General features: G+C 38.9%; 1 protein-coding gene and 1 pseudogene across 4 annotated transcripts; one reads left to right on the top strand and one right to left on the bottom strand.

Moving 5' to 3' along the window:
- The first annotated feature begins 633 nt into the window (after window positions 1–633).
- On the top strand, window positions 634–6,441 carry LOC140577105 (myosin-6 pseudogene; annotated as a pseudogene).
- Window positions 6,442–7,426: 985 nt separating this feature from the next.
- On the bottom strand, window positions 7,427–15,349 carry slc25a29 (solute carrier family 25 member 29). 4 transcript variants are annotated; one of them, XM_072683827.1, is made up of 4 exons: window positions 13,880–15,349; window positions 11,606–11,649; window positions 10,015–10,098; window positions 7,427–9,931 (listed from the first exon to the last, which is right to left on the bottom strand). In XM_072683827.1, the coding sequence occupies exon 4, from the start codon at window positions 9,926–9,928 to the stop codon at window positions 9,164–9,166; it is 765 nt and encodes a 254-aa protein (XP_072539928.1). In that variant the 5' UTR covers window positions 9,929–9,931; window positions 10,015–10,098; window positions 11,606–11,649; window positions 13,880–15,349; the 3' UTR covers window positions 7,427–9,163. The 4 variants fall into 4 exon arrangements, with proteins under 4 accessions (XP_072539928.1, XP_072539918.1, XP_072539909.1 ...); XM_072683817.1 differs by having other exon boundaries at window positions 13,899–15,349; XM_072683808.1 differs by having other exon boundaries at window positions 11,606–14,039; window positions 14,936–15,349.
- Between the last annotated feature and the right edge of the window lie 45,599 nt (window positions 15,350–60,948).

Below are 60,948 nucleotides of genomic sequence, written 5' to 3'. Positions count from 1 at the left end.
CAGGGGTGTCAGTGGCATCTATCACAAGAACCTTTGATAAAGAAAGTGTTCTGCCAGCATGTCAGAATAAATAACCTTGTTTGAATCTTGTTAAAAGTAACCTCAATTGTTTTTAGTTTGATATCTCATTTAAATAGCAGTTTCAGATAATTTTGTGCAAATGCAGTCATTCTCATCCTGGAGCTGAAGAATTTAAGTGGGTAAAAACTAAACAGTAAAAACTAATCTGGAACCGAAGTAGAAAGGAAACTAGACCGTCAGCATTGTGATTTTAATCAACACGTGTATTAATAATAGCCTGAGACAGAAATGGCTGGAATGTCTCTCAGAGATGACCCATGTAGAGAGACAGTCAGGGAGGTGAGAGTTGTCCTAAAAAGGATCGTATCAGCTAAAGGTTCTCTTACTGCCCCCACACTACTTAAGAGCATTGATAAGAAAACTCCTCTTGCTCTTTATGCTCCCCCTCTTGTCCAAGATGCCCGAAGACACATCCTTATTTGGTACTCGTTCATCCTTTATAAAGAGAGTGCAGTACTGCGGTGTTCTGAGTATTCCATAGTTCCTCCCAGACCCATCTTCAGCTTTGCATTTACTGATTCTCACTGCATCTCTGGAACTCAAGCTAGCGCAATGGGTGACGCTCTCATGGCAGAATTTGGAAAAGCAGCTCCCTTCTTGAGGAAGTCAGATAAAGAGCGACTGGAAGCTCAAACCAGACCCTTTGACATCAAGACGGAATGCTTTGTCGTGGATGAAAAAGTGGAGTATGTAAAGGGCCAAATTGTCAGCAAGGATGGAGGAAAGGTGAGTGTCAAGACAGAAGATGGGAGGACTGTCACTGTGAAAGAGACAGATGTCCATCCCCAGAACCCACCGAAATTTGATAAAATTGAAGATATGGCAATGTTCACGTTCCTTCATGAGCCTGCAGTGCTGTTTAACCTCAAAGAGCGTTATGCAGCCTGGATGATTTACACTTATTCAGGGTTGTTTTGTGTAACCGTCAACCCCTACAAATGGCTGCCTGTGTATGATTCAGAGGTAGTTGCTGCTTACAGAGGTAAGAAGAGATCAGAAGCTCCTCCTCACATCTTCTCCATCTCAGATAATGCTTATCAATATATGCTAACTGATCGGGAGAACCAGTCAGTCCTCATCACCGGAGAATCTGGTGCTGGAAAGACTGTTAACACCAAGAGAGTAATACAGTATTTTGCGAGTATTGCAGCTGCTGCAGGTGCTGGCAAGAAGGACTCAAATAAGGGTACCCTGGAGGACCAAATCATTCAGGCTAATCCTGCACTTGAGGCTTTTGGCAATGCCAAAACAGTGAGAAATGACAACTCGTCTCGTTTTGGAAAATTCATCCGCATTCATTTCGGAACAAGCGGTAAACTTTCCTCAGCTGACATCGAAACATATCTGCTGGAAAAGTCACGTGTGACCTTTCAGCTAAAATCAGAAAGGAACTACCACATCTTTTTCCAGATATTGTCCAACGCCAAGCCAGAGCTGCTGGATATGCTGTTGATTACAAACAACCCCTATGATTACTCTTACATCTCCCAAGGAGAAGTAACTGTTGCAAGCATCAATGACAGCGAGGAGCTGCTAGCCACCGACAATGCCTTTGACGTGCTTGGCTTCACTCCAGACGAGAAGATGGGAGTGTACAAATTGACTGGTGCCATTATGCATTATGGTAACATGAAATTCAAGCAGAAGCAGCGTGAGGAACAGGCTGAACCCGATGGTACAGAAGCTGCTGACAAATCTGCCTACCTAATGGGGCTGAACTCTGCAGATCTTCTGAAGGGACTCTGCCATCCAAGAGTCAAGGTAGGAAACGAATATGTCACAAAGGGCCAAGGCGTGGATCAAGTATACTACTCCCTTGGTGCACTGGCTAAGTCAGTGTATGAGAAGATGTTCAACTGGATGGTGACAAGAATCAACCAGTCCCTAGACACAAAGCAGCATCGACAGTATTTCATTGGGGTGCTAGATATCGCTGGATTTGAGATCTTTGATTTCAACACATTTGAGCAGCTCTGCATTAATTTCACCAACGAAAAACTGCAACAGTTTTTCAATCACCACATGTTTGTCCTGGAGCAAGAGGAGTACAAAAAGGAAGGAATAGACTGGGAGTTCATTGACTTTGGAATGGACTTGCAAGCTTGCATTGATCTGATTGAGAAGCCTCTTGGGATTATGTCTATTCTGGAAGAAGAGTGCATGTTTCCAAAGGCAAGTGATCAGACGTTCAAAGCAAAACTGTATGACAATCATCTTGGCAAGTCAAGCATGTTCCAGAAGCCTCGTGCGGCCAAGGGCAAGGCAGAGGCGCACTTTGCCCTGGTTCACTATGCTGGCACCGTTGATTACAATATCGCAGGCTGGCTTGTGAAGAACAAAGATCCACTCAACGAAACAGTAGTTGGGCTCTATCAAAAGTCCTCTCTCAAGCTTCTAAGTCTTCTCTTCTCAAGCTATGCAGGAACAGATGCAGGTGAAAAGTCAGGTGGAAAAACAACCAAAAAGAAGGGCTCATCATTTCAGACTGTGTCTGCCTTGCACAGAGAAAATCTGAATAAGCTGATGACCAACCTCAGGACCACTCACCCACATTTTGTTCGCTGTTTAATTCCAAACGAGAGCAAGACTCCTGGAGCCATGGACAACTGCCTTGTGATGCACCAGCTTCGCTGTAATGGCGTGCTGGAGGGTATCCGAATTTGCAGGAAAGGTTTTCCAAACAGGGTGCTCTACGGTGACTTTAAACAGAGGTACAGAATTCTAAATGCATCTGCTATCCCAGAAGGCCAGTTTATTGAAAACAAGAAAAGTGCTGAGAAACTGCTAGGATCGCTTGACATTGATCATACACAGTACAAGTTCGGCCATACCAAAGTGTTTTTCAAAGCAGGTCTGCTGGGCACTCTAGAGGAGATGCGAGATGAGCAACTTGCTCGCATCATCACAAGGATACAAGCTAATGCACGAGCTCTGCTAATGAGAGCGGAATATCAGAAGCTTGTAGAACGAAGAGATGCCCTAATGGTCATTCAGTGGAACCTGCGCTCCTTCCTAAGTGTTAAAAACTGGCCTTGGATGAAGATGTTCTTCAAAATAAAGCCCCTGCTGAAGAGTGCTGAGGCTGAGAAAGAGATGGCGAACATGAAGGATGAATTTAATAAACTGAAAGAGGCGCTGGATAAATCTGACAGCAGAAGGAAAGAGCTAGAAGAGAAAATGGTCACACTTCTTCAAGAAAAGAATGACTTGCATCTCCAGCTGCAGTCAGAGCAAGACACACTGACAGACGCTGAGGAACGCTGTGAGCAGTTGATCAAAAGCAAGATTCAACTGGAGGCTAAGGTGAAAGAACTCACTGAGCGGATTGAGGACGAGGAAGAGATGAACGCAGACCTCACAGCCAAAAAGCGCAAGTTGGAGGATGAATGCTCTGAGCTGAAGAAAGACATCGATGACCTTGAACTCACCCTTGCCAAGGTTGAGAAAGAGAAGCATGCCACTGAGAACAAAGTGAAGAACCTCACTGAGGAAATGGCCTCCCAGGATGAGATCATAATGAAGCTCACAAAAGAGAAAAAGGCTCTACAGGAGGCTCACCAGCAGACGCTAGATGACCTTCAGAGTGAAGAGGACAAAGCAAATACTTTGTCAAAAGCCAAGGCTAAGCTTGAGCAGCAGGTGGATGACCTTGAGGGCTCCCTTGAACAAGAAAAAAAGGTTAGGATGGATCTTGAACGTGCCAAAAGAAAACTAGAAGGAGACCTGAAACTGACTCAAGAAAATATCATGGATTTGGAGAACGATAAACAGCAGCAGGAGGAGAAACTGAAGAAGAAAGACTTTGAAATATGTCAGCTGAATGGAAAGATCGAGGATGAGCAGATGACTGTGGTACAACTGCAGAAAAAATTAAAAGAAAGCCAAGCTCGCATTGAGGAACTGGAGGAAGAACTGGATGCCGAGCGCGCAGCACGTGCAAAGGTGGAGAAGCAGCGATCCGATCTCTCACGAGAATTAGAAGACATCAGTGAGCGCCTTGAGGAGGCGGGTGGAGCCACATCTGCTCAAGTGGAGCTCAACAAGAAAAGGGAGAGTGAGTTTCAGAAGCTGCGCAGAGATCTTGAGGAATCCACCCTGCAGCACGAGGCCACTTCCGCTGCTCTTCGAAAGAAACATGCCGATTCAGTGGCTGAACTTGGGGAACAAATTGACAATCTGCAGCGTGTTAAGCAAAAGTTAGAGAAGGAGAAGACAGAACTGAAGCTGGAGTTGGATGACCTGGCCTCAAACATGGAGAGCATTGTAAAAGCCAAGGTGAACCTTGAAAAAATGTGCCGCTCAATGGAAGATCAAATGAACGAGCACAGGTCTAAAGCTGAAGAGGCCCAGAGAGCTCTTAGTGACTTCTCAACCCAAAGAGCCAAGTTGCTGACTGAAAACGGAGAGCTTGGACGGCAGCTGGAGGAGAAAGAATGCCTGATCTCCCAGCTTACGAGAGGTAAAAGCTCCTACACCCAGCAAGTAGAGGACCTGAGAAGACAACTTGAAGAAGAAGTGAAAGCAAAGAATGCCCTGGCTCATGCTGTGCAGTCTTCTCGCCATGATTGCGACTTACTGAGAGAGCAGTTTGAGGAGGAACAGGAGGCCAAGGCAGAGCTCCAGCGGGCACTCTCAAAGGCAAATACTGAAGTGGCAACATGGAGAGCTAAGTATGAGACTGATGGTATTCAGAGAACAGAAGAACTAGAGGAGGCGAAAAAGAAACTTGTTCAAAGGCTACAAGAGGCAGAAGAGGCCGTAGAAGCAGTGAACGCAAAGTGTTCCTCTCTTGAAAAAACGAAGCATCGGCTGCAAAATGAGATTGAAGATCTTATGTTGGATCTTGAACGCTCAAATGCAGCCTCTGCTGCTCTGGACAAGAAACAGCGGGGCTTTGACAAAGTCATGGCAGAGTGGAAGCAGAAGTATGAGGAGTCACAGTGTGAACTGGAAGCGTCCCAGAAGGAAGCACGGAACCTGAGTACTGAGCTATTCAAGCTAAAAAATGCGTATGAGGAATGTCTCGATCAACTCGAGACTATGAAGCGGGAGAACAAAAATCTGCAAGAAGAGATCTCAGACCTGACCGATCAGCTTGGTGAAGGCGGCAAGAGTGTTCATGAGCTTGAGAAACTTCGAAAACAACTGGAACAAGAGAAAGCGGAGTTGCAATCAGCACTGGAAGAAGCTGAGGCCTCTGTAGAGCATGAGGAAGGCAAGATCCTACGGGCCCAACTTGAGTTCAATCAGGTAAAGGCAGACATTGAACGAAAGTTAGCAGAGAAGGATGAGGAGATGGAACAGGCCAAGAGAAATTACCAACGCATGGTGGAATCCTTACAGACATCTCTTGAAGCCGAAACAAGAAGCCGCAACGAGGCATTGAGGGTCAAGAAAAAGATGGAGGGAGACCTCAATGAAATGGAAATACAGCTAAGTCAAGCCAACAGACAGGCAGCTGATTCCCAGAAACAGCTGAAGATGGTCCAGTCCTACCTAAAGGATGCTCAGCTTCAACTTGATGACTCTGCTCATACCAATGACGATCTTAAAGAGAACGTTGCCCTTTCAGAGCGCAGAAACAACCTCCTTCAAGCAGAGCTTGAGGAACTAAGGGGAGTGGTGGAGCAAACCGAGAGAGGCCGTAAACTAGCAGAGCAGGAGCTTACAGATGCAACAGAAAGGATCCAGCTGCTGCATTCCCAAAACACTAGCCTTCTCAGTCAGAAGAAAAAGCAGGAAGCTGATTTGCTACAGCTTCAAAGCGAGATGGAGGAGGTGATACAGGAGAGTCGCAATGCTGAAGAAAAGGCAAAAAAAGCCATAACTGATGCAGCTATGATGGCTGAGGAGCTGAAGAAAGAGCAAGACACCAGCGCCCATCTTGAGAGAATGAAGAAGAACATGGAGCAGACAATTAAAGACTTGCAGCACCGGCTGGATGAAGCTGAACAAATAGCCATGAAGGGTGGCAAGAAGCAGCTCCAGAAACTGGAGGCACGCATACGCGACCTTGAGAATGAGTTGGAAGCGGAACAAAAACGGGGTACGGAGTCCATAAAAGCAGTTCGCAAGTATGAACGCCGCATTAAGGAACTCACCTATCAGACAGAAGAGGATCGCAAGAACATGGCAAGGATCCAGGATTTGGTGGACAAGCTACAGCTGAAAGTGAAGGCATACAAACGCTCCGCTGAGGAAGCTGAAGAACAAGCAAACGTCAACCTGGCCAAGTTACGAAAACTACAGCATGAGCTGGAAGAGGCAGAGGAGCGTGCAGATATTGCAGAATCCCAGGTGAACAAGCTGCGCGCCAAGACTAGGGATGGCGTGCCTGGTAAAAAATCCCAGGATGAGTAACATCACACCACTTAAAAATCTAAATCTAAAAATCTCACCTAGATTGTGTGATCTAATTACTCGGTTTCTTCATAAGATTGGATGTCGAGGCATCTTTTTGCAGTAAAGCCAAACTGCATTAATTACTGACAACGTATTTGGGGTATTGGGTATACAGTATTTCTGACAGCTTTAAATATGGTAATAGCTTCCAACTAAGTGCTTTTTCATGAACTGATTCTACGGTCTGCAAAATAATATTTGGGCATTTTCAAATGGATATCATTTTTTATATTTAAAGCTTATAAGGAAAACGCTGCTGATCTACCATGTGATGCCCTCAAGAAAATGGATGTCTGTTCAGTAGAAATAAACACAAGCATTGCACCACTTTGTTTTCAGCCCTGCTTTCCTGATGAATCACACCTGTACGTGGTGGAGCGCATGTGAAGAGTATGTAGCAAAACAAATTAGTTGTCATTTTTCTTTATTTTCACATTGCATTCAACTTTAGATGACCCATACACGACTTAGGCCAACTACATTTTACAAGAAAACAATAGTATATCCTGTGAGCCATCTTTTTATTACAAAAATAAGAGGCAATCTATTACACTTAACTTGTATCCTTTAACAACAACAAAAAAAGAAAACTATCCCATATAAAAACAACCCTAGAGCTACACCTACTGAGCTGTTTATTAAACATTCAATTCAAAACCCTAACCAGGTAACAAGTAAAATGAATTACATCCTTACTCTCTAAAGCTCATGTTTTATTGGAATACGTAATTTGTACATGATGTACAGGATACAAGTAATCACCTCATGAGAGGTTTACACACAGCAGACTCTGACTTTCACAAAGTGCATTACAAGGTATATGATTAGCCACCATAATGCAATAAGTTTCCATTAGCAGCCATGATTATCATGGGATCTCATTCCAGTTAAAACTTTCTCCACAGAAAGTCCAAATCCATCTTCACTTCTATTCCCCCCCCCCCCCCCCTTTTCTGCTTAAAAAAAATCTCCAGACTCAAACGTACAATTTTTTCTCTTTCAAAACACAATGGGTAATCTTTGATATTCACAGACAATGTAAGAAACACAATGGAAGTTATACACCATGGCTGGGACAAAGTACTTCATTCATAAAATATTTGCCTGTAATACATAGGTCATGTTAATTTAATATTGATTCAAAGTAAATGTGCCGATACCACAGTGACCATGGTTATCCAAAGAGATCACAAGTCTCAAGTTTAAATAATGCAGACTATACAAAAATGCATTCATTTTGAATAGTAAAAGATAGTCTGTGCAACTACTGCCTGGATACGAGAAGGGTTCTTAGTTTTGCAAACCCTTTACTCATTCACGTGCATTAAATGACAGATCTTGGTTCATTGTCAGTTTTCATACAGTATTTCAATATGTTAGTAGAAACTGAGCAACTAAAAAATTGAGGCCAAATTAACATCAAACATCTTTTTTGTCATGATCGCATTTTCCGTACAAGTAGAATAAGCAAGATTAATGCAATTGCGATTTATAGCTATTTTTGGTTCAGTTTACAGATTTTTGCCTTGGGATAGTGGATGATATTTTTCATTTGTAAAACATTTTACACTACAGGAAGGAAAGGGTGTAGTACATCTTTATGCGGACAAAAGTTTTGGGGCACCCACACATTACACCTACGGGAGCTTTTATAATATATCCCATTCGAAAAATCACATGCATTATTATGGAGTTGACCCCTTTAGAGATCAAACAGCAAGTTTTGAAAGTTACTGAGTCAGCAGAGCGCTGTAGACTTTTATGCACTATTCGTCTCAGCACTCAACTTTACTTCGTGGCCGAGTTGCTGTGGTTCCTAAATGCTTCCACTTTTCAATAACATCACTCACATCTTGTTGCAATGATGGCATCTTGTTACAGAACCACGCTGGAATTTAGCGAGCTCTTTAGAACCACTCATTCTTTCACTTTTGTGTGTAAAGGCAGACTGTGTGGCTAGGTGCTTGATTTTATATTCTCCTGTGGCAATGTGACTGAATGAAACACCTGAATTCAATAATTAAGAGGTATGTTCCAAGACTTTTGTCCAGAAAGTTTATGTACACACCCATTCCAATATATTTTTATGTTTTTATAAGGAAGCAACCAAAAGTGCACTTTTGTAATCTGAATTTTACATCAGTTTTATGAACTACTGTACTTGACGAGGTAGCATGTCATTTTTTTACAGCAATGCATTCAGTAACGAGATGAAGCTGTTTGGTTACTTCCGACGCTACAGTAATTCATGCCTCCTAGATGCAGTGTGCAATGTCATCGTCAGCAGCACCTGTACTTGTGCTGTGTAAAAAGGGGGAGAGGCAGACTTGACTCTTGTAGACAGTGGCATTAAAATTAGATTCCTACCAACCTGCTTTGCTTTAGCTGCTGTTCTTGTAAGGCAGGAAAAAAATATATGTACATACAATCAAAATTAGCAAATATGTTTGCTAAAAACAATAGCTTTTTTTCCCTTTACACCATATGATAAAAATTATGTACAAATGCAGGTTTACACTGCACATGCCATTTATACATAGGTTCACAGAGTGGATATGCCATTCCATCAAAAGAGGGCAGGTGTGTTCAACTGTGCAATTTGCAACTTCTTAGTAACAGATGCCACAACGCCTCCCAAGTATCAGTATACACACCAGTTTCGTTGACCGTTGAAACCATCTCACAGGCTAGATGGCTGTGCTTGCTGCTGTAACGCAGCATGGTGTTGAGGGGCAGGTTCGCAGTCTTTGGGCCCCTCGTCTTGACGTACATACATGAGGAAGAGCGTAACAGTAGCAAAAGTGGCTGCATTGACAGGGAATGCTCGGAGCAGAGTGGAAGTCAGGCCACGTGTGAACACTCGCCAGCCCTCTCGCTCTATGCTCTTCCGTGTGCAGTCCATGATACTGCTGTACTGGAACTTGCCCCCAACTCCATCCGCCTGCAGTCGAGACTTAATCACATCCACAGGGTACGTGGAAAGCCATGACGCGATGCCCGACATGCCGCCAGCAAACAGCAGTTTAGGGATCATGTAGGGATCTTCCGGTTCACAGCCTAGTGAACGTGTCAGCACGTCATAAGCTAGAAAGTACACCCCGAAGCCTGGTGTCTCGCGTATGAGAGTGGTGACCATGCCTTTGTTGATACCCCTCAGACCCTCACGCTGGTATATGCGGGCCAGACAGTCCAGGGAGTTTTTGTAGACCTTGCGAGTGGATGACTTCTTCTCACCAGTACCTTGCATTTGCATGCGTGTCTTGGCCAGCTCCATGGGGCAGCAAATGACACACTGGATAGCCCCAGCAGCTGCTCCTGCCAGGAACTGGTTCATGGGTGTATCTTGGCCCAGCAGACGCATAGCATTTCCTTGAACACCAAAGACGATGGCGTTGATGAAAGTGAGGCCCATCATAGGAGAACCGATGCCTTTGTAAAGCCCCATCAGCTGCAGGGAAGAAATGACAGTGAAGATACAACTTGCTTACAAATCAAGGCAAACTTATGTACAGACAAAGTCAAGGTACTCACTGACTCTTGATGTACAATGGATTGAAAACAGTGAAAGGTTCCCCTGTAGAGAGGCTTGTCGGCACTCTGCACTTGGAGCCTGACCTGTGGCAGAAACATACACTCTTATGCAAAAGCTAATCAAACACAAATAAAGCATTGCAACGGCTATTTTTAGCAAGGTCTTAGACCTTGATTTGCAAATCTGCCCTGAGGCATGCAATTAATTGTAATTAGGAACAGCTCATAAGCTGACAAGGGCAATCAAAAACCCAATACGACTGCCAAGAACCTGCATGAAAGTTTGCCTTGAGAGTGAAGAGGGTGGTGCACTATTCCACTGTGCAGAGTTGCTTGCACAAACATAGTCTTCATGGAATACTTAACATAAAAATGAAACCTTAACTCTGACCTGTCTCAAAAAACAACACTTTTACAACAATTTTATAAACAAGTGCTGTGGACAGATCAAAATAATCAAAAATAGCCACAAAAACAGAATCACAATCAGCAAAGTAAGACATACTACAGTACACATACTACAATATACAATCCACCATGGTCAACCTTAAAGAGATACAAACTAAACCTCACACAAAACCCTCAGTCTCCTAACCTACAGATCATAGAATTAAACTACAAGAAATGAAAGACTTTCAGCTGTTATAAAAAGCATTTGCAAGCTGTTAAGCAATGTGACAAATGGAGGTCAAACTAGGATGCACACTGAATTGATAATCTCTTAAATGGATGCACTAATAGAGTCCTGTCCCGGATTTGACTAAAACAAAAACATTGACTGTTGAATCTGTATGCTGAACAAAATCTCTTATGTGGTGCGCTGACACAGTCAAAATTTAACCAATTATGTTCAAATCAATCCACATCACTATGAAGTCAAAAAAGAGCTTGAACCGGCATTGAGCTTTGGTTTTATATATGCCATTTATTTTACAATGCCTTGCTCAATTTCCTATCAGGGAGAGTGTACAAAGAACTAAGCCAGAGCCAATCTGTGCAGTTTATCAGTTTCTTTAAAGCCATCTCTATAGTAACAAAACCAATTTGTGAATCTGAATGAGAGAAAACACACAGATAAGACACAGCTACAGCTTTCAAAATATGGTCAAAAGTGGTTATGCAAACAGGTTTTATAGCATGTGTATTGATGAATATGCTTGTCAGTTCACTGGACAAGGATGATGCCTATTCATTCGGTTTATTGCTTATGTATTTTTGAAAATGCTGGGCCTAATGGCACACATAAAAAGTGAAGTCTGTGTTGTGGTTAGCTCAGATGACTAATGTGTATGCATTCTGGGACCAGTTAGGTTATTTTTCATACACCATTAACAATGTTTTTTTTTTTTGTTTGTTTTGTTTTGTTTTTCGTACTATAAAAGGGAGTCACCTGTAAACACAGAGAGATCATAGCTACCCTTTGGCTTTGGTGTGGTGCACAGTTGTTTGTCACTAATGGCCACAAAGCAAATGCTAACCACTAGATCCAGCCTTCAACACAATTATCCAATACAGAAAATGTATTTAAAAAAAAGAAAAAAGAAAGAAACTAGAAATACATTGACTGTTTCTGAGACTGATGCCTACTTACCTTTACAGTGTCAAATGGATGTCCCACTAGGACCCCAGCAGCACCTGGACAGAATAGGTGGAATTAGGAGGATTTTGGCCAATTTATGGTAATGTAGCATAATAGAAAAAGGAGAAGGGTGCAGCCTTCAAAGTAAAATAATCTAATGGCAGAAGACTTGCTTCAGTCATCAGACACACTACACTGCATATGGTGGCTATTTTCAACCAAGGGAAAGTATACGCATTCACTGACATGTTCCCAGTGAACCGTCTTTCCTCTGTTAAGCAACATCTCAAAATCAATCAAGCAGGGGTGTCCAATCTTATCATCAAAGGGTCAGTGTAGCTGCAGGCATGCATTTTAAACAAGCCACAAAAAAAAAGGTTCACCTACAACACATTCCATGTATTTGGTAAACTACTTTAGCCAGGCAATGTTTCTTCAAGTTTTCATGTTTCTGTACAGAATAACTGCTTTTACTAAAGCCCCCTGGAAGAGCACTCTCTTTTAGAAACCTGGTGCACACCTGATTTCAATTGCTTTAGTAAACAGCTAATAGGGCTGGGTTTCCCAAACGCATCTCAGCACAACGATGATTCTTAAAAGATGGAGTGAGCTTCACACTGAACACTCTCTCTACCAGTTATGGGGCAACTAGGCCCTAGTGTGCTTCTGCTTTGTTGGAATAACAGCCTGCAACCACACCAGCCTTTTGCAGACAAGATCCCCGCCTTCCCCTGCGGCGAAGTGTGATACCACTGTGTAGTGCTTATGCATCAACAAAGGACTGATATGCTACATGGTATAAAGTTTGTGGACACCTAGAGCTTTATACCATTTAGGTGACACTTGGTATTGGGCATGGTGACGGCTTCAGAACAAACCATTCTGCCTACAATGCTTTTTTTTTTTTTAAATGAGAGAATACATGCTGCATATAATGCACATTAATGTAGCTGAATTCACTAATAAAAAGGGAGTCTGCAAACTTTCGACATACAGTGTGTATGTAAACTGACACTGCTTTGATCGGATGCCCTGTGTTGGGATTCATTCAAAAAGCAGTCCAGGTTGAAACATGCTTACAACACCAGCACGCCTGGGCGGGGCAAATCTTCTATAGGCAAATTAGACAGACATTTGTAAACATACAGGCCTTCAGTTCTGTTTTTATTTTTATTTATTTATTTTTTTGCAGTTTAGTTTCCATATATGAAAGTAGTAGTCAGTAAAATGTAAATAATGATAATTTTCACACAGTACCTCAAACTATTTAGTTTTCCATGTTATGAACCCTTTATGGAGACATGCATAGAACCCTCTAAATTTCATTATTCAATGTTTCTATAAATTGTGTTTAATAAATTCTCTCAGCATTTACATGCATGTTGCATTTTATTACCAAAACACAGAACATAACATTGCCCAAGACGGGAAACACCACATAGGCCGGTAAATACATGACTGAGTGATTCATGACTGAGTGATTCTTAATCTCTGAAAATATCCCTTGGAGAATTACATAACACAGATGTTTATACCGTGCCACCAATGATCCCAGTCTCTACATGGCAATGGCATGGTGTTCTCCTTAAGAGAAACCTGAGCCAAACTGTTGTGTGGGCATTCACAGCAGCATGAGTTGGTTATGAACTTTAAAACTAGGCAAGTGAAAGTGAAAAGTGCTTTCCAAGAAATCATGTTGCCCAGGTTGGTAAACAACACGAGATATGGTCAAGTGACTACTGGATTCATCAACATGACCAGTCTGGTTTCCTGTTCCTGAGGACCTTTTACAGCGTTTCAGAAGTTTCAGGAGTTTTGTGAGGGTTAGAAAAGATGATATCTATAAAAGATGATATAAAAGAACCATGACAACTAAAATAACCACTTTGTGATTAAATTTTTTTTTTCTTCTCTATACTGGAAAACATCTAGTATACATACACTTTTTTTAATTACCATTTTGTTTTTAAAAAATGGTTTTATGTAAGGGTTTTACTACAGTCACAAATCAAAGAACCATTTAAAAGACTTGTATTTACGTATTTAGATGATGTGATTTGTAAAGTGTATTACTGTAAAGTATTGTTGTGCAACTGAGCAGACTATTTGGTGTAAATCACAGGTCTGTTTCTCCGTTGTGTTATGGCAGTGCTATCTGTTTTTTTTCTTCTTTTAATTCCCTAAATCTAGAACCACACTTTAGCTACAGTTAAACATCTAATATGCCCCCCCCAAAAAAAAAAACAACAAAAAAAAACAGCTGCTGTATACTGCAATGAATTCTACCAGTGTTCCCACACAGAACTTGTCAGAGATGTCTTCCTGAATTACAAGCCGGGGGGCTGGCCTGCGGCCCCAGTAGCTGTGATTGGCTTCTGCAGGGGTGTGGACATGGTTCTCCTTTTTACGGGATGAGAAGAGTCAGGTGGTAGGTGGCTATTCTGAGCTTTTCCAGGAACAAAAAATATACAGAGCAGGTTATGCACACATGCAATCTACAGCATGGATAACCTCAATGAGATTTGTGAGTTGCTAGAAGGTTATCGCTCATACTCTATCAATTTCCCCGAACACCATACTATCTAAAAAAAGTTTCAAAAGTTACTTAAAACAGATGTGCGAGCCCACCAAGCAGCACTTTCCGTGATATATATACACAAAACAGATGTCTATTTTAAAACGCAGGTACGACTGCTGACACTCTTACCAAATATCAATGTGTGCCTACGTTGTGAACTGGTTTGTAGACTGAATGTAAAGAAATCTGTAGGGCTCACTTACTTGGAAGTGAAAGCAAGGAAGAGGTCATGCACTTAGGTTACAGTGGCTGCACAGACTGAGACTGAAACTAGTCACACAGGGGCATTTTAGCAAAGCAGGCAGGTAACCTCAGCCCTGAGTCAAGCTTAAGGGGAATTCTTACTAGTTAGTAAGCTAGTTAGGTGAGTAAGACACTCTCAGGTCGTATGCATCTACATAAAACGTGCAATATCCTCTCATATGTGTACTAGCATGCTGTGGACAGAGCTGAACAAGTTAGCACTAGCTAGCAAACTAGCTACTGCACTAGACCAGCATACGTGGAGCAGTTCGTCCTACAGAAGAACAGACTGTACATTTCACTGCTGCCACTGACACGAGAGAAGGAGAGAGTATGTGTGTGTGTGTGTGTGTGTGTTAGTCTTGGCTTAACATCAGCCAGCCAGCTTGCTTGCTAATTAACTAGAAGGTCTTAGCCCGGTTAGCTGACAGGTTAACGTAGCACTGGAATTAGCGAGGCCAAACGAACTGAGAGTATTTACAGTATTAGCTAGTAGCTAACCTGGCTAGCGCTTCACCTACCTCCTAAGCAGCCAGCAAGGAAGTCCATTATTCTTCTCCAGACAGACAGACAGGCGGTGTCAGCTTTTCTTGTACGTTTTTTTTTTAAATATATATTAACACGAGCCGGCCAGCGACAGTAATATGTAGCTAGTGGACAGAACTAGCTAGAGGTTAGCGAGCTAGCTAACGATACGTAGATATCTATTATCTCTGTACACCACAGGGAGTGGAGACTTGCGGCAAACCTTGAGACGCTGGCACATAAACACACAGATCATCGAGTCAATGCAGGGAGCGAGCTGCAGCACCACAACCGACTGTATGGCCGAGTACCCGGTTCGTAGTGGAAAATTACACCTCACAGTACCACCTGCAGGCTTGTCTATTTCTGTTTCAGGCCTGGATGTCAGAGCAGGAGGTGTGTGCGGCCAGCGTTCATCTCAGCCAATGGCTCCGTCCCCACGCAGCCAATCCCTCTGCAGACGCCTCCTTCTCCACACCCTCTGGTGCCCATTGGTCTGCTGCTGTCTTCGTGAAATGATTTTTCCGTGTTGCATCAGTCTGCCGAGGTGCTGCCAAGGCGTTAGTTAGTTAGTTAGTTAGCTAGCTAGCTAGCGTGTGGAGGACTGCAGGAGAAGTGGAGATTTAGCTAGCTAGTGTCATTTCTGAAGCCAGACTGAAACGAGGTGTAGACCGGGGTTTAGGGTGAGGAGCGGTCAGTGCAGGCAGAGGATGCGTGCGTTTGAAAAGAGCATCAAACAGAAGGGCAGACAACAGCTTTTCCATCAATGAATAAATTAAACAGGGAATAAATAAGTAAGTAGGGCTCGTCGACGGCGAGGTGGAGAGAGAAAGACGGAGGAGGATATCTCGTGTCCAGGCTCGGCTTACGTTCCGTACTGTCCCACCCTGACCCCACTTTAAAGCCGGGGTTTTGTTGGCACGCTTAGCTTGAAGCTTGGGACACTCGTTGGATATTCTTGTAGGACAGTTTGACTACTATGTTTTATCTCTGAACCCCCTTATTTATTTTTTCAGTGAAAACAGGGCTGCTAAGTTCATGAGTATCTATTTCTGATGCTCTCTGACTGACAGCGTGGATGTGATGAAGTGTGTGTGTGTGTGTGTGTGTGTTCAGCATACCTCCATCAGCTCCATATTTATAGCCGGCAGAGTGGAGGGGTCACTGCTCACCACTTGGTGTCTGAGTGTGCATTTGCCTGCGGTTTATCTGTTCACTGGTAGCTAGCCCATTCATTTGAACTTTAATCCTGAGGAATAGAAACATTTGTCATTAGTCATTTAGACTTGTACATGTTCCCTGAGGGAGAAGAGAACAAAATAGACAACACGATGATAATAAAATAATACCAATAACATCAAAATAATAAAAAAGTTGGATGTTGCAAAATAAGCACTGGGCTGTTGGTTTTACACATAACCAATAAAGCAGTGCCTTCATAGTTTAGATAGTAGACCATCCCCAAAAATGGTCCCAGAGGTCCTTCTGAAAGCTGGGACCGTATTGTGATGGCTGAGATCAACAGGTATCAAATAATTATCATTATTAGAAACTTTGCTTGGCTGTACACTCAGTATTTCTTTATTATTAAAGTCCCTATATCCATACAGCTTTAAATGTCCTAACCCAGTGCAACCTAGTGTTTGACCCCCTTCTAGACCTCATACATGGCACACACCGCATGGTGCAACTGGCTAATAAGGTTGCATCCATTTGCTGACGTTAATCGCGGAGTTCAATTCATGGTCACATAATGACTAACTTTGCTTGCTTTGTTGCTCTCCCTCTGTCGATACAGAGTGAATTAAGGGCATGCAGGGCAAGTATAAGAGATAAACTGAATGGTTTCATGAGTTGTGGAAGCACAGTACCTTGTGACTGAATAGACCTGAATATTGGTGAATAATTGGCAGTGCCTACCATCGGGACAGAATTATGGGAAAACGAAGGACATTGTAGATAATTTTACTACATATATGTCTTCACAGGCATCGCTTGCTCTTATTGCTTTGGTTGTGTCATTGTTTTGAACAGGGGAGGGTGGGTTCTCCTTGGTTTTGCTGAAGATTTCTTCCCCCTTTTATTTCTTTGCCACTGTCGCCCCCCGGACCTGCCTACGCAGGGCCTAGACTCAGATTTCTGCGAAGTTGCTGTGTGACAGCACCTGTTGTCAAAAGCACAGTACAGATCAGTTTGAGCTGAACTCAAGATATATACAGTGTGCAGCACTTGTTTATATTATGCCATTGTAGATTTCAAGAGTCCAAGCGTGAACTGTACCCAGGTTCAAAGCTATGGGCCACAGTACCATTCCTGACAGGTATAGAATTCCACAGATTTACTAATAGGCCCTCCTGGCCCTCAGTGGCAAATTCCCTTACACAGCACACTGCTTCATCTCCATCTCACATCATAAGAAACTGATTCTGCCTGTTTAAAAAGGGCCAGATAACCTGAAAGCATTCTTACCATGTTCTTAGCATGTCAGAATTGTTTTTCTCAGTGTATAAATTGCTTGTTTGTTTGTTACGATGAGGCATTTTACGTAACCAGCTTTAAAATGTTTAACTTTTGCTTTTAATAAATTGTTTTTCTCATGACTTTAATGCATTGACATTTCCATTTAATGTTAAAATGATGGATGGCTACACTTTTCGTCTGGTAAGCTATTCAGACAAAGTCAAAGCTTGTTGCTACGTGAGCTATTCCATATTTAAACAAGAAGACTGGAGAGCTTGCGTCAGTTTCAAGCATGTGTCAGTTACTAATTCTCCTGACAAAACAAGGACTCTGGCTTATTTTAAGATACATTGTTTAAATCCTGCAAATGAATGAAGCCTTAGACCAGACCTGGTTAATCCAGTGTGGTAGCATCCAAGTTTTCATGAGCTCATTTATATGCTATTCTTCATCTAGCTCAATTTTACCTTGTATTGGTTTGATAGTCTTGCTGTAAGAGAGAGAAGAGCACACTGGCATTCTTTAATAGCACATTGTGTTGTTGGTTCTTCGATAAATTGTATTTTAGATTATTAACAGAGAAATGAGGTTGAGTATCAGAGACACTCATCTCACACACTTGTGTTTGCGATATATCTCTCTGTTAGTTTTACACTTTACGGTGGTGCAGTTTTTTACCCACTCTCCTTTGCAGAATTGCTCAGTATGTGGCAAAATCTCATTTACTTCTTCTGCTATCTCTCATTTCATCTCTGATTTGACTATTTTCATTCCAGTGTTGCCATGGCAATCTACATCGGGTGCCTATCCCATTGAAAGGTAAGTTCTGGCTCAGACACAGACTTTAAATCAGTCTTAACACGTTTGCTAGTCCCAGCACTTCATAACATGACGCAACCATCAGCATATTGCTTGTGAGTATGAACTTTGTGCCTGCCCTGGTTTAGACAGTGAGATTTGCCAAAATACAGGTGGGGTGGGGGGTATAAATCAGTACATTCAGTGGAAAAAGCCTAGGTAAATTTACCGGTCCCATGAAGACCAAACACACCACTGACCTTTGTACTGTATGTGATGAGAAAACCAGTGTGGTCATCTATTGGCTTTTGCTTCCCCCATGTGGTGCTTGCATGCAGCACAGCCATTTAATTAGTGTTTACAGGTTTGAATGCGGACATATTCATGAATAAATGTTTTTACAATGTGTACACATTACATATGTCATCATTTAAACATTAATAAACACTTTATAATAATCCATTTGTAATAATCCATTTTGCAGCTTCAAACATTTTTCAGATAACAAAACACGTTTATGCAAGCCTTAAATGAAGAAGACACACTTGATATTTCAATGAATGTTGGTTTCAGGATGATATCTGTATGTTGTGATGCATGCAGAGGGGTTAATTGGTGCCCCTTTTGATTCAAGGGTTCAAGAAAATGCAATATTTAACAAAATGCAAAGGATGTGGGTATCATTCATGACTATAGATGCCATGGAAAATGTAGTTTCACCTCATACTGGCTAAATTAAAACACAAACAGAAATTACTCTTCGAAAATGCACACACACACACACACTGTGCATTGGTAGGAATCTGTGTCTTTTAGAATTGCAGACAAAGGAAAAGAAAATCTGAAATTCTAAGAATTACTTGGTTTTTCTGAGTAAGCAGCATGAATGTTTTCTTTGTTCCTTTTTCGTAATTGAAGCCTAAATATCTTTCCCGCTTATATAACAAAGTGGTGTGATTATGCAATTGTCTAAAGACGCTGGTATGGTTTAACAGTGCAAACACAACACTTAGGATTACTTTTGATGTTAGTATTATGTTAACCTTTAAAATATGCCCTTCGACTATGTACATACATATACAGTCAGGTATTTTAACAGTAAGAACTTTACCTGGGACACACCATAATTTTGCCTCTGTACATCACCGTAATGGATTTACAATGTGATTGAAAAAGTCTTGTTTTACAGTCCCTCCATTTTCACAGGCTCAAAAGTAATTGGACAGTTGAGTGATAAACAGTTTAATGGACTGGTGTGACCTGTCCTCTTGTTATTTCATGAGAAACAGACTACATTGCAAGCCCACTTTCATTGCTTCATTTTAAATCCGTTGAGATGATGTACAAAGGAATAAATACAGATGTGCAAATGCACACCCACAGCTTGTCTAGTCCCTGTAGAGAAGTACTGCCAATAGAATAGGACACTCTGGAATAGATAAACATGACCTTATTAGCACCACGCCTAATGCCAGGGGTGAGCCTAGAGGGGTACAAAGCCCCCCAGCATTAAGGTGTGGAGCAGTGGGAATAGTGGAATGGTGCCACACACACACACCAAGCCAAAACATTATGACCATTATAAGATACAAGGAATGATGTCATCTTTCTATGGGATATATGTTAGATGGAAATTAAACAGTCTGTTTTTGTAGTGGGGGAAATTGCCAGTTTTAACAAACCAAATGAACAAGTGGATCACATGGAGGAACAGTACATTACATATATTTAAGTATGTACATACATAAATATACGTATACACCTAAACTATATGGACAAAAGTATTGGGACACCTTTTCATTCATTGTTTCTTCTGAAATCAAGGGTATTCAAAAAAGTGTTGCCTGCTTTTGTTGGAGTAACTGTCTCTACTGTCCAGAGAAGTCTTTCTACTAGATGTTTGGGGCATTGCTGTGAGGATTTAATTGCATTCAGCGACAAGAGTATTTGTGTGGTCAGGATGTTCAATAATAAACACCACACTCTACCCCCAAACTCCCTAAAGTATTGGATGGAGCCCCATCATTCCAGAGAACACAGTTTATCTGCTGCACAGCTCAAATGCTGTTATACCTGAGTCAAATTCTATTGGCAGTGCTTCTCTACAGGGACTAGACAAGCTGTGTGTGTGCATTTGCACATCTGTGTCAGCAAGAAGCTGAATGTATTCAGTAGAAGTGGTGCCCACAAGAATTTGTAGTGCATGTGTGTGTGTGTTATATAAGCACATACACACATAGGAAACAATTTAAAACTAAGTTGTAATAATTATGTCAGTCTTGTGTCTTAGTCTAGACTTTCTTTTTTTTTTATATAAAAGCTAAAGAATCAGCTGAAATGTACATGAAATGGAAACTGTTTTTGACAGAAATCACTCAGCAGCTATAGATGGATCAAGTGCTAACTATCCAAATGTCTGGTAATGCCTAATTCAGCAGGAGCTCATGAGTGTGTCTATTTTGGGCCTTCTCTCTGCCATCTCCCTGCTGGTGGCGGGTGGTAAATCACCGCAGTGGAGTCTGACCTGATCCTGCCGCTGCCATTCAACGAACTAGTTAGAAAAGCAAAAAAAAAAAAACTTCTGCAGTGCTTAAGCACCCAGCTACGGCGTAGGTTGCTCGCATTAAGAATTTTCCATCCAGCTGAGTGAATATGTACGACACAGGCATAAATGGAAAACAGATGCTTCACGGGAAACATTTGAGCACACTGAGTCTATGGGGCCAACAAAGAGGCAGCAGGAGAGACAGGCTCTAAAGACAAAGCTGGACTGATGGGAAGAAAAAGGAAATCAGGATTAGATTAGTATGACAGGTTCTGAGAAATAGGGGGCAAACACTAATGTCTAATTCAAATATGTTTTAAAATCAGATTCATAGGGCCAGTTCTGTGTCATGGCATGTTAGGCCAGACCAAGATGGGACGAACACTCACAGAGATGGTAGCAAAGCAAGCAAATTAATTAACAAAACCAGGATAAACAGAAAGGGCCAATTGAGGCAGAACAAGCAGCATACAGTGAGCAATGGAGATCAAACAAAACCAAATGTGACATGAAATGGCAAACCCTGGGACTGGGAGGAGTCGTGAGCAGAGGACTCAGGGATCGCCCCAGTGAAGGGCGCGATAACAAAGGGCCTGACATTCTGATGGTTACACTGATCATTTTAATTCTGATCTGAAGTCATCATTTGATTTGAAATAGTAAAGCAAGTGCTTACAAACAGTAGTAATTCATTTGTAAGAAACATTTAATTTGATGTTTTATTTGGTGTGTGTACTTCAGGTATGGGCCTTTACCTACCTTTAATTAAAAACTTAATAACTTTATGCCCCTAAATCAATAAATACATTTTAATTTGCCCTTTATACCAGCATTCTCACAAAGAACTGCACTGGGGGTGTGTTTTCCGATAACGATTAATCATAGCAATTTACACAGCTTTAAGAATGGCATAGCTTTAAAACCACCAGTTTTGCTAGTGCTACGTACAAGTTTAAGTGAAATGGGAGCTTTGGGAAACACCCCCTTATCATTTCTTAATAATTTGAAATTTATTAAATTTTTTTATGTTATGAAAGACAACTAATAAAAATACCTGTACGTCAGAATTTACCAAAAACCTTAAACTCAGTTGAACAAAGTACACAAAATAATTTGGTCATTTGCCGTCATTTGGTCATGTGTGCCCAACATCCAGCTGTGGACGTTTCATGAAGAAAGAACCAATAATATTGATCCAAAAGGGCTTGGAATAAAATGTTCTGTTAATGCTATAGCATTTGCTTGCCTGTGATAATTTTCTCCTATAAAGTTATCATAGGCAAGGTTTTGGTCTGACAGGGATGGCATATTTATGAATGTAAAAGGAAAAAATGAGCGCATAAGGAAGGTGTTATTTGAAAGCAGACTCTGTCTCAAGGCTGGATGTTGGAGTCTTTGTTTTATTTATTTTTATTTTTTATCTGCTATTCCAGCTTACGATAGGAGCTATCAGTCTCTCAGTTTTGCTGTCCTTAAAGCTACCGCCTCCATCCTCTTAGTAGGGGGGCTGAGGCTGCTCAGCAGGGGGATGTGGGGCACAGGCGTTTTGTCGCCTGCAGCAGAGAGGCACCATGCTGGGCAAGAGGCAGACTGATCGTCCTTCTGTGCCCTCCATGCTCCTGTACCTCCTGAGCGCCTACTTCTTGTGACAGGGCTGTGCTGTCGCACCAGGTTCAGCTGAGGTCGATGCCACACAAAGAACAGACCTGGAATCAGACGGAATCAGAGCACTCTGGCTACAGGAGTTAGCGGCCAAGCCAGTCATTTATTAAATGATTATGTTGAGATTTTCCGATTTTCACATGCAAAGGCACATTGGAATCTGCATTGCCTGGGAAACCACCCTTTTCAGCTCTTTCTGTCAGAAAAAAGGAAGCCAATCCCCTCTTATATGTCAGGAATGTGCTGGATGTGGTGCTGTATTCCTCGTCCGTCTAGATGCCAATCAACAATGTCTAAATCATGCTGCTGACCTAATCGAGAGGGCATGATTCACTGCCAGCTGGAAAGAGAGGGAGAGAGAGAGAGAGAAAGAGAGAGAGAGAGAGAGAGAGAGAGAGAGAGAGAGAGAGAAAGAGAGAGAGAGAGGGGGGGAGAACATCAGAAAACAAAAACAGAGGTGAATGTTGAAACATAGGGAGTGGAGTGAGTCATTCTGCAGTGAGTCGACATCAGAAAGCCAGAGGTTATCTTCTTATCTACTCTGCTCTATGAAGGTCAGCCTGTCCACAGGCCTGCATATGTCAGGGATGGGAAAAAAACAATTAGGCCCAAACAACAGATGTATAAGAGAATGACACCCTCAACGTTTATTAAAAGTTACATGTGTTTCATGTCATACTATCTTATTACAGAGCCCTATACCCCCCACCCACTCAAAAAGCACAATGAATGAATTTCTCCTTATTTGAAGCAGCATTATGCAGAATTGAGCACACACAGCACATTCAGCATTTAGCTACATCAAGGTTCCTGACTAAGGCTGCATCTAGAACTACATACTGCTATACCAAACATACTAAGCTCATAAATACAGTTCAGATGTAATATGCTTCACATACCATTTCATCTAAATAGTACTATTTCACAGTAATAAAGTTTCTGAAAAAAGTTATAGAATATCCCAACCATTGTCTTTTTAATAGATTTAAATGGTATTCAGTTAGATGTTTCCTACATTGATCTACCAGTCTCTGACATAAACTTGGAGAAAGTGTTTCCCTCAGAATTCTTTTAGATGTGTGACATTTCAGCTTAAGTTCAGTTTACGCTCTCACATTTTCCTCAAGCACCCTTTTATACAATAAAGAATTCCTAATGGATTCTATGTTGGAGAGCTCTCCAGGCCCTACTGCAGAAAAGCAGTGGGGCCAAACCATGACACTTCCACCTCCATGCTTCTCAGCTGACATGGGTTCTTGTGCTCAAACCACTTCCGAGACTATTATACTTCTACAATCTCCTCCTGAAGAACCCAGAGAGTTCTTTGGATCTCATTTCTTCAGTTGTATGTGCTTTGTTATATTACCTCCATCTCAGTATTGTTGAAGTGAACATTAAATGTACAGATGTCTAAAAATATTTAAAAAGATACGTTTTAATGTGGTGGCCTAACTTTTTCCCATGACTGTCTATCCCATCTCTATCTAGGGTCACATTTTTTAAAACGTTTAAAAGCATTTGACTTCCCAGTTTATACAATCCATGCATGGAAACTAAGCTGCAAAAACACCCATTGGAATCACAGTTTCTCTGAAGACACAAGAGCAGTTCATTTACATATCCCACCTATTTATCCCACCACTGTGAAGCTTTGCCCATTCATATGGAAGTTCCTAGGTGTGTTTCATGTTTAAATGCTTTTTAAATGGAGCACAGGACAGTCAATCAATCCAGGGCCCATTTCTATATTAACTAAAACCTAAAACCACAGAACAGCTGGTTTAATTTGATGGGATCATAAATTGAAGTCTGACCATTTTTTAATAAAGCCACACAAACATTGTAAGTGGACCTTAGGTGAAATACATAAAATGTATGGGGCATTTAAGAAGTATTATTGCCAATTTATCTGTAAAGAATTATTAACAATGTATTATTTATATAATTACACAATAAATTACATTTAGATTTACATGACAAGATAAATGGGAGTTATTAATTCGATTTTTTCTGCTTGTTTTATAACAAAAAAGTAAAAAAAACAAAACAAGGATGTTTTTTCTTTCTGTCTTTTTTGTATTATTGCTGGCAACAGTGCTGAGTAAAAAACACAATTTTAAAGTGAAAAGTTATATTAATGTTCACATAGTTTATATAATTTTTGTCTGTTCTTTCCTTTTGGTTCGTCCTGTTGGTGATGTAGCGAACATCACAAGATGTTTTAAAGGCAGGGAAATGTCACAAGTTGGATAGAGTTGGATAAATTGAAATGACATTATATGACAAATGAACGAACATGAACGAACGAGGTCAGGTGTTTATTCAAACTTTTAAAGCTAGATTTGGACTCCAGTGCCATTCTGACTGGAACATCAGGTTTAAAATAGGAATGAATAGAACCTGAAATCTGAGCATTACTGGACACAAATATATTTATAAACATTAAATATCAGCTTCCTCACAATTGAAATGTAAATGTGTCCTTTATGTGCCATTCACAGCCATACAGTTTTTCAAGACAAAATATGAGGTATAAAGGAGGTGGAAACCTCTTTTGAAATAATCACTCCAGAATCTCCAACAACAGGTTAAATTATGTTTAGATTTGGTGATTGAGAAGCCTGTGCAAGACTTTGTACAGTTCATGAAACCATCCCTGGATTTTTAGCAGTCTGAATGGGAGCATTATCATCTGAAAATATGAAGCATCATGTGAGAACAGTGTTTACACCATGGGCTGCAGCTGGTCCTATAAAATGACCTCAAATTCCAGTACTGTTATATGACAATGGAGAGTAATCACGGACCCTAATAAGTTTCACGAGATTGCTGCCCATAGCATTATGGATTCACTGTCACGTTTAACAGTTGGCAACACATCCTTTGATTTTCTCCAAACACATATTGCTATTTGTTCACTGCTCAGGGGTTCGGTTTACCTTCAATACAAGCAGTTCATGATAAACCTTTTATTTTTTTGAGTACACCCAATCAGTAGAGGTGCCAATTCAATTCAATGTTCATGTTTGAGTGTGCAAGCTGTGTTCCCAAGAAACTCTCCTGTTGACTGGCTTGCAACCACTGGTCCACTTTCAACCATTGTAATGCAATCCAAACATGTTTGGCATAAGCTAGCATTATTAAGAAAAAGTGAAACAATGTAAAATAACTTATCAGTTATGGAACATGATACATTTGGCCATCGATTATGCCACCGATTATTTGACCTATATAAGTTGCCTCATGTTGTAGTTTCTTCAAGTATGTTCATTCAAAAACATCCAAATGTAATAAAGTAGGACACAATCTAATAAGGTTAATAAAAAACATACTGTACACAGTGGCGTAAAGCTCCTAATAGGGTCATCTAAAATCTTTAGTTTTCCATGTCTGAGCCTCTCCAAAGCTGCCAACGCTCCTACAATAAAGCATGTAAAATATTAACTAAAATCTAAATAAATAAGAAAAGTGAAAAAAGGAATGTTCTCAGGGGTTAAAAGCTGGGTTGTGGGTCATTTACCTCATATGTGGTAAGAGCAAAAAAGTAATAAACGACCCTACTTTCAAGGGTCAAGGTTAGGTTTGCTTTTTTATCAAGCACCGTTAAAGCTTAGCAAACCGTGTTCCACGTGGTGCCCCCTCCAGAGAGGGAACAAATGAGGACACGATCCACATTGCTCATCCAGGCAAATGAACTTTCCAAGAGCAAGGCCAAGACAGATGACCGAGGTCACCCCAGGGCACTTGATCTTCATCTTGTGATTGGGACTTAACGCATGGTTATTTGTTAATCGAAAAAGACTAGTCATTTCACATTTGAGCTACTGGAGTAAACGATCTGTAATTAACCAAATAGGCTTTCTCAAGGAGGGAAACATGCTGAATTCTACATTTAAAATAATGGGGACGGTAATTGGAGTGATGCTGTAGAAGAATGAATAAATACATAAATATATAATAAATAAATGTCATGATAGTAATAAATGGTACCATAATGAGCTTTATAAGAACATCCACACAATGCTAAGGCTCTACACCTAAAGTTTTTATGTTTAGAATTGTGCAAACAAAAAAATATCTACAACACATTCTTAAAAATGATGGTACCCAAAAGTATTGTTTGTGTGAAGCCATAAGCCAACTGCTTTTCATCTTTTAGTGGAAATGAAATATGTGTGTAAAATATTTTTTATTGCTTATTTTTTATTACTTTAGTTAGTACAGAACCTTTACATCATGCACTTTGTATTTATTTTACAGCTACACGTTACATAGACCAGGGGTGCTCAGTAGGCAGACTCTTTTTCAGGCCTAAATTCATTTTATTACAGAGTATAAAATCTCAGAGAGAATTTTACTTGATCGACTTCTGTTTTCAGAGGAGTGGACAGATTTTTTTTTATTTTTTGGCTGAGAGAAGCACAAAGCCAAAAGGCTTAATTTGTAAGGAATTGTGTAGAGTGTGAAGAGTGGAAACGTGAGACACCACTCTGAGACCAAACATTAAAAAATCCTGAGCAAAGTTATCCCCAGGCCACGCATGTAATAACCACACAAATCAACCAGCTGAAATCACCATATCAAGCAACAGCAACATCGCAGAACACTCACAAATGAACACTTGCAAAAGTGTCTCCGCTTGGCCATTTAATTTTTTGTCAAGTTTAAAGACTAGGTAACATAAATAAAAATATTGCAGTGTTTTTTGAGTATACTTCAGTCATTAGCCTCTTTTTGTAATTTTTTCTGAAATCAAGGCTATTGAACGAGTCCATAATGATTTTGTTGGAGTAACTGTCTGTACTGTCAATGAAAGGTTTTCTACTAGATTTAGGAGCGTTGCTGTGAAAACTTGATTGCATATAGAGACAAGAGTGTTAGTGAGCTCAGGATGTTGAATGATCACCACCCTACCTCATCTCCAACTCCCCAACTCATCCCAAAAGTATTGGCTGGAGTACCATAGAGTTCCATTGCTCCACAGCTCAATGCTGGGAGGCTTTATACTCATGCAGCCCACTCCTGGCATTAGACATGGTGCCAGTACATTCATATTTACCAGAAAGTCTTATTCTCCTGGCTCCTTCTCTACAGGGACTAGACAAGCTGTGCGTGTGCATTTGCACATCCTTGTCAGCAGTGGGCTGTATGTAGCTGTAAAGTAGCTGAATGCATTATTACAAGGAGTGTTTGCAAATATTTGGACATTGCTCATTTGTCCTCTATGGACCTTCAACCCAGTACAAATTTGATAAGTGAACCTTTTGGTTACATATTTGAGTACCCCTGCCATAGAGAGACTGAGGCTCGCTACAGTAGGTGGTAGATTTTGTGGGAATTTTTAAATGACCCAATATAATCAATTTATCTTTATCTTCTTATACATTACCAAATACCACAGAGATTTAAGTAGGCTAATATGATTGACCATCAGTGTAGATTTATCTGTATTCATATTATATTATATAATATTGATTGTGTTGATAATAAATCCAATAACCTACAGGTTACTGTTCATGTGCAACTGTTAACGTATGTACAGATACACATTGCACTGCCAAATGTTCAGCCTTCAGTAAGATTAGCATGCTAGACTTTTGTGTCTGTCTTATATACTATACAGCTTCAGGCTAGCAATCTATTTGAGTCACTGGTTAATCTCAAAAGTAGTTTTTCAGCCACTGGCCAGATATCCCGGTCTAGTGTTGACATCCACAGTATTCTAATCGTACACTGATGACACTCAATAGGATATCATACGGTAACAAATTATTCTATCTTATTCTATTATTGCTATCTTATGATGCAAGGGAGAACATGCAAGAGAGAATATAGGGTGACAATGTTTATGACTTCAGAGTGCCTCAGTCCAGCATTCACTACAGCAAAGTAGCCCAAATATTCAGATACAGTGTTCTATCAGTACTGATACTGGTTTGAGTTGGTTTCAAGTGAAGGCTGTTTATTATCAGGTCATGTACAAGCCATGTCTTTTTCAGAGTAGGACCCACCATTTTGGCTTTTGTTTAAGGCTTCTCAGTAATGTTAATGGAATATTATCTAAGAACAACATGTAACTAAGGAGATTTGGGGAAAGTATGAGGGCTACCTTAAATGTTTAACAGCAATCCAGATTCACATTAAAAAAAGTAAAAACAACAAAATACAGACAAAGGGTGTATATTTACATGCACATATTGTGACTGTCCAATAAAAAAATGTATCTCCTAAATGGTGATTTTAGTGAAGAAGGCAAAATGTTTTAAATAGAAGTTAATGTTAAATAAATTTATAATAATAAATTATAAAAATATAATAATTTAGAGCATTTCTGTTATTTACACAGTGTACAAAGCAGCAACAGGGTTCAAACCCTGGAGAAAACTAAAAACAGACCAAATTGGACAGCAGCGATATAAATTTGAGATCAGAAGTTTAACCTCCACTTATGGACATTTTATGACAATATTGGGCTATTGTGATTTCTTTGAACTTACTCTGGGTTAGAATGGGTGTACAACATACAAAACAACAACAACAAGGAATTAGATACGCAAGCTTGATTTTCCCATTTTTTAAATTGTTTTTTGTTTTTTGAGATCAGCATCAGATAACCACATATATTTTGGCATTGTATGTATACATTTGCCCTGGTTTGCCCTAACCCCACTGCAGTTCACAATCAGGACACAAGCTCTTTTGAATGTGCCCTCTGGATCAAATGGTACACCTCGTGAGCTATGTCAGTTGGTCAATATACATAGTTTATTAACATGGTAAACCTTTGACACTCAGTGAAAAATAAAAATGTGTTCCACTCGTGTGTGGGGTCAAGGTAATATTTTAAAATTTCTGTCAACTGACAAACTTTTCAACTGGGCACGCCTCTCTGTAAAGATTAAACTTTATGGATAGACAACTGGTTGTGAAAGTTTGGAGTGGAAAAAAGACTAAAGTAAGAACATTCAGTTCTGTGGATTACCATCTACATTAGATCTATAAAGAGATATGATATTAAATGAATTAACTTCAGTATTGCTACTGTCTTGTGAAAACCTGAAGAACAACTACACTCTGGGAGAAAATAGAAACATCTGGGGCCTCATTTATGAAACATACTGGAATTTCATTCTAAATTTGTTTTTAATACTACAATAATACAAGTTATCATAATTTGCATATTAATGATTTATGAAAACAAATTAAACACTAATATATGTAACATGCTGGCACTGCTACCAGAAAATCCACAATGAAATATAACATTGAAAGCTTCAGGATTTTGTGCATCTACGTTTTCCTAATTCAAGCTTCTGTTCTTTTCATTGTTTCTGCTATATTTCTCGCCACTCCTCCAAAGTTCAGAGTTTTGAGCCGTTTTGCTTTTCACTATCCAAGTCATCACAAATACTTTTACAATTAGGTATTTAGCAGACAGTCTAATCCAGAGCGACTTTTCAAACCATGCAACCACTGAATGTCAAACCACTCTTCACTCTTCTTTACCTTTGGCTTTTCTTTTCCTTTTGCAGGTGGATTATTTTAGATCTAGATTCCTCAGCACTATTTACTGAAAATGAACAATTTGCAATGGATAGCTGTTTTTGGTCTCAAGGGCTGTGTATTGGCTGGAATCTGGTGATTCAATACATATCATGATACAGGGTTTTTAAAAAACGTTGGAAAACGTTTGGTATCAAACTTGTATACTTTGAAGTGGAATAGTCTAATGGATAAAGTCAGAGTACAACACTGCTATCTAGGGGGATAAACACAATAAAATGAACCACTGTCTGACACAATTTTTTGCATGTGAACCGATGCAATATTGCAAAACATAATATTGTGATAATGATATTTCCTTACACCCCTAGTGGTCTCTGGTGTTTGCACAGTACTGTACCCTGTTTTAATATATGTTTTTAAGGTCAATTTCATATATATAAATGAGAAATATCCCACTGCACAACTGCTTATATGGCACCAAGATTGCCTTTAGCCATACTTGGCTTTTCATGAGCACTGGATCAGAGAGGGAAACAAAAAAAGTATTACTGTTAGAAAGGATTTCAGTTTTTTAAAAAAACATGTACTAAAGTGTAGATAATGACCCCCCCTTTGCACTGGATTCTGCTGAAGTGTAGAATTAAATTAGTGCTTATATATTAAACAACAATGAGCCAAAGCCTTTGGGTAATTATCTTGCTGCTAACAACCTCAGCAGTGCATGCTACACAGCAGATGCCAGAGTCTTCTGGCCAATGTTGACTGTATTCCTGCCAGAGAATTGTATTGATTATTTGCTGAACACTGACCACAACTAGAGATATCATAAAAATGTTGCCTGACAGGTCTGTTTCTTGGGCTCAGTTTTCATGTTTACGCTCAGTGCTACTTTGAGAGGTTGGGCCTCCTCTTTTAGGGCTTGCCAAGAGCATTCAGGGTCAAGCCTTGATTGTATGCATATGACGTCACATGTAGATCAGCTACCTAACAACCTTCCAATGGATGTCCCATTTTCTCCCTTTGTGTCATGCCAAACTCATGCCTGTCAGCGGACAATTAATTCATTACAGGAGTTTGGCAGAGTTGAAACTGATCAAGAGCAGTTTAATCATGGAGCAAGAATCCACACTAATAGGCTTGAAGCCATTGTAAACTCACTGATTCAGGTTCTCTTTTAATCAACAGAGCAGAAATATGGACATTGATTTATCCTTATATGCTCACCCAGGCTTAATATAGACCTATATTAAAGTTAATGGATAATTAGATCTGAACCATGGACTGGTTCAATCCCAAATACACAGCAAATGACGAGGACAGAATAGTGTGGACAGTAAATGACTTGGGTATACACATACTTGGCAAAGGACTTGTGTTTTGTTGGGTCAAGTCCACTGGGTGAATTTTTCAGTTTGGTGCCAGAAGCTAAATTCCTCTGGTAGTACAGAGTATAATGTGGTGTTTGGTCTTCATTTAGGCCATGGTTTGATCCAGGTTGTTGTTCTACATTATGGTGTCAGAAGATCTTGAGCAATCAACAGTGTGCTGTATATACAGAGGCAACTGTCTGAGAGAATTCAAAGTCTACCTAAAGTAGTAAGCATTTATTATATCTTATTAAAGCCATAATCAAGGATTTCAACAGAAACTATGTAGAACAGTCCATACGCAACTGCGTTAAACACAAAGGTGTTAAAAGTATTGACATTTATTACTCAGGTCGAACTGTAGATATTAGGGTTTAAAAAGACTTAAGTATCAACTTGAGCTTTTTACTCAAGTAAAAGTGTATAAGTACTGGTTTCAAAACTACTTAAAGTATAAAAGTAAAAGTAATGTAAGGAAAAGAAATGCCAAAAGCTGTGCACTACCCCACCTCCCAAAAAAAAAATTATTCTAAATGCCATAATGACTATAATGTTATATTAAAATATTAATGTTGGAAAATGTTGGGCTGCACTAAGCTATCGGTTTGAGCTGCATATCTGCCCATTAAAAATTAATGCATTTAGCTATATCAGATATATTAAAGGAGCATCTATGTGAACTACTGAGCATTAACATGTGTTTCATGGAGTGGAAAATATAGAAAATATATATATATGAGTAGATGTCTGTAAGTATTGTAATGGTGCAAAAAGTCGAAGTTCAGAGGCATGTGATCAATAACCATTATTAGAATGTAAATGTGGAGCTTAGTTGGGACATTTCACTCAATTTTTCTTGAGTTTGCAAATGGAGCGAGTTTTATTTTTATTTATTTATGTATTTTGAATGATGACAAGTCGTAATGAAAACAAACCGAAATGAAATAGGGGAAACAGGGCTATTTTTAAAATATAAGGAGTAGACAGTACAGATAATTGGGTGAAAATAGGTAAGTAGTAGAAGTAAAAAGTTGACTGACTACTCCAGTAAAGTATAGATAACCCAAATTTCTACTTAAGTAAGGTAACAAAGTATTTGTACTTCATTACTTGACACCTCTGACTAAACATCTTCTGATTCTGATTACATGGTCCACCAGCAGGCCCAGAAAAATAAGTCCATTTATACATGCCAGTTTTCAAAATGAAATCAAGTGCTATTGGTAGCTAATGGTATGAAACGGTATCAGTGGTATCAAATTCGCTAGTATGAAATCAGCAATTTTTTTGAGTAGCAGATAATTCAGTTTAAACTGCATCAATAGTACAGTGAGGTGAAACTAACCCACCTCATTAATAAAGTGCCATGAATGTATTTTCAAGCCAACTGCTACTGCAAAATGTGAAGCCTTGTAAAATGTGAAGCAACATTGTCTAATAATTTTTTTTTGCTCCCGGGCAGTTGGGAAGTGTAATTCATTGTTCCTTTTTTTGTGGACAGGCTGAGAGATACAAGATTTCACTTCATCTGAAGTGAAAGAAACATGTGGACTGGTTATGCATTGTTACTCAGTTCTCTTGAGCGTCGTTCTGTCCACTTCACCCTTCAGACTATTCTTCCCATTACAGGTCAGTGGAGCATCAGAATATTGTTGTAGCTGTTATTTAATAGTAAAAATGCTACATAATGCTGCTTTAAAAGATCACATACCTAAACAACTGATGAACAGATTGTTAAATTGAGTTTAATGCCTTTTTTAGATGCTAGGATGCAATCCAATATGGTTAAATCTTTGTGTTTTAATACATAACTTGTGTTATGCAAGAGATGCTGGCAAGTGATTCTGTTAAATCAGTATATATGTATACAATGTGATGTTCTGGACCAACATATTTTATCAGCCTACACTTAAAAAATTACAATTATTTACATTGTGCATAATATATTAATAACAGTAAATTAATAATACAGTTTGACATACATCAGTGATCATTTGGATATCACTTATAGTAAAAATGGTGTAGTAAAAGCCTTACATCAACATTTAAAAAATTTACACTCTTGACAAACAAGTTTTTTTATGGTACCAAAAACACTTTTCTTATATTATTATCTTATTTCTTGTATTATTTTTTTAGAGTGTAGAACTACACGTTTTCATGATCTGCCACAATTTATTTTCATAATACAGATGTTGAAACTGCCCTGTTACCCTCTGGAAACTGCTGCAAGCTGGGAATGCCTTCATATTGTCATGGCGGAGTGGTAAACAAAACAATGGGCTTAGCTGATACCCAATCAGCTAAAAATACGCCTGGATTGGCCGCGGACATCCCTATGTAATGCACAAAGGGTCACACATGAAAAAATAAGATCTACTATTTTGATACTCTTTGTGTAGAACAGTTAAAAATGTGCTGGGGCTGGTGGGAGATATAATAGATTATATTTAATAGGACTGGGGCATAAACTGACTAAGTGAAATATAAAGGTGCATTTTAGGTCAACTTAGCTAAAGCTAATTGCATTTAAAGGTTTTTTTGTTGATTATTCTTATTTCTCATTACTCACTGTTTTGCAAAATTAGTGTTTTTCAACCAGGGTGTGTTGTACTGATGTCTGTTCCAAACTGTTCTCTGGAGTATTATTTTGTGTTACCGTTAAGCTACTACAGTAAAAAGGCTTGAAGATATTTTGTGTTCACCGCCGTGGAAAGGAAATTAATATTCTTCATAATTTTCCAAAATTTTATCAGATCCCGCAATTTGAAGAGTTAAATGAGGACACCTTTGATCATCCCTAAGTTAAATATGGGATCCCTCATGGTTCAACTTAAGAGCCTTTGCGCTTTTCTCATTAAACACTGCCAGTTTCACTCTGCAGCAGGATACACTGCTTTGGGAATAGCACTCATCACACACAGACACTAAAACCCCATATATTAGCTATTCCGACTTTGCACTACTGACACAGAAAAATAGTACCTTTAAGCTCCAGTGCCATGATTTCTATTTTTGTATGTGTGTCACACTAAATGGCTTCAGATCTTCATGTTAAATGTAATAAAAGATAATAAGAACATGAAGAAGCACTAAACACAGTATTATAAATCATAATTTTATTTACTAAAGCAAACCTTTCGCCTCACCTATATCACCTACATGAAAAAGTATTTGCCCCCTGAAGGCTAATTACTGATTGCCTCACCGTTGGTGGCAACAACTGTAGCCAAACCAAACTGCAACCACTTCCAGGAGATCAGTCTTTCACATTACCTGTTAAACATATATCACACTACCACCACCATGTTTGACTATTTGTATGATATTTTTATTGTGTGTTTTATGGCAAATGTGAGACGAGTTTTGCCATCAGGGAAGTGATTTAGAGCCATATTTTTTTTTCTCAGCTGTTAACCCTTATAAACAACACTCGAACATGCTTATCCTCCTCAACTCCTATCATACTGTTTAAATCATTATTCACTTCTCTACTTGTTTGGTCTGCACTGTGTCTGAAGTTATGCACTCCATTTGTACTGTAATGCCTTATTAATCCTGTACTTGCATGTATTGCAATTTATTCCTGCCTAATTTGTGCATATTTACATTTAGAGTTAGTCAATCAGCTTGCATTTCTTAAAGCCTAACAATTTTCCACTGTTCCATTACCTGCACATTATTTTCACTCCACCACATTCTGTTCAATTTACACATCAATTACTTATTTGATAGCTAATTTGCTCTTTTGCTTAGATGCTAAATGCTTTTCATTGGTTTTTAGATGTACTTTCTCAATGACAATAAAGCTAAATCTGATCTGGTTGATTTAGTAAGGAAGGGGTATATTGCTTTCTCACAAAATGCCATTCGGTGTTGGATATTTTATCCATGAAACAGATTAAAATATGATTTAACTCAGGTAGTTTTTGTATGATAGTAAACTTTTTTAATTGAAGATATATACAATAATGAAATAATAAAGTGCCAAATAAAGAAAGTGCAGAAATAAATGGATTCTCCTCTAATGGAGCTCATTAATTACCCTGGAAATACCTACAGGTGAACAATACACCTCACTTTCCTAAAGATTGGATCCTAAAGGTTCAAATTAAGACTAAAGATCTTACAACGATTACCGTACTTATGCAGGAATGCACCTCTTTTTCAAACAAGACCTGTCACATAGCAGTTCACATTGAAATGACCCAAATCTTCTCAGCAACAACAATGAAATTACAAAGGATAAGCTTATAATAGCTTATCCTAGTTTTGACAAACAGAAGCTTATTTAGAAGATTTCTTTGTCACAAGTTAGCTTGGAGTCACCTCAGGTCACTCTCCAATAACTATGGTAACACTGCCTCATAAAATCTACCCAGCTTTGAGGAAAAGAGGTCAATGAGCAAGGTGCTTTAACACAGAGAAGCTCTGTGCCAGAATAGCAGAGCCCCTTCATTTTCACTGACCTTCTGGAATGTTCTGCTCTATAGTTTGCTGAAAATGACACAGTGAATGCTTCAAAAGCCACCCTGCTCCAGTTCCTCTAGCTTGACCTGAGAGCCACCATTGTCAGACCTACAGTTCCAGGGACTCTGTGTCCTTTTTTTCTGCCTCTCCACAATGCGCAGTGCGTGACTGAGGTTTGGTTTGATTAGGTCTTGCTTGCTCTGAAAAGATAGAGGGAGGGCAATCCCTAGAAACGGCATTGCTGATTGACTTTAAATGTTTGTGCAGAGTGCTTTGCAGGCTTAGTCCCTTTTTTCAGTGCTGCTTGAGGAGGAGCTATGTTGGCCTGATTTGACCTGGTGGCACTGTTTAGGTCTCTGTTTGCCCTGTTAGCCCAGCAGATGCATTCTAGCACACAGGAGCTTTATTTTGTCAATGGTTGCCAGTTGTAATCAAAGCATCTTAATGTTTTCTTCAAGAGAACTACCATTTTACCTCATTAACGCTGAAACACAACAAGCCTCTAAATAGTCTAAAACAGAGCTGTTGAGCTCCCCTGAAAACCACCCAACTGCCTCATGTGTTCTTAGTAAAACGTGGGCTGGAGGAATTAGATGATTTTAAGTATGTTTTATTCACAATAACAATATGCAACTCAATTCCCTTAATGGCAGCAGTGCTTACCTTTTCGTACTTTTATTTCCCACATCATATCAAAACACCTTGACGCCTTACTTTGTGTGAACATTTTATGATAAAACAAAATCCCAGAAAATGATTCGTGACATGTTCTAAAGCTGTTGTAGTGAAGGTGTACTAAGAATGGACTTCATCTATCTGTCCATTATTATTATCGCTCTAAAGCAAAAACCTTGTATCTTCATTTACTGTGACTCAGTTCCATTGGCAGCCATACAAGCCCATGTCATAATAGTGCCTCTGCCATGTTTGACAGACAGAGTGGTGAGCTGTGGATCAGGAACCCTTCCTTTCCTTTTTCATACTCAAGTTAATCTTTTTATTTTCATCTATTCAAATCTTGCTCCAGATCTAGGAGGACTTCTTTAGGTGTTTTCTAGTCACGACTGGCCTTTCTGTTTCAGAGTGTTACCAGTGTTCTGCAGGTTGAGGTAAACCTGCTATATGTACTGTACATTCACAGAGAAAGCTCATGAATGTAGACTTTTTATCTTTGACTTTTGACACTGATACGCATCCCTTGTTAAATGTGTGGTTCATTTTGATTTGAGATTTTGACTTTTGTTTTTATACCAAGGAATAAATTCTGTGATTTAGGCTTTAGTCTTTTACTTCTACAGGCAGGAGTGTTGTCTGTTTATGTTTGTCGTCTCTCTGATAGGTTTGCTCCCACATTTCAACCCTTACAATCAACTTCTGACCTGTTATCATCTTAATTGGTTATGGAATAATGAAGGAACCTATTGTGTAAAAAACGAATGCAGTAGTTTCAAATGCTAACAATGATAGCTGAAAGCCTAAACTTTAATCACATCTCCATCGCACCATGGCAGATACATTGTGGTGGTGTAGAGGGACAAAATGACAAAAACAAAGTGCCACCGTCTAAATGCTTATGGAACAGGCTGTTCTGCGTATTTGTACCTTGTTAAATTAAACTCATAATATTTTTCTGTCCTTGTGCACCACATGAAATCTTTGGCTTTTATTTGCTTTGCTGACAATATTAATTCTGCAGGGCCTTATGGCACTCATGGGGCTAATTGATGAATGTTTTATTACATCTTGGCAATAGATTAAACCATTCACATTTGTGTTTTAATAAAACAACAGTGTCACTGAGTACATAAATACTGCAATGCTGTTAATTGTAAGAATAGCATGTCTTAGGCAATACATGGACAATAACTCTGCTACACATTTATTGTATTAGGCTGTTAAACAGCTAGTGAGCATCTATTATGTGCATACTATACATTTCATGTTCCAGGTTCGGTGGTTCGTCCCTTTTTCTTATATACACACAACATCGTGTTACTAAGAAATGTAATAAACATTGCCAGTGACGTTTTAGAACTACGTTCTCACAATAAGCAACACAACCCACAAAACCAACTGCTAAAGCTCCTAATACTGAGTCTTTCATCCCTAGCTCAATAATAACATAGCTTTTTAGATAACTGAAAAAGAAAACTAATAATAAATAGACAGAGCGTGAGTGAAAACATACTAATAAAACTAATAAAACTAATAAAAGTGCTTTCTGAGGTCATGATTTCTCAGTAAAGTGTCCTCATCACAAGCTTTCTTCACTGCCACGTTCTTTGTGGTGCAAGGCAGAGTGTTTCTAAGAAAGTGTACATGGCCCCCTTTCCTAGTGGGAGCAGGAATTTATTTTTTACAGACTCATGACACTTGCAGCTATAAATCTTGACACATGGAAACCACCAGGGTGTTCTAGAACAATTGTTTGTAAGGCGTTACAAATGAAGCAGTAAGTCAGACAACACACATGGTGTTCATTAAAAAAGCACCGGCTTGCATTTATTGCTGACAGTCAACTCTGCATTTTAGAGGACTCTTTTTCATGACATTTAATTATGGCTTTGCAATTTCATAAATATAACACTGGAGCATCTATGGAGCACTTCCTGATTTTTCACTGAGACACTACGTGCCTGAGATATTACCCTAAACCAGAAGATTGGGTCAGACATACTCTTACAGCACATGTGTCTTCTCAGTTGGTTTAAAGAAGGAAGAAATCATTCTTTATTCTGTTCCCAGCATTCAGCTGAAACTTCAGTTTCATTTTCTTACAATCAGTACTTTCAAACTTTTCATTTAGTTTAAGTTTAGTTTTTAGTAGCTTTATGTAGATTTCTACAGAGATTAACAGGTTAAAATACATTGCTTCTTCACTTAAAAGGGGTTCTATTTAGTACTAAACATTTCTTTGAACGATAACACTTTTTGGTACCTGTGTGGAACCTCCATTGAAAATTAAGATGGTTTACCATTTACCATACTAATTACTAGTTGTGCAACAGCGCCAAAATGTTGTGTTTTGAAAGTTGATATGCTGGTCAACCATCTCCAGACCAGCACCAATGACTGATGAAAACAACATTAAATGCGATAACTGACAACAAACAACCAAAAGTTGTCACACAATGACGACAGCAGGGGAACTAAATAGTGCTAAGCTGTTTGTAGGAGGGTGCTTTTGCTGAGGGAAGTGCTCAAAAAGTTTCAATTTTAATCTCAGGTTTTTCCACAGTTACGAGTTATCTGATCTCATTGGGTTTCGCGGAAAGAGAGTGGATTTCAAGAACACATCCTGCAGAAAAGTGCAAACATGCTGAAGAAACAGTACGCAGGAACTCTGCAGAGGCCTGACATGTTTAGACAGAGAGTGTGTGTGTGGAGAGCTATTGTGTCATCTTTCTGACTAAAATGCAAAGAAAAAGACTTTATTATGATCTGACAAATTTAGTGTGCCTTAAACCAGGACATATCTGTTTTATAAGAATAATAACAACAATAATAATAACAAATATAATAATCATTTATATTTAAAACACTTAAGCATTGGAATATAAAACATCAGTAGAATAATGTAAACATTTCACAGATTATATACTACATATAGCACATACAGTGCTAAGGTGAATAATGTAAGTTAATGTGTATATTCTACATTTCTTGGTTTGTATATATTTGCGTTTTTAATACCGTGAGGGACTTTGCACCTAAGTTGTTCTCTCACCTTTACACCAGTGTTAATGTGATGTGACAATAAATGAAGTCATAGTTAGTAAGTAGTTAATTTGCTTTTTGAGCAATTAACTAGAACTCCTCAGTAAATAGCAGTAATGAGTAATTAGTATAAAGTGTAGAGTGTAAAGCAACAAGAATTTGTGGCCAACCACAAAGCAGTACAGGTCATCAACATAACAACCCATAGAAAAGAAATATTCAAATTAAGATCTTCAGTCAGATCTTTATTCAGTTCTTCTAGACATGGTTAAGTCATGTTTGAGATTTGTGTGAAAATCTCCTGTTTCTGAAATTTAGCTCCTGAGAAACAACCCCCGGATTTTCTCATTTTGATCAAAACAGATCCTTTAAATCTTTTTGGTCAGACCAACCTCATCTCTGTCTCAGCTAAATAAGATTCAAGCATGGCAAGTACAAAGTCCCATCATCATACCCTATTCACTATATAGTGCACTACTTTGGCCTTCTGCCATTTTGTAGTGGTGTCCTTAAACATAGTGCTGAATTTTAGTGCGCTGTAACAATCCCACAAAGCACCACAATACATAGTGTACAAACAACGCACATTGAACATACATGGAATTCCCATAATCCATCTCAATTCAATCCTTCTCTCTGAGGAAGACTGTCGTTTAAAAGGTGATTTGACGCATTCTGCTGTCTCACAGCAGGGAGCTCACACACATAATGAGGTTTATGAAACCATTACTATCTTGTCGAATTCTGTTCCCTATAACACCGCTCTAAGTAGTGAACATGATTCTTACATGTAGGTTAATAATTTCTATTATAGCTCTCTTCTACACCATTAAGCTCATGTGATTAATTACTAATTAATAATTAGATCAGTGTGATGAATTACTACTCCTATCCATGTAAATCGTGTTTTGTAGATTCACATTCTACAAGCTGAAAGATACATAAAGTGAAAGAAGCATGCGGACTGATGCGATAGTGTAATTTTACAGGATTTGACATGAATATGACTCATGCAAGGCAGAGTGATGCAACATTACAGAGTTTTTGGTAGTGTTGTGCCTTCCTGCTTCATCACAGTTATATAGTACAGTTAGCAGCATTTTGCCTGGAGTGCCAATGACTCCAATATTATCCCTATTGGAGGTCAGTGGAGAATCAACATTCTGAAGCTCTTTTTGAAGATATGCTGCATAATTTTAAGAAATGCTACATAATGTTGCTTTAAGTGCTGATAATTTCCTCATTTCTTCCCAAGGGTGAAAATCAGAAACCAGGGCAACATTACTGAGATCTGCTTTATTTCTCCTTAGACAAAGATATTTTTTTTTGGGACCGAAATAAAACACAAAAGAGCAATTAATAACTTGATGACTCAAATGAAAAAAGTAAACAGCTTTCCTTACAAATAAAATAGGGCCGATGTAAAAGCATTAGCATTTGAAAAATACAGGAAAACAGTGTGAATAGGCATGAATTGAAGTAGTTGCTGTCCATCTACTGTCTATGACTCCAGATAAATACATAAGATAAATGATTCTGAAAAAGCTGAGGTAATATGGAAGGTACTGTACAGCGAATAACGTATGGTGTTCACCCCACTGCCAGTACATGGTTTCCATTCCTAGAAAGAGAACAAAAGCAATAAAACACTAGGAAGCTCTGGGAAGTCAGTCAAAAAGAAATATGCAATTTGGGATGCTGTGGCAGGCTTGGCGTCCAGCCACCCGTAGCAGATTTTGTGAAACTATTGGGAGAGCGGGACCTCATAAATTTAGATGGATGAAACAAAATACAGAATAATAAATGTATTTCACAATCATGAGTGTCTGGGCAGAGAAATGTGTCTCTGAAAGTGTTCTTATGCAGAGCTAATATGGTAAAGTCTTGTTTGTAAACACTAAAAATGAATTTGGATTGTTTCCATTGTCTCTAGGGTTTTTTTTTATATATTTGTTCACCAAAGCTTTCAACTGCAATTTACTGCTCTGTAATTCTCTGTGTGGATGATGATGGTCATACTACCTCTAAGCAAGTTGCAATTAAAAATAGGGTTCACTTTTAGGGCACAAGTTCTTAGTTCCTATGCAGAAAAACATTGCTGTCAAATTAAGCCCTTCTGATTTATTTAGGCTTGAACATTTGCTCTAGGCATGCAGTGTTTTATGTTTTTAATGCACTGACATCTTTATACACAGAAAAAAAGATGCCAGGCTTAAATTCCTACAGAGCTAATGTGAATCAACTGCGAGTGCAATACTAAAACCTTTAACACTGTGATGAAGTTTTGTCCTGAATAATCATTTTTGGCATCACATCTGTTTTACCATCAGTCTAGTCATAATGTAGTCACATGGATTATTTTAAAAGTATTTTTTTTAAACCTGTGCTTGCGTTTTGCTGCACCTTTTAGATCACCCATATTAGACTGCAAGGCATCAGTCTGTTCCCTGTGAATAAACCCAACTACACAAGATACTGAAGTGTTTAGTGTCAATCTGTCTAGAGACAGATTTATGAACTACACATCTGCAAAAGTCTCTGTGAACCTTGTGTTATTATTATTTATGAGTAAATATAGTGATGGAGATAAATGTACAAACACATTCTTCAACTTGCTGGGACATGAGATGACCACGCTCTAATTCCTGCTAATCTTTATTCTTGACTGCTGTTAGTAAATCTTTACTCTCTGCGTTTTTTTACGAGTTTACAAAAGCTTAGGGCCAAATTCCACAGATACACTGGGGACTTCTAAACCCATAGGTTTCTGATTTCCCTTCACTTTATGTGGCACTGAACCTGGTTATGCCAAATCAGCTTCAAATTTTAGCCTCTTAAACTGCTGACCTTTCACATTCAAATAGACCAATATATGTCTTTAAAATATCTTACTGTCAGTGTTGATTGATTTTCAATCTGAATATGCAAAGGAATGGCCACATGATACATTTTGTTGTTTTTCTATTAAGAAGTTACTATATTTTCTGCAAATCTAATGCACAGTAACTCTATCTTTCTTAATATAAAAATAAAAATAAAGATTTATAACACCTCCTTTGGCTGAAATCACAGCTTCCAAACAATTTTTGTAGCAGCTAACAGTCTTTCAGTTTTTGTTGTTGAACAATTTTACCACTCTTTTATGCAGAAGGCCTCCACTGGTAGAAGCTGTCCACTTTACAGCTTCAGCCTTTTCAGAACTGGATCGGAATTTGCATCCAGAATTTTCTGGTATGTTGTAGAATCCATTCTTCCCCCCAACCATGCAATACTGTCAAAGCCAGTGGCATTAACACAACACTATAAAAGATTAGATCCACTGCCATGCTTTCCTGTTGGCAAGGCGCTCTTTTCATGAAATACAGTTCTTTTTTTCTCCAAAATACCTTTGCTGATTATGATCTCCTTTTTATAAAGCTACTTATTACTTTGTGAAAGTGGCTTCTGTAGCAGAAATGTGACAGCTATATTTTGATTCTCTGAACATAGCAAAGAGCTCACACTCACCTTGAGTTTAACATCCTATAGCTCCTAAACAAGCAGCATGCTCTAAGAGAAATTTTACAATCTCACAAGCTTTCCAAATGCATTCAACATTTTCTGTGCTGGTCATATGTTAATTATGTGTTCGTTTGCATGGCAGTTTTCAGTAAATAATGCACTAAACTGGTTCCCCCCAGCCCCGCAAAGAGTCTTTAGTCAGTAATTAGTGCCTGTTTTAGTAAATCTGTCCTATCGACTTGTAATGTGTGGTCTGGTAAACACAGGCCATGTGTGTAAGTTGCAATGAGGCTCTGGAGGAACAAGGTTTCATCCCACTGTACACTTGTATATGGTTAGGATGACATCTTGATCTCAATGTGGGGTTCTTTTGCCACTCAGCCTATGATCAGATGTTCCAAACATTTGTGTGCTTTAGATATTCTACCAGATGACCTGATTTAACCTTCTGCTGTGGGCCCGTAGCACCACTGTTCTCTTTGTCATCAGGACTACTACTCCAAGCTGTGTAGAATTGCTGGTTGGGGTGAATCTAGGTCTTTCTGCGTTAAAATAACAGCACAGCTTGGATGCCAATGTCAACCCTTTGATATTATGTAATCAACCTTGAATGGGGAGGATGTTGGACTGCTGCTCTGCCAAGACTGTGCAGAGCCACAGGCTGTGCAGAAGCCCTAGTGTGAGCCTGTCAGAAAGGAGGTTTTATGGAGCAGCCCCAACCACTTGGGCTATCTGAAAGACGCTAGCAGCTCTCCTGCCAGCACATGCTGTGTAAACAATGTAATAAAGTAAAAGCATGGGAGCTGCAAGGAAAAATAACCATGAGAATGGAAAATATTCACCACATTTACTCTAGATTTCAAAGAATGAAAACACTATTGTAACCTAATGTAAGGTGCACTGTGTGTTACTTCAACACTGTCACAAGGGTCAGAATATTTTAAGGCTGTGCTATAAACATGGTTGAGTTTTGCCAATCATAATGTTGAAAGGTGGTACACTTTATTGTGTTGAATAAACAAATACATGTTTGTTTGTTTGCTGTTGTCTTGGATAAGTAAACTTTTGATATGTAGTTTCATACCATGGTTCCACATGGCTACAAGATCTAGAATCTAGGATCTTTCAGCATTTCAATGCAGTGGCTGTGGTTTGCTGACTTAACCACTGCTTTACTGAGACATAAAATAATTATACCCAAAATAATTATATGTATTTAAATGTATTTTATGCATTTTAAAAGATGTAGCCCACTGAAGCACTGTCAGGGTCTTAGGTAAATAAATAAATAAATTTAAATTATTTGTATCTGTAGCACAAATTTTACTTTTTTAACCTTTACTTTGAAAAAGTGACTTATTAGTAGTGAATGTATTTTAACAAAACACTCATGAAGCATCCAAGAGCACAGACTGTAAAAGACTTGTGGACACCAGTAATGTAGAACCCCTATTGAGTTCCACAATATGTGATGTTTAAGGGCTAACATAGTGGGAACAAAAGGTGCTACATTGAATTAACTGCATCTCAGACCACACACTTCTATACTTTACACATGGCACTAATAAATGTGCTTGTAATGATGGTGCACTTTTCTACGTAGTGTGGTGGTATGTGGTTTGGAACAAAGTCAGTGACTACAGTTCTCATTAAATGGTCCAGTGCTCGCGCAGCTCAGCGCCTCTGAACGGTTAGGGCTACAGCCATGTACAGCTGACAGGGGGCTCTAAGAACTGCTCTACTGAAGCTAATAAATGTTTGAACCCCTCCACTGAGAGATGCAATGTCATCTTCAAGAATTTGTAGTTGATCTAAACTTTTTTTCGGAATTCATTTAAAACTTGAGAAATGCTTGAGTAGACAACTCACTGAGGTGAGGTTTGCAGCAATTGTCAGTACTAATAGTGAAATAGAGAAACATGATTATTTGATTTTATAGTCAGTAAATTAGACTGTAAGTGTAAGTCGTAAATAAATGTTGTTGCTTTAACCCAATGCTATTTAAATAACATGTTTCAACATAGATATAAAAAGAATAAATCTCAATAAATTAAAAAGACACAAAAATAACAAATCAATATAACTGAAAAATACTTGCTGATTAAACAATGAAAACATAAATAAATAAATAAGAAAATTAAAAAGCAATAAAAACAGTCCATGCAAATTTTTTTTTGACTGACTTAAGATCAGTGTTTTAGACAATTTCAACTTTGACCTGCAGGCCTAATTACATTTATATTAGAAGCTCTATGAACAAATGTCAGGGAGGGCTAGTGATGCCACGCCTGACTAAGTAAATATTGTTATGACACAGTTAGATATTACTGCATAAAAGGAGCTAAAATTTGCTCTTGTAACTTTCAAATATTCATTTTGTTTTTAAAACTGCCTTTTAGCTGCAAGTGAAAACCGTTCAAGTCATCCAGCCATACTCTGACCATATGTTGTACTAAGGTGTAGTCTGAACTCACAAATTGAGATTAAACAAAAGTATGCAATTCTTTTAAAAACAATTTAAATGGCAGCATTTTCACAATCATTGATATTTTTTTATGAAAGTGAATGTCTTTAACTGTTCCAACATATGGGACTGAACATACATTATCAGAGTCTGGTATTTTAGTTCATTAGCAAGACCAGAGAGTCTGTCAGTGGCTAAGACCTGAAGTTAAATGATGTGCAAAGTAATGTCATATCACTGTCTCATACTATCCTCCCGTCTCAGAACTTATTTATGACAAGATAAGGAACAGAAGATCCTTCAAAGCGTTTCTGTGCAATGAGTTAAAGGTGTCATCAGGTTACAGCTTGATAACGTGCTTGCTTTGAGGCCTACCTGTAGATAGCGTGTTCTGTTTGGAGTGGGAAGCTGTCCATGTTGTACATTGCCAGGGAATTGGGGGAGGAAGGGTTTAATGATTGAGAGGGAGAGAGAGTCTGAGGTTATCTGCTCCTCCTGTACGTGTGTGTGAGTATTTGCATGTGCATGTTTTGTGTGAACCCCAGGCTTGTTCATTGCCCTAGATTGCCCTATGTACCCGCATTTCACCATAGATACCAAAGCGTTAATGGACTTTGCCTTACTTGGACAAACAGATTTTTTTGTTTTTTTGCAGGTTTCTGCATTTTTACATGACCCGAGTGATAGCCTAAGGGACTGTGTGTCATATTTATACAGGCAAGTAGTGAACATGACTTACTTGGAGAAAGACCACCTTTTCTTACAACTAGAGGCGGATTCAGAATGTTCCGGATAGGCTTAATTGCATGTTATTGTACTTGACCTGACGTAATGCGAGGCTGTAATGCAGATGGATGACAGTCACTGTGTACACTCATTGCTCAATGTTTAAACGCTTATACTAGATTTGCTCTCGGAACTTGTTGAAACATGGCAGGCTTTCAAATTGTGTTATACATACACAAAGGCCCTGCCAAATGTACTTGGAAACAACAACCAAAAAACACGTACTATCAGACCACAACATATTGTATTCTGAGGGTCATCACACTGATATATGCCATGCTGCACTGTGAACAACAGAAGAACGGCAAAAGCATAATGCGTTTCTGTTTAAATGGACAATGAAAACACGTTAAAATACATACACAGGATAAAGACATGTACCCATGTCCCACTCTCTGAAAAACAAGGTCAAACAAGTTGGTATGTCATAATCGTCAAAGCAAGTTCGCCTGTTCTGAGCTTGTGTGTGGCCTTACACGCACTCAGAGCTGCACTGTGTGTGGGGATGGGGAGGGGGTGGAGTATCATGACACTCCATTAAGCTTGACATTTGGCTTTGTTTCAAAAGGGAACTCCAGTGGCATCTTTGGGCACTATGCCCTCAAATTTTATTCTCTCTCGCTGCCTGGAAAGCACAGCGCCTTATAACCTAGTGGCATACCACCAATCTTATGGAATTATCTTCACCATCTGAGGGTTGAAAAAGCCAAGTAGAGAATGGTGTTCCACCTCTGTGCTTGAACTCTACCCTGGGCAGAAACCGACAGACGCATTTCTGGGCCCAGTGTAGATGCAATCTCTGTGAGACCTCTTCGGCATGTCAGAAAAATAACAATTTACATGTAAATGGAAACGGAGAACATCCATCAAAACACATCTCAAGTCCAATGATTTCAATGAGAACAATGGGGTGACATCCGAACTCTTTCAGCCGACGTCATAAGACCTCGTTTATATCTGATCACTTCATGTGACTAGTATCAGAATTGTATCCTGATAAGACTTTAGCCACATGCATTTACACTTGGCAGTCAAATGCGTCTCTGGATAGTCAGACTGAAATCTGATTGTCATGTGGGATGGAATATGCAAATTCATGCATTACGTGGCAACCAGTTTATTTGTTTAGTCTATTCCTTTGCGGCGCTAAAGTTTTCGGTCAAAATTCACAATTTTACATGCCGTCTTCCTCCATGATTATCTTCCTTACAGACACGGATCAGGGGCCCAGCAACATTCTGCATGGGGAGGTGTTTCTGTTGTCCTGAAGTGGTTTAGGTGATGGGATATGTGTCTGGTTTAAATGCATTATGGGTTCGCTTACACTGCCATTTTAATGTGGCTTGGCCTTATTCAGATATAATCCTGATACTTAGGACATATGAAGTGACCAGGTGTAAACAGGGTCTAAGAGAATTGGACTCTACATAGAACTGAAAAGTATTAGTTAAATTGTAATTATTGGTATAGTTATTATTAAATATTATTGAATTATTGAAAAAAATCTACAAGAATTGTCTTAATCAAGTGAAGAACCATTTGGTTGTTGTCATGAGTCTGTATAGGACCACTGACATTACGTACTAAAGAACTCTTGAAAATTTGTCCTACATTTTCTTCTGGGTAAGGAATGCCATTTTTATTGGATTGTGCAGGTGAACAAAAAACACGGCACTTGCTTTTTAGCTCGGTATGCTCTGACTTGTGGCTTTGACTTGTCTGTGTTTTTCTCTCTGTCCTGGTAATCAGATCTAGACAAAGCCTTACTAATCTCCAAAATAATCCCATACTTCGAAATTCACAAAGTCTATGGCCTGAAAAATAGCATAGATATAGATTTAGATAGATTTAGCATTTCACAGCCGTTCATTCATTAACCCTTGTCTAATTTGGCCAAATGAACATTGTGCATAAGCTGTAAGTATAAACGCTTTGCAAAAGAGAAACGCTTCTCATTGTTAGCTTCCTAGCAGGACTGCTGTTCCATGGATCAGAAGGGGCCTGGGCATTGATACCAGGCATGACTGGATGGCCTAACCCACCACTCAGATGAAATGACAAGTATCCAGATGTTGAGTTATTTGCTAATTAAAAAGTTAAATATATTATTATTGGGATCATGTTGCAAATGCATTTGGCAACGATGAACATTGACAGTGGGCATTGTGTTCCCTGATATTGTTATTAAGCAGACATAAAAAAAAAAGGAAAGGATATATTAGAATATTTGCTACAAGTAAAAATGCTACAAGTACAGTATGTTGTTAAGGATATTCTTTTTCTTCTTGAGTTTAATTTATTCATATGTTGCTTCTTTATTTAGTCAAGGTTTCAAAAGCTATCATTAAGAGCAAGCAGTTAGTTTATTAGGATTCCAGTAGTCAAGCTTTATTCACATTGTACTTTGGGTGTTCTGAGCCTGTTTTCTGCTCAGCCTTCAGTTTAATAATGAAATGGCTGGCCTTTTTTATTAAAGGGTGGGATTTACATAATACAGCTGCCATGTTAAGCATTTAAGTTTATATTTCAACCAGAAAATTGCCACCCCCTTTTTGTAATGATCTGTTCTCAATTAAGATGGCAGTCCCACAAAGTTCCGCAATGATTTTTGTCACTTGTCTTGGCTGAAGGATGGCATCCCCTAGCATTCCCCCTCAAATCGAGCCTTGGGGATATGCTGAAACACCAAATAAACCTAAAAGGCATCAGCTACATCTGTGTTTGCTCTCACATGACTCCAAAGGCACTGTGACGAACTGTTACTGAGATAATTGCGGTGCAGTCAAAAACTCCACTTCTCAGTCCTGCTTTAGCTAACAGCATATGGCATACCAATCAGGCACTCACTGTAATTCCTCTTAAGCTTGATTTGGCTTGTGGCCAAGTCATTGAAGATGTGTTGCATAACCATCTCCATGCTGGTGAAGTATAGCACACAGGTGCTTCCAGAATATTGCCGTCACAAATTGAATCGTGCCTTTTTGGTGATCACAGCTCCATCACAGCAATAACCCAGAGAGATCTTTCAAAGCAGTCTAGAGGGTCTTTATGTTGGCTGAGGAAAGGTGACAACTCCTCAAAGGAGTGAAATGGAAGAAAGCCTGTGAGAGTGTTAGATTACAACACTCGAATTATGTGATATATATATATATATATATATATATATAATAGTAAAATATCATCATTCACATATCACCAAAGCTCTCCTGTTTAGTATTATGACTATAAAGTAATTAGACAGAATTAGGGGCTGAACACAAAAAGACACCTTCGCGAAGCCTTTGAAGCTACATTACATCCCATCACATCCTGGAAATTAGGTCCTCGTAACGTCTTCCTGGAAAACAGTGCTCCGCACCCAGGACACATTTCCTTTGCTAAGTGTTTGTTGACAAGCGGCCCTAATTGACACCTCTCCTCACCTTGGTTCTTTAGCAGTTCCCAGGCCAAGAGATTTGCAGCAGGTTGTCCAGCAGTCAGTCTCCTTAGTTTTTTCTAAAAGGATTACCCAAACCTGCACACAAGCTATCGCTTTAATGATCCATTTGCACACACACGTACACACACACACCAAACACCTACTTGCTTTTAGCGAGGAGGTACAAGGGAGGGCCACATCCTAGGGCTGCCAGTGAAATGGACTTCCTTACTAAGAACTGACTAATCTGTTGCATTACCTATATTGGAGTTTTTAAAGAGGGTGAAAGGTATTGGAATGTCTGGGTTATTTTTAACAATCCGATTAAGAGCGAGCAGAATTGTTGAGCTGTTTTCTTTTTCTTCTTTTTCTTTCCTACATCAGGCATCATTGTTCCCTGGCCTGATATCTCATTGTTCCTGTTGATCTCTGAAACAAATTGGAGCAGTTTCCTGTCTATACATTTTAACTTAAAGCTTTACCAAAGAAGTTTCAGATCCTTTCCAGGAACAGGGATCTGCAGCCATGGCTACTCGCTTATTCCTAGTGCATTTACAGTGAATTAAACCTCTGTGCAATGCTTCAGGAACGCACATTATTAGGGGCTGCTTTACAACAGTAAGGGCCTTAGATCAGCTCTCAGGGAAACAATTCTAACTGAAGAGAAGCTGATTATGTAACAGCTTGGTTCTGAAAGCAATGTGTTACTGGCAAACATAAATTAGGGCATACATTGGAGGTGCGGGGAAGGAGTTTAGTAAATGAGAACATATACTCTTAATTTCGAAATGTTATGTCACTAAATGACTTTAATGTATGTATCAAGAAGGGAGGCAAGTCTATAACAAACTGTCCTTGTTTTAAAACCAGGTAATAAAAATAATAATAATAAAGTATTTCTGCTTGACTATCTCAAACACTTTGTTCCATCCATAAATACTGCTGTAAAAACAAAATGAATCAATCTGGTGGAAACATCAGTTCAATAGTGAAATAAAAACAACTGGATGGGATTTGCAAGGTTAAAATTTATCACCTGCTTTCCAACATGTGTGACGAATTTTTGCAGAGAACAAATCAGTCCACCATCTGCTGTCGGCTTTGATGAAAGGGTGAATTATATCTATCAAACACACTAACTCACTGTATAGCTCTTAACTTGGGATGTTTGCCCTCTAAATCCAAACCTTCACACCTGTTCGTGTAGCCTCCCCTTGCTTTCCTGCCTCAACAACGAACTGCCAGACTGGCCTTGTTTAACCTCTCCTTTGCCCCAGTCTCTATCCTTGCTGCTTGAGCTGCTACTCCTCTGGGCCATAGCCAAAGTGGCTGCTTTTAGATTAAACAGCTGTTTCCCATCACCTCATGCTCCCCCTCTAATACAGTCGCCCCCATCCCCCACATACATACACTTCTTCCCGACAGAGGCCCATGGAGAGCAGCAGTGCCTGGAGTGTCTGCTCTGGCATGTCCTCATTTCATCTTCCTCTCCTTCCTCTCCTTCCTCCCCTTCTGAAACTTTGATGAGTAATACCTTTTTAACTCCTCTATAAACCAATCCAGCAGTCGAGTATATATATATTTACTGTTGCACAAAACAATCTCCAAAACAGCAACTTTATAGGACATTGAAAAATTCTTCTTTCAGTGGAAGTCAACATTACAAGATTTTATTTCAAGTTCTTGTGGAGCATTTCTAGTGATCCATTCATAGTAAAATTGTGCGATATGCAACATATAGTCTTATGCAAACCTTTGGTACCCCTGATCAATGACATACTTTGTTATTTTAAAATAAGTAAGTAAATAAGTCATTTCCATTAGATCATAATTCCAATGTATTTTCTGAATTTAACATATTGAAAAAATGAAATGATATTGTATATATACTTCCTACACTTTTGCACCCTCATTTTTTATCATATTAAATCTAAATCTAATATTATAATAATATCTTGGATCTATTTTTTTTAAATCTATTTTTAGCTGTTTAGTGTTTGCAAACTGACTGAACCCCATCATTTTAAATATTTAATCCATTTCCACTGATCAGTCACAACGCATTACGCAGAGAACACTTAAATCTGCCACATTTCATTAGGGATTCTCTGCAGTCCTGTAGCAGTTCATTGGCTCAGACTGTGAGTTTGAGCCCAATCGACAAGAAGCTGGTGCTTACAATAATCCTTTAAAAATAAGAAAAATAAAAAAGAAAGACAAAATAGACAGGGGGTGTCAATGTCAAAGTCTGAGAACCATGGTAACACTGGTGGGCGACACACGGTAGCCATGGCAACAAGCGACAAGTGTCTTTATAAAAACTAGAGATGTAATTTGGCTTCACGTCATCGTGCCGCAGTGCTCGTCAAACGTGCAGTCCTGGGAGCCAAAAAAAAGGAGAAAAGCCCAAGTCACAAAGATTGGACTTTTACCATGCCAAAGCAGAGAGAAGGCCACAGCATGCTCTGGCACCAGATGCCAGGAGGAAGACAGAAACCCTGTGATCAATCACACAATCACAGACTTTTAGAGATCAAACTGGAATCAACTTAAAATTACCAGCATTTTACAATGCACTGAGCTGGAGACACATTTCTCTGAATAGAAACCTGAAGAAATGGCTGTGCTCGATCACTGCAAGCTCATCAATGGCACATCCAGACGTAGGTTAGTCGTTACTAACGTGTGTGGTTGGTGTGGCGCAACAGATAACACCACCACCTCCCATTGCATTACAACAACACTATGTGGGAGACCAGGGTTCGATTCCCGGTCTGGGTGACTATGCTGCGCTACACCAATAAGTCCTTGGGCAAGACTCCTAACACTACTTTGGCCCTCCTCTGTAATACGAGTAACCTTGTAAGTCGCTCTGGATAAGAGCGTCTGCTAAATGCCGTAAATAGCAGTAGAAATAGCAGTTTCACACATCAGCAGTGAAAGATTGTTCTCAGTCTCATTTAGCAAAGGAGACCCAAAAGCAGAACACACAAACAAAACATCATATGAAACGCTTCGAGTGAACCACAAGCAGATGTGGGTAACAAGTACAGATTTAGCTGTGTAGTTTCAGCAGAACAAGGAGGAAACCCTTTTCCACTTGCTGTATTTTTTTGCTAAAGTCAATGCATGATATGACTATTTTATCAGATAAAACATAAGATAAAAGATAAGAGAAACTTCCCAATATGCGAAAGATACATGTATATCAGGTGACAAGCGATTTTCGTGATATTATAAAAAATAAAAAAAAACACTCTGTATCCCTTGGGGAACGTTTAGATGCAAACCATGTGAAACAGATACAGATCTTTTATTCCTGGCAGGAACAGACACATTACTCCAGATATTCAGCAAATACAGCCTAGGGGGTAATACTGCAGAAGAGTTGCCTGGCAAGAGCCATTCTCTTTCCTTTACAGAAAACTTAATGTCTCAAAAGGAACATCTCTTCTACGCCAGCCTTTTATCTGGTTGGGCCAGCAGCTAATATGAATTTCAATTCTAAGACGTTCTGTGCCTGGCTTCATTTTAAGGGTGAAGAGCCAGGGCTCTGAGCTTGGTTTGTCACATTTTGATTAATTTTTTTGCGTTGTCAGGTGTAGCCAACAGCTGAATGCAAAAGTTTGGAAACCCATGGCCATTTTGCACATTGATTATAAGGTTCTAAAGAAGTAAGCACAAACTAAAACTAAAATAATGTGGGTTTTTTCTGCAAGATATCAATGTTCCACTACTATACCAAGGTTAGACACCTATTATGGCAGTCCTTTGAAAGATTTCACAGCTTGTAAATTATTTGTTGTAGCGAGCTAGGAGTCCAGCTCCAAGTTTCACTAGTTCTGTGATTTTTTTCAGGTTGTCTAACCACAGATCTAACCACAGATCTAACCACAGATGTTCAGTGATATGATGAGATGGCCATTCCAAAAGGCTCAGCTTTTGTTTCTTAAAGTAGTTCATGGTGGATTTTGACTTGGATCATTGTCCTGTTGTAGAAGCCAGCCTCTTTTCAGTTTCACTGCATCACGTTTTGCTTCCAGAATTTGCTGATATTTACTGGAATCCATTCTTCCATTACTTCATGCACCACCACTCATGTGTCAGATAAAAAAAATCTTAAAAGAAAAAATATTCCTGCGAGTACTTTGCTGCCAGCATACAAGCTGAGAGTTTCTCATTCAGTTCTCCTAGACACAATTAAATCGTGTTTGAGATCAGTGTGATACTTCAGCCATTTGCTCCTGTTTTGGAAATTTAGCTCCTAAGAAATAACCCTCTGATTTTCTCACTTAAAATAATGTCTCACAGGTGGCTTAAGTTCATATAAGATAAGTAGATAAGTAAGATAAGATAAGCATAAGATGTCATAATTTCTTATAGAGCAGCAGTTTATCCCAGAAGAAGATCTCATGCTTTTCTCATGTGTGCCTTAAACCTGCTACAGTTAAGTAGTAAAGTTAACTAAAGATTTCAGAAATCAGTTTAACATTATTGAGATCTGCTTCCTTTCTCTCAAGACAAAAGAAAATACCTTATGCTTTCACTTCCACAGTTCCCCTTAATTACCATTTCTTAAACACAATTCAGACAGTGGAAATTATGAGCTGAAAGTACTTTGATATCTTTTTGATAACTTGGTAGACATCAGCTTCATTTTCGGATACCTCACTGGCTGCTACAAGAAGCCCATGGTTGTTGGCTTAATCAGGAGTCTTTACTTAAAACCTTTCATTTAGGCCTTTTCAGTCAAAAATGACCCACCACTGCATTTAACAGCAGAGAAAACCCATTTTAATGATCTTTTTTCTTAGAATGAGCACAGCATTAGAGAAGGTTTTGTTCATACTTCCATGAAAGCTGTACACCTCCAGGGTAAATAGATTCTCTTTGGGCCATTTGCGACCCTTAGGACAAGGAGAGTGTCTAAAGAATGTTAAAACTACACAATGGTTAAAAAATAAAGTTCAATAAATAAAGATTTAAGCATGGATAGGTTCAATGGAACACTACCCCAAAGAATATAAATATGATCACTAGAACAACATGAATATTTTTTAGTTTTTCTAAATTGGGCTGTTGTTTTTTTAGTTTTTCTAAAAGGGCTGTTGCTATTATCAGCTAAAAATGCAGAATATCTATAACATTTTTTATACTCACATGAACTTCAGCTCAGTTGATAGGTTGTTTCTAGATATACGGAATGCCAGAACTCTGGGGTATATCTCAAAGCTCTCCTGAAAGTATTTGGTCTTTTGCTTGGAAAGCTCTTCAACTTGAGCTTACAAGTTTGAGAGCATACAGATGTTGCAGAACAGTAAAAAAAAAAGACCACATCTAGGATTCAGACAAAGTGCTGATGAAATACAGCTTTATAGCTGAAACATTATCATGTGCAGGCTGGACAGTACTATATTTGAGGGCTTTTTCTGAGAGGACATTATGTGTAACAGTGTCTTACGGACCTTTCATTGTTACTTTTGCAATGTCATACAGACCAGATGACAGCACATATGTTCTAAGGTGTAATATTCATAAAACATTAATATATTTTACAAGAATAAGAGAGTTCATCAAAGGCAGAAGAAAAACATTTCTGTTCAGCACATTCAACACAGAGAGATCTACATGAAAAAAGCCATAAAACAGACCTCAGAAATTCCAGATTTTTTTTCTTTGTCAATGAACTGACAGATCAGATTCTGAACATTTAAATGAGCCCTGAACACAGAGTGACAGGGAGAGTTTTTATGAGCGGGATTCTTCAGTACCATGGTTCACTTTCATAACTTCAGTGCAAAGCCAAAGAATTCTCCGCTAATTTTGAGCATTTGAGTGTCCATTATTGTCATGTTGCGTCCAGGTTAGTCAGCTGTCCTCTTTCTTCATTATGTACCCTTTGGCCCTGTGCCTGTTTGGCCTCTACCACATGCAACAACATGTTTATCGAATCACAAGCGTCTTTGTGTGTGTCCACATAGATCTGGGAGGGCCTCCACTCAAAGAAAATCAGCCTGTGGCCTCAAATGCCCCTGTATTTTCCAGAGGGTGCAGTACACCATTCTGGAACATCTGGAACACGTCCAGAAATGTACATCAAAAGGGGATGTTTCATTTTGGGTGGTAGATTTATACATATGTATAAGATTTATAAGTATGTAATTGGCCTGTCTGACGATGTATAATGTTGCTGTGTAAACATCATAGGCATTCATCTGTTTCAGTAAGAAATTGAATGCTACAAACAAATAAGCCTAGATTTGAGAAAAGAGCACAGTGACACTAGATATGTGAAGAGCCTTGAAAATGGATGTGGATGTGATAATGAAACTGATAATAAAGTTAGTTTAGTAAGCTTATTCGTTGCACACATAGTTGTTTGCACTGTTACTTCAGATATGGCCTGGCTGTGTCCTCTGTTCCGTAGAACAGCAAGCATAAACACAGATTGTGAAAATGCTTTAGGGAGTCAAAGCAAACACAGGTTTGGGTAACTTTTGACCTCAGATTGTAACTAACAAAACAGAAAAGGAACACTGCATACAATATTGATAAAGGAATTCAGTCTTTCCACACAGGAAGAAAACACACACACCTACACACAGTCTTATAAAACAGGGCTGTATGTACAATCTCCACAATGGTAACTGTGTTCCTAATTAAAATGTAATTATACATGAATGAGTCCTTCTGGAACATTTCTATTGGTCTGTTCATGGTAATCATCAGCCAACACCAGCATATGCTGTGTTGATTAAGTAATCAAGCTATAAGGGCTAAACCCCAATGTCAGGAAAAGCATAAACTAATGCAAATGATCAATGGATGGTACAGTGAAATTCATCAATCCGATCAAAGGAAGGTATTTGCCATGAAGAAAAAATCCAAATAAGCGAAAAGAAATGTAGATATTTAAGCAGTCTACCCCCATTGAGACACATGGAGGTCCCAATAACGATATACTGCTTGAATTCTCAATAGTTTGAATTGCACTATTCCTACTATATAAACAAGTTCTGCATGATCTCTAAACATGTTCGTGCCACCCACTTTTAGGGCTGAGTCTTTGATTACAGAACATTTCCAATGGAAATTTTCCATTTAGGCTAAATCAATGTAAGGAAACCAGTCTATAAATTTTAAGAGGCAACTGCAGGTGTCAGACACTGAGGAAAAAGCATACTGAGTACATCAGTGCATCCCATATTGTTAAATATTCAGGCGTAAATGTGTATTCTCTTGGGGATGAAATGGCTGGGTATTTTGCATTGATGTTTGTCAGTTTGTGTCATATCTGAAAGTATCCAAACAGTGGGGTTAAGTGAGTTGAATCCCAAACAATTGTTAAGAGCTTTTTTGAGATGTAGAACAGTTAACATTGACACACTTTGCATGCACACACCCACACACAGTTTCAGTTGAACAAAAGCTCTTTCTTACGATCATTACATGTTTGTTTGTTTTTTTCAAAATACGTGTCTTGATGCAAGTCTGAGATTTTTTGAGGTTGCAAAACCATTTTCCTGCATCAGAAGGGTAGAAAAACCAGACAGTGCAACACAGTCCGGGAAGCACTCTGACTCACAATCCACATGTACTGCACACTCCCCACTCTGATTGGTCGTGTTCTCAGGGGGTCATTTAAGGTCTGCTCCATTTCCAGTTTACACTCTGAATCAGCGTTCTTCAATGTGCAGGCAATTTGTCTACGTGACACAGTACCCCTGAATGAGCACACATCACTTCACGTAACACTCCACATGATGAAGAGGACTTAAGAAGAATGATCGTTTACCGTAAAGCTAAACCATATCCGTACATGATTTAAAGTTGGGCATTTGGAGTGAGAAGTCCAGTCAGAAAGAAAACTCGCAAAGGATCATTCTACCCCACCTGGTAGAAAGCCTTCAAATCTTACATGACTTTTTTTAGAACATATCCTTTATATATTTGGGCATGGATTGTCATTGCATTTTACAAAAATGTGCTTTTAATAGAAATACAAAAAAAATCTGGCAATAATTAATGATTCGAATAATTTTCATAACAATGTAAATTAAGCAATAGTATATAAATAATGACTGAACAGTTCACATGTGGAAGATTATGCTGAGCTGTAAAACTCTCATACAAACTCAACTCCAGAAAAATGGTTAAATGGCTTTGCGGCTTTTCTTACACACCTTAATCTAAATGCATAGATCCGAGGATAATTCGGCCCCATCATTTGATCAGGAGACAAAATAACAGGAGAGGCATCTTATCCTGGGGCAGATAGTTGCCCTATTTGATCAAATAATTTATATGTGATTAAATAATCATAGTCATATCTTATCATGAGACATATCACACCTCCTGGTAAGTGACTTTAAGCTGCTACGATGGGCACATTAACAGGCTGCGCAGTCTACTTTGTCTTTCTAGGTCGCTCGCCAAGTCAAACATCTGCACGCTTCACCAGCGCTGAGTCATAAGCTATCAGTTCATTTCTGTGGCAGAGACGATTAACATGAGAGAGAGAGAGAGAGAGAGAGAGAGAGAGAGAAAGAGAGAGAAAGAGAGCCCCCAAGTTCTTTGCTGTGTCATACAAAGCATCATACCGCTTAAGCAGCTATCGCCTGTCTTACTGCAGAGCCTGTCTGCATTTGTGTGATACTAACGCTACAAAGAATCTCCTTTCGGTGCAGTGGTTGTAAAAGCTTTGAGAATATTTGACATGTCTGAAAACGTGAGTCCATCTAGGTCAATACTAGACATTTACATTTATCTGCAAAAGTTCAGACACCCAAATGGTTGAATAACATAAAAATCTGTGCAAAGTTCAGTTACTTTTGATGAACTTGAACAAGAGAAAAACATAGTAAAAGCATTCGTTAAAAGTTGGATACTCCAATAAGGCATTGCTCAGCAAAACCCCTTTTTGGCAGATATCACAGCTTGCAATTGCTTTGTTAGCCAGCTAGGATTCTTTCTATTCGTGTTTCCACCAGTCATACTTGCCAGTTTTCAGCCACTCAAGTTTCGCTTCTTGCAGAACACTTTCAATTCTGTGAAATTCTTGGGCTGACTTGCTGCACAGCAGGTTTAGGATCTATCCATAGAGCTATCCACAGATTTCACAGAGACTGTGAAGACTATTCCAAAAGCTTTAGCTTGCATTTCTTGTAATTCATGGTAGATTTTGAGAAGTGTTTTGGATCTTTGTTGTGGAGGCCAGATTTCCTTGACTGATGGCCATATTGGCATTTAAAGTTTGCTAATATTTGGTGCAATCCAGTCTTTCATCTTCTTGTGCAATTTCCTGTGCTACTGGCTGCCACACACCCCCATATCATCAAAGATCCACCCCCATTCATACCAAAATGTCCCTGGTTTACCTGAATGCTGTTTTGCTGCTTCAGACGTTGACATTCATAATGATAATGCAGGTTTTCTTCTGATGATGCTTTCTTGCTGATCCTGTTTATGCAAGCTGTATATTATCCATTTTTACATCAGCTAAGTCATTTGCTTTCCTATGGGGTTTGTCCTTACCGATCTGCCCAGCATTCCTGCAATTCTTTCTGAGAGTTTTGTTGGTCCAAATCTCCACAGATTCTCCACTTAAGAAGTGCCACTTAATAATATTTGTATGTTAATAATATTTAGGTATAAATTTGCTTACTTTTCACATCCTTAGACAGTTGCTTAGTGGAGCCCATGGTTTGAAGAGTCAGAGAAGTTTTTAAAGTTCTTGACCTCCCAAAACCATTATAAAAAGTTTTATTTTTATTTTTGACCTTTTATAAAAAGGCCAAACAAGTTCATTAAATTCATGCCTGGGCTGGTGTCCAAACTTTGCCCACACCACAATTACATGTATGTATGCATGTATGTATTATTGTTATTATTATTATTATTATTATTATTATTATTATTATTATTATTATTGTGAATCAAATACAAAATAACTGTATTTTCAGAAAAAAATAAGGAAATAAAAACAGTAGAAGTGTTTGTATTTCTTCGCTTCTTTTTTTCACTTAAAAAATCAACAAAATATGCCATTTGGCCAGTGGTACCTAAATCATGCATATAATGATATGCCTTAAATGTCTCTTCTAAGTTTAGTTTAATAGAGCCTCATAGCTCACAGAAAAACTGGGAAAATGTGTTGCAGATTCCAAACAGAAATTCTAAATCTAATTTATGTAGTTTGATATTTTTAAGCCAACAGCCTTTTTTTTTTTTGTAATTTCTTGACATTAAAACAAACAATCTAATACATCATTACAATTGAATAGTGTATAAAAAGGCAACACTCTGGACCTCTTAGTGTAAATGACCACAATTCACTACAATATTGGTTTTCATGCTCATGTTTGTTTCTCATACAACATGCGGCAAAGATAGACCTGTGTAAGTCTGTGCTTCTATCCACAATTCACGTCATGACTTTGAAATCCCATTTGGCTGCAGTAGGTGTGACACATCAGGCTGAGGTAAGTTAGCAAGGCCACACGCTGAGGAGAAGTGCTTTGGGATCGCTGGATCAAAAGGGATTATGTGAATGCAATGCATAATTAATGTTGGGCCCTTCTGTACTACTGTATGCAACAGAGAGGACCTACCCATTAAACAAGTTAAACAATACTGACCAATGGATCACATCCACCTGTCAATATAAAAACCACTGGTAGTAAAATGTTATTGTGTTATGATGTTCTGTCATAAACTGCAGTACTGGACTTTGACTTTTGCAATTGAGCAATTGAGTAATACTAGTAATTGAGTAATACTTGTTTGTTAGTTGAGACAAAAAACATGTTGTCTTCCTGGTCAGGACTGTAAAGGGGGTCTACACAGTGATTGTTAAGAGGTTGGAGTTTGAAGCTCTGCGTGATATTGGAGTTCACTTTCTACGTAACACATACACTGCTGTTGTACAAGTGTTTGTGATTTACACAAGTATAAATTTGGCCAATTATCCGGGCACTGGAGTCAAGCAAAGCACTGTGGCTGGGTGGTTTTGATTGGTGTGATAAGTATCAAGCAACTGAACTGGGTTTATTCAACTCAAATAAATGTGTTGACTCAAATACTACATCATTAAAAGTATTTGCTTGAGTTAAATAAACCCAGGTTAACTGTTTGTTACCACATGAAGTGAAAAATGAACCTGTGCATAAACATGTATGATGACGATAGCAGTAAGCTAGCTATGAAAGCTTTGGCCAAAGATGGTGTAACACTAATTTACAATGACATAAAGCCTCATCAGTAAATCAAAAATTGATAAATCTCTCAAAGCACATCATCTTCAGATTAGCATCAAA

The sequence above is a fragment of the Salminus brasiliensis genome, chromosome 1 (assembly GCF_030463535.1).
Source record: "Salminus brasiliensis chromosome 1, fSalBra1.hap2, whole genome shotgun sequence".
NCBI lineage: Eukaryota > Metazoa > Chordata > Actinopteri > Characiformes > Bryconidae > Salminus > Salminus brasiliensis.
Note: the sequence above shows the minus strand (reverse complement) of the source record. Positions and strands in the feature narration are given on the sequence as shown.

Bases quoted from the DNA above. Each gene is read 5' to 3' on its own strand.
- slc25a29 (XM_072683797.1), bottom strand. From the start codon at position 14,963: ATGGACTTCCTTGCTGGCTGCTTAGGAG. The intron at 11,650-14,935 runs GTAGGTGAAGCG...TATTCTGTCCAG, and splicing joins CCTTGCTGGCTGCTTAGGAG to GTGCTGCTGGGGTCCTAGTG. The intron at 10,099-11,605 runs GTAAGTAGGCAT...TTTCTGCCACAG, and splicing joins ATCCATTTGACACTGTAAAG to GTCAGGCTCCAAGTGCAGAG.